The following is a 57,547-nucleotide window of genomic DNA, read 5'->3' on the forward strand; positions in this document are numbered from 1 at the left end:
TCCAAGTAAGCTTTGTGTGCAAGCAAATGAGGACCCATGCTCAATTAAAAAAAGGTTCCTGGAGGAGCCCAAAGATCAGGGGCATCATGTTGTGCGTGGGAGGGGCCCACAGGATAAATAGAGAGACCCCAAACCCCGCTGGAGAAACAAAGAGAAGGCAGATAAAGGACCACAGGATCTATCTAAAACAGAAGTATCCTGAGATTTGTGGCTAAGAAGCAGCTCAGGCTTACCTGCTAGAATAGATCCAGGCACATCTAATAAATATTACCATTTTCCTAATACAAATTGTGCTTATTCGGCTTTCTCCCGCTTGTCTCTCATTCGTGTTTTGTGTCTCCTTGCATGTCTATCACCTTTTTTTCCTTCCCACCCACCCCCCACCCCCGCAGCCTCCGTCTCCTCTCTGCTCCTATATTTCCTGTTTCTTTGTCTCTCCCTTCGGCATTCCTCACTTCTTTGTTCTTTGCTCTTGCTCCCTCTTTTCTGCCTGCCTACCTATTCCCTTTTCTATTCCAGCTGCTGTCGGTCTCCTTTTCTTTCTGCTTCTCTGTCCTTGCGCACTGCTGATTTGCGTGCTGCATTCACAGCTTATTTGGAGGAGACCTGAGTATTTTTATTTTTTTTACTGAATGAGCCTTTCCTACCTTTAGAAAGCCTGAAGCCTTTGCAGGTCTGCTCAGCTTTAAGCCTTTCCCTTGTTTCTCTCATAATAGCGCAGCACAATTTAATGTGAGCAGGTAAGAGACCCATTTCTGAACAGATCATTTACCACCACTCTGTTGCAGACTGGAGACACCTGCACATTTTTGTACCAGGAGGGTTGGTAGCGGTCATTTAAGGTGCCCCTGGTTCCAACATTCTGCAACATTGCACCAAGTGTTTAGCTTTGCTCATTTTGCACCTTGTCAGCTGCAATTCCAAAGGATCTCCTCCAACAATGGTTTGGGCCATGAACTGAGTGGGGAAGCTGATGTGGATGAGAATGGAAGAAGAGTCCTACAGCCTCATGATAGCTGTGTAGCCTATATGTATTCTGGTATCCGAGGCAGTATGCTGTGGGACAGAGCAGGAGAGCGCTATTATATTATATTATATTATATTATATTATATTAATGTCCTGCTTCTGGACTTCCCATGGGCTAATCTGGCTCTCCATTCTGGGAACAGAAAACTGGACTTGATGGTCCAGCAGGACTCTTCTCATTTGTCAAATTTGCATCCTTTTATACAGGTTGCAGAATTCTGTGTTTCATTAATATATTCTAAAGTGTATCCTGCCTTATTGCTTGAGCCTCAAGGTGACTAACCACTGTAAATATACAAAGGAAAAGTAACCCTACAAAATCACTTAAAGCTGCAGGGGAAATGCAAATATTTTAAATATATATGCAGCCCTGTTTTGTTTATTTAAGATACTTGTGCTAGATATTTGTGAAACAAAACAGCAGATCTATGTAGCAAAAGGTCTTTGGATCCCAGCCATAGTCTATTCACCACAAGCTTTCCTGCTCTCATATCCACCCAATATGTGCAGCCTATTTCTGAAATGTTGCAAATAGTGTACTGGAACCCATATGCTCTAAAATCCAGTCACAGTTGTAGCTCATCCGCTGAAACAATTGCACAATCAGTCATCGATCTTTAGCTACGGTAAATGTAGTGACATTTGCTAAAAGTCACTCTTAGTGTACCTGCTAGGGGACAAAGGAAGAATATAAACAGCAACTATTTGAGGTCGCATCAGTTGTGAAATCTGTAGCCTGTAGGTGCCCTGCCAGAGTCATCTAATTTCTTCTGTTTACAACAGCAAACAGCCTGCTGCTTCTGGGAAGCTCACAAGCAAGACTTGGATGCAGTCACCTATCCTCAATGCTGGGGTTTTGAGAGATTCTGCATCCAACATGACTAGCACGAGACATTTTGCCACCTGAGACAGCCAAGTTCCCTGCTCCAAATTCTATGTGCAGAAGCCCCGACCAAACAAAGCAATTGCATCTTCCTTCAGCGCTTGGTGATGGGACAGTGCCCTTGGTCACAGCAAGTAAATTTAGGGTCACAGGGCACACATATAGCTCGGTCTTCCAACTCCTTGCCACAGCTCTGCAACTCCTAGTATCTGCAGCCCAAGATGGCTGCTTCATGCTGCCTAGACCTCCATACAAGACAGTTCAGCTGGCGTGACAAATAGCAAATGACAGCCTAATCTCAACAAATTTGTCTAATTCTTCCTCAAGCCATCTAACAGAGCAATCTAACCACCACCATCCATCCACTGTGCTGTAGGGCGTTTGTAAGTGTCCCTCTACCCAGCCCTGCCTGGCCCCAGCAAGGAGTGCCCCAGCGCACCTGCTCAAATGGTGGATGGAAGCTGAGCTTGGTGGCATTTCTGCTGGCAGTATCTGGTGGGAGCCCATGAAATGAGGCATTTCAGGGAGGGGGCTGGGCCTAGCCAGTGCTGTGTCCACTAGGCCCTGAGCCATCAGTGCTGCTGTCATGAGATGTCAATGGACCTGAGTCAGGCCTCTTCACTGCACCAGCAGATGTTCCCCCTTGCCTCCCTACCTTCCACCCCGACCAACACAAGCAGGAGGGCTGAAAATGCAGTGATGGTTACAATGCTCTGGCTAGTAGCCAGGAGCTGGAGTTGAAACCCAAGCTTGTAGTCCTTTCAATTTTCCACATCCATTGTTCATGTATTTTTTATTATTATTATTTTGCAAACAACATTAGGAGAAAGAAGGAAAGGAAGGCATAGAGCAGGCACCCCCAAACTTGGCCCTCCAGATGTTTTGGGACTACAACTCCCATCATCCCTAGCTAACAGGACCAGTGGTCAGGAATGATGGGAATTGTAGTCCCAAAACATCTGGAGGGCCGAGTTTGGAGGTGCCTGGCATAGTGGATTGTATCATTTTTTAAACCCAAACAAAAACAAAACCCTGTTATCTTTGTACAGTACAGCAAAAGTTCGATAGAAGGCACCATTACATATTGAAAACGGGTGTTTTCATTGCTGTTCTGCACTAAGCTGGAAATGGAATCACAACTCATAAATCCAAACAGCACCCTATAGACACTCCCAGCCTCAAATGCTGATGGGGGTAAATTTTCAGTTCTTTCCATTTTAAAAGTTTCCTTAATGTCAACAATAATTTAAGGAGGAAACAACAGACTCAAAGGCATCATGTTATGAGAGGCAAGAGCAAGAGAGATAAATTTGCAGACACATGGAACCACTTTTTGTATTACATAACTGGACAGAGATGTGTTGTAACACATCCAACCACTCAGAAAACTTTCTGGCTGGACTTATTACCTAGGCATCTCCTCGTTTAAGTCATTCCTAACAAGCTTCAGAATAGTGGTATTGTTTACATATGACCCCCTAAGCATATAGCTTTTCTTATCTAATCAGACAATAGCTGTGCACTACTATACTATTATGGTTGTATTGTTATTTTGGTGTTTTCCATGTGTGATATAACACCAAGATTTGTATCTGGGGGGAAATCCTGAAAATAAACAATAATTATATATTGCAGGTGGGAGGAGGCTGAAGAAACTGAGAAATATAAGCCTAAAGGTCCCTTGGGCACTTGGAACAAGTTTTGCTTTTCCCTGGATCCTGTCCCTGTTTAAAAACAGATGCTATTTTAAAAGTTTCTGGAATAAAGATAATAGTTTTCTGGAGTAAAGAACACAGATCATTTATCTTTCAGCAATTATTTTAAATATGCCTTGCAGATCCAGTGAGAGACGCATATATTGTTTGCAATAATGATGTCACTCATCAAGTAGCCTATCGTGATGACCAGGACCGATTAAAATATCTTGAAAAGTCCACAGTTTTAATCGAAGGAAAACAAATGATCATGAACAATAATCATAATTCTATGGGGGGGGGGCACAAAAACATTATTAGGCAACAGCAACACGAAAGTATAAAGCAAGTAGAATATGCAACCTGGTAAATTAATCCATAGATCTGATCTTATTCGCAATTGAATCATACATTTTCCAACAACAATTTGAACAGTTCATGAACTTCAGGTCACCAAGAGAAACTATCATTACTTACACACATAGAGGTTAAGTATCTGTCTCATGTATTAGAATAACCGTGGTCATCATCACCAAGATTAGAAGGGCAAATTCATCAATGCATATATATTTTGAATCACCCAAGGACAATATTTGGAATCATGAAAATAATCACTATAATAAAGATGCAGAGTTAAATATATATGTGTATAATAAATTAATTGTTCACCGTGCCCAGTCATGATGTTGTTCAACATTGACTTGAAACAAAATACTTAGATTTTAAACATTTGAAGGCAAAATCATTATCTTAACATGAATCTGATGGGTTCAGCAGGATACCTCAAAAACTGTGTGAAATCAGTCGAACCAAAAATACGGTACAGCACGGTACTCATATATTTTACCGAAGGGTAGTTGAGTTAGCCTTTTGCAGCAAAACAAAAAAAAATATTATTGTGGCACCTTAAACAATAACTGTATTTCTTCTGGCATATAAACCTTTGTGGACTTCTTTCTACTTCATCAGTCATTTTAGTGGCACACATCAGAAAAGGTGCTTTTTTGCTAATCTTTTACATTGCGGTGCAGTAGATAGGAACAAATATGTGAAAATATATGACAGCAGATGAAGATGTTGCTTTAAGAATCTAGTCTTTTTGCAGCACTGATATTAGCTAAGTTCCTTCCTAAATCCTTAGAATTCTTCTCGAAATGACTGTTTTACAAAACAGAAAACTAAGGGAAATTGTGCAAATAATAAAGCTTCTACTGTCCTCCAAAATTCTTGCAATATTTCTTTTTTATTGTTTATGGTTTTTTCCAGTTTTATATTTACAGTCAGAATGCATTTTCCTTCAGTGATCACCTTAGGTTGTGGCCATTATTTTGACATATTACTACTAATAATAATAATAATAATAATAATAATAATAATTTATTATTTATACCCCGCCCATCTGGCCGGGTTCCCCCAGCCACTCTGGGCGGCTTCAACAAAACAGAAATTCTAAAATACAAAAATCCATCAAACATTAAAATACAGAAATCCATCAAACATTAAAAGCTTCCCTAAATACTGCCAATTCTGCAGCATATTCCCAAACATGAATGAACAGCCGCAGCTCAGTCACCAGGCAGGGATAAGTTTTGTTTTGATGCGGTGGTGGGTTTATGCAAACGTGAATATTCCATACAAAAAAATTGAAGATTATGTGCAGATAAATAATCTCAAATAATCAATCTTTTTTTTTTACAGTATTTAAGGGGGGCAGAGAGAATGTGATAATTAAGTGAAAGCACAATCCACCAGAACATTCTCATATCAGACACACACACACACACACACACACACAGTGCCTTGCACCAATTCCATTCATTTCCATTGAATTTACACAGCAAAATGTCTTCATGGATTGTGCCTACACTCTTTTTTTCATGTTCATTACACACGGTTAATGTTGTTAGGTAGAGCACAATTGTGTTCACATTTCTTACAGTGTTATTTCTATGAGTTACAATGGATGTTTTGATTTGAGTAATTTCTTAACAGAAATGCATTCTCTCCCCCACTTTTCCTCCATAAATATCTCAGTATGTAGTGTCTTTATCTTATCAGACATCTACTGGAGGTAATCAAGTAAGCCTATAATAAAATAAAACATGTAAGGGAACTGATATTTTAAGGGGGTATAGGCAATTTGCAGTTCAGATTCCACTGTGGGTTTTTGTTTAATAATTACCATTTAATAGCAGGCTGAACTGCAAACCGCATTTTGTGCTTGGTGACTTTGGCCATGTGAAAATCAGCAATCTAGATCTATGTGCGACTCCTCTCAAGGCTACTTGTGCATCTGTTCCCTAATATCTAGTTGCTATTTAACAGATTCTCGCTCTTCACATTTCTGCTGCAGAAACTGAGCTGATGTGAAGCAGATTTCTTCAAACAAATCCATTTATTTGTTGTTGTTTTTAGTGGAAAACATTAGGCTTTAAAATGAATATTAAAAGCATCTTTCTTGAGTGGGAAATGGTATCTGTTCACAAAGAATCCTGTACGTATATTGCAGGCAGGACCTGGGTTCTGTGATTGCCATTAGAATTAAAGCAGTTCTTTTTATAGATAAAAGGTACCTGAGACTTAGGACTTGTCTAGCTGTTTAGATGTGCTCTGTGTGCCTTTTTAAAGTCATGGCTCCAAATAGTTGGGCAGAGTCCCTCCCGCTTCTTCATGCAACATTGTTAGCCCATCCTATTACTACAGGCTAGCCCAAGGCATTTTGCTGCCTTATACAGAGTTACAAATGCTGCTCTCCCTCCTAAATCAGGATACTGTACAACGGGGTCCCCAAACCAAGGCCCAATCGGCTTCTAAATCCAGCCCGCAGACAGTCCCGGAATCAGCATGTTTTTACATGAGTAGAATGTGTCCTTTTATTTAAAATGCATCTCTGGGTTATTTGTGGGACATAGGAATTGGTTCATTTCCCCCGCAAAATATAGTCCGGCCCCCCACAAGGTCTGAGGGACAGTGGACCAGCCCCCTGCTGAAAAAGTTTGCTGACCCCTGCTATTCACAAGGCCAACCCATTTATTCTGGCACCTCAGACAGAAAATCCCATAACCCTCCCTCTCTCCCCTCAGCTCTCTGACAACAAAACATTTGAATCATAGAATCATAGAGTTGGAAGAGACCACAAGGGCCATCCAGTCCAACCCCCTGCCAAGCAGGAAACACCATCAAAGCATTCAAAGCATTTGCTGGCTTGCTGCTGTTTACGATACACAAAATTTGCTGCCTGAGGCCACCGCCTCACTCTGTCTAATGGTAGAGGCAGCCCCTTCTCACTATTGCTAGGCCAGAAAGTGTGGAATTCCCATTTACATATTCAACAACCAAAAATAAAATAAGATTTGGGAAAGCATCTATATAATTTTCATCAGGCAAGTGTATTGCACTGAAAAACGTAGCATTTTCCATCAGATGATGCATAATAATTGAGGTTCTGATCTTCCTGTCCCTGCTCCCCCCCCCCCGGGCATTACACACATCTAAAAGTTTGGTTAGAAGTCTTGCATTGATGCTGCTTTGAACCATAAACCATTTTACATTATAACTCACTAAGTTAATTCATGTATTCTTTATTTTAAATATATGCAGGCCACCTTTTAGGGTCAAACCTAAATGGTGGCTTCCAACATATAAAAGCAATGCAAGTTTAAAACCTAAATGCATCATAAAATACAACTGATATAAAAGAACCAATGACAATACAAAATTATTGTTCATTTACATGGTCCTTTGAAAAGCATCTTCACTGACTGCGCACTCTTGAATATTGACCAAAGAAGACTGGATAAAACCTTGCTACATTTCCTGGATGACTCCTTCTGTGACTTGCTAAAAAAGCTGACTAGAACCAGAGTTAAGGAAAACAAGTTTCTGTTTGTTATACAAACACAAACTATTTTACCAGCTTGGCCTTACGCTAAATCACATTTTAGTACCATGGCAAACACTCAGGTCACAAACATGCTGCTCTGTTTCCTTTAAGATTTGTCTGCTAAATGTTATATTCCAAACCCACTCCTTATATGCACACTCCTAGAATTTAGGGAAAGACGTTATGGCTGCTCGCCATAACCCTCAGAATGCAGAAGAGCTCTGCATACCTTTCCAAAGTTTTATCTCAGCAGCAATGAAGTATGAATGCAAAACACCAGATGGTTTTAAAACATTGACAACTGTCAAGTCTTCTCTCAGTAAAACTCAGTATCCGGAAAGCTACGTACATGTAGGGAATATATTATAGCAATGTCTCACCGCTAATTCAGAAACTTTTATACATGTGGAGAATATTTAGATAGGGTGAGGGATTATTTTCAGAGTTGCATTCTGCTTGAAATAAAAATGGTCATTGCCCTAACAATATATTATGTGGATTATTCAATATTTGTCACATTGTGGCAATTGAAATGAATGAGGAATGTGCATTCAAAAGATACTGTTAAATGCAGATACAGTATAGAAGAGATAGAAATTAAGACATTGTTCTTATTAAATCTGGCTTCTCTGCCTGCTGTAAACTTCAATTCTGTAGAAAACTTAAACAGTGCTATTAATGTATATGCACAGGCCTCACTGCTACCGTTCTATAAATGCAAAAGCTTTATATATATTTTAATTCAGAAAGTGCTAAATGGGAGCGAGAATTTTACATAACCAAGGTAGCAGAGACTCAGCAACTGGGGACGCAACATAATAAACTTAAGATTGTGCTGATTAGCAGAAAAATATTATTTAAAATGTACACACACAAAAATTATCTATTGTTCTGTGAGCTGCGTTACATTATTCAGCATCTTGTGGGAACCACACCTTTTGATCAGTTAAAATGTCCTGTTTCAGACCTTTAAATGAATCTTGGAATCCATCTGTACCTGTTTCATCTTTCTGTTGGCAGAACTACTGCAGCAGTTTTGATGCCTGTGCCAGTGAATGAAGCCCAAATATATTAATTAGATATTGCATTTTAATAGTGCCCAATACTTCTAATTAAAACTACTTATTTTAAAGACCTCAGTTTTATACTCTTGTCTCTGATTTGAACAGACCTCTGTTGCCTGGAATTGATATTAAAATAAATATTTAAAATTTGATTTGATATTTTAAGTGAATTGGCGGGCAGCTTGAATTTCCATTGTTATGTTTTTAAAACACCACTGAAGTTTTTAAAGTGTGTCATTTCCCAGTAAGGCATTTTTTTTAGCAGTTCTTGAAAGGATTAAAAATCAAACAGCTAAAACAGAATAATTTAAAAGGCCCTAACTCATATATGCCCTTCCGGCATATTTCCACTCTTGTTCAAGCAGATGGACTTCTTCAGAGTAGGAAATGTAGAGCAAATAGATCTAGATGGGAACTTCATTGATAAAGAGTAATAAAATATGAAGCCCTCAAAGTGAAATCTGTTAAACAAAAAACAAAGTTTAAAGTTTAAAAAGCAATGTATCTTGAATGCATTTTCATCTCTGGTATTCCACTTAATTGCAAAATGATTATATTGCAGGAAATCTCCATTACGTATAGTGGCAGATTTATTTATTTTAATGAACACTGCATTCAATACTTGATACACATTTATTAGTGCCAATCCTCACCACCCACCCCATCTAAAAAGAGCAGGAAATAACAGTTTTATCCATGGATGTATTTAGTTTCTTACACTATGTACAAGTTGTAAAGGAAAGAGTAAATGCAGAACATTTTCTGGGCCATTTTATTTGTTCATAGGCTGTGGCGTTTGGGGTTTTTGTTTTGTTTAGCTATGCTTGAAGTCACTAGGACAGCAGCACACAACAAGGTCTATTTTTCATGCTTTCCTTTTTACAAGTAAAAGAGAGAGAGAAAGAGAGAGAGAAAAGGAATTCCTACCAAAGAAGAGAGGCTATACAATGTTCCATCAGTCAAATTAAACTGCTTTTGACATCACTAAGAGTTTTGCAGAAAATGTCTATAAGACGTTTTCCTCTCTTTTTCCTCTCCCTTAATTCTGTTCCAGGTTTTGTTTTGTTGTTTAAGTAAATACCTTTTTAAATAGTTTTATTCTAATTCCTGAGCTTTGTTGCAATCAAATGGGGGGGGGCATTTGGATTTAATGCAACATATCCTATGCATTTAGTTATTAAGCTAAGGCTTTTTGTTACGTTGTGGCAATTAGTCCAACTAATCAAGTAATTTATATTCGAATTGTACAGTATTTCCTTTGTGAGCTTTTGTCCCTCAATATGCCCTTTTCAGAAAACCTACTCAAAAACCAATATGGGGTTTTTTTAAGACTTCTCTATATGGTAGGAACTGACTTTGATCTTTCAGTTAAAAAGAAAGGATGCTAAACTGAAATGTTGGGCCTGGTAAAATTTAAAATGTACTTTACACAGGAAATTTGAGGTAATTTATACACCATCAGTTTTGTCCACTCTGTGCTTTGCTTTGTAAACATAACATTTATACCGCCGTGTTTTTGTATGTCCTCCCCCCAATTCTTTAAAAACACTGTTTTCCTTTATGCATACACAAAAGAGATACAGTACTTGTTAGAGGGAGACTAAGCTAGTGAAATTTTTATTTTATTTTCTGATGTTCTTCTCTGCTCTTCCGCTTTCTTCTGGCAGAGTAAAAAATAAAACTGACCGTGATGTGTGGGTTGAGGGCATCAGAGGTCATTACCCTCCAGACTTTCACTTTGATGGCAATGTATCAAAACAAAAATACTGCTTCAAGACGCATGGCAGATTTTGCTTCTTGAAATCATTATTAGCAAAACACAGTGTTCTCTCTCTGTGTGTGTTTGTACATGTTGCATTTTATGCATGGGGTATTAAGGGACAGATCCTGCAGTTGAAAAGCATGTTTTCTTGTTGATGCTATGGTGAGGAGGCTGGATCTTAATTACAAACACTCCCTTTGGTACATCCAGTCAGTGATCATTAGCAATGGCATAATGGGAAATGAAGAGACACAGAGTAACTTGAATTATATATTTTTGGTGGCCCCCATTGGTTTTAAAAATAAATAGTGAGGTTTGAAAGCAACAGATCCTTCATGGGTGACTGGGAACAACAAAATATTTTGTTACTTAAAATGCTTAACTGTCTGGGTTGTCTCTGCTCAGGACAAAGGAGGGGAAAACAGGCAGTCCTTGCAGGACGAGATAATTTATTTGGCCTTGTCTAGAAAAGTGTTAGGGAAGGAGTGCTCAGGTTTCTTGAAAGAAATGAAAATATAACTATTCAGTAGGCACTAATCTCATTAACAATTGCTACGGTGAGCTGCACCTCTGCTCATAGCACCTTTATTTCAAACTTCCGGTATCTTTATTTATTATTTTTATTCGCACACATAACCTGCCCTTCGTCAAATGACCCCAGGGTAGGTTACAAATATTGTACCATTAAAAGGAGTACAGTTTATTTTAAAATCATAAGATAAAACCACAGAACAGAATTGAAAAGCACCACAGAACAGCAATGCAGCAGAAAGAAGAGAACCATTTTACCAAAGGCCTGGATAAACAGGAATCTAATGAATGCAGTGTTTTCAGACAGTAATATTGCCATGGTTTAATTAACTAAAAAGAGAAAACAGACCACTATTCATTGTTGCAATTCTCAACCAACTAAACCTCTCACGGACTTCCATCATGAACTGGTGATGCTGCACTCGCAGTTGTTAATACATTAAGTGTGTTTTGAAGAGGAGAAATAATAAAAAATGCAGTTTCCAGTATATTAGACAACTCCATTAGCTGATCACTCTGAGGCTTATAAAGCATTCTTTTACAGTACAATCCTGTGCATGCTTCCTAAAAGTCCCATTTACAGGTAGTTAAATAGGGCTTCCTCCCCAGTAGGGCTTTTTTGGGTGACAATATTCACCAGTATGGAAAATTGTCACCTCTTTTCTGGCTGCTCATGGAAGCCATTTTGTGCTGGCAACCACGGCACTTTTATCAATATATGAATACTGACACTTCTTTCTTTTAATCAGGAAAGGACTGCTGCCTAGTTAATTACAGCTTTAAGGTTTCGGTGGAAATAATTACTTTTGAGCAGCTTCCCAGCTAGAATCTGTTAACAGAAGACCCTAACCTTGCCAACAAAAGGTAGCAAGTGAAAAAATAGTAGCAGAATATCACTTGATACGCAAAACAGCAGCTACTATTTGTTTACCAGTTGCTGATTTAAAATCATCACGTTTTAGATTAACAAGGAAGTGAATGTGTACGAGGCAAGTTTGATTGTTACTGGGGAAGATGTGCCAAAGGTTACAGAAATGTGAGATAAAATATGTAATAGGTAAAATATTCCTAATTTCTAACTTTGTGTATGTAGACTCTCTAGCAATCCATATATTGTCATTTCCCCTCTTCCAACAAATTAAAGTTCCAATAAAGCAAACATAAATGTGCTTTACTACCAGGGGTTTAGCTTACTACAGTAATTAAGGTGAGCTTATATGAATACCTTTGCAAGGCTAGTGCTGCTGTACCTTGTCCTATTTGGGTGTGTCAAAGAGATCACAAGAGAGAGAGAGATACGGTAGAAAATGATAGACAGGGAGGCTACTTTGGAAGAAGTACCATTTGTGGCAGACCTCTACAGCAGAAGGTTCCAGCCATAGTGCAGACATTCTGATGCATGATGTTAACAAATGACAGCCAGGATCCAAAAACTCAGGAATCAAAGCTCCATGAGCCCAAGAGGGCGTTGGAGTTACTGTGTTTTTTCCTCCAACACCACCTCCTGATGTGACATGGAAATTTCATCTTAGGGTGCTTGTGGCAAGCATCTGCCCAAAGAATAAACTTTTAGAAATAACAGAAGACCTTGGTGTGAGGACCAAGGGGTTCTTTGGATCCCAGCCCATATTAATAAATATGAGGCCTCTCTCCCCCTCGTTTCACTTTATGAATGTGCATGATTTGCTATTAAAAGGACAGCATGTGTTAACTGATAAATCAGTGTTGCTGAGAGTTAAGAGCACACATTTGTATGGAGGGGTGTTACAGGCTATTTTGGTAGTTGTGGGTAACAATAGGAAATGAAAAAGATGCTCTGCCCTTGCAGCAAAGAGTAGTATCACAGCTTTGTGTATTCAATTGTAAGTTATGCTTCTTTCACCATCTCAAAAAGCACCTATGATGACCTTTTGGTAATACATCCAGGTTAGATATGGTTAATTTTTAAATTGTGAATAATTGATTAAAAGAGAGTCTATCAATCTTTGCAATTCTGCTGCTTTAGAGACTGGGGTCCTGCTTTTTCTCCTTTCTCTGTTTAGAAGAAGAAAAAAGCCTGACTATGGTTCTTTGCATTCTGAAACACAATTGTGAATAGTTAGAAGTTTTCTCCAGTTAACTTTCAGGTCCTTTTTCAGGCCATTAATCAGTTGCCTAGTGATTTTTGATGTACCTTTCCATTCCCTTCATCATTAAAAAATAATAATCATAACTGAGACGAGAGTGCCTAATGAAAGCCAGTTTTGAATAATTAACAATAATTGAATAATTAAGAACTCACCCTCTATCCAAGCACTCAGGTGATGTACATCAGTCATTAAAACAACAAATCTAACTACTGATCAGTTGTAGAAAAACAATAAATCATCTTAAAACACAAGCAGTGTTCACTACAAATTAAGCAGCGAAATTAACAATTACTAAAAGCATGGACAAATGACCAGGTTTCAACATGGCACCAAACTGAAAATAAAATTGGTGTCAATCTTATTTATGTTTCGAGTATTACTGCCATTCAATTTTCATGCAAAACTATTCATTGGCATGAATAGCTTACACCTCCCCTGAAATTATACAAATGATACATATGTTGTTACAGCACCATCAGTGTGTATGACATTCTAAACACAACAATGTCAGTGCATGTAACACTATATTTTTTAATAGGGGGGATTTACATCTTGTTGTGGGGTGCATCCTCGTATGTAAAGGTAAAATCCATTGTCACTTCAAACAAATTGGAGGCTTCTCATGAAGTCAGGGGAAATGTAATTTCCATCCAAAAACCTATGTATATTTACTTAGAAGTTCCAGTATATTCAATGGAACTTACTCCCAAAGGCACAGAGTTGCAGTCTTTTGTGCACGAGTAATATTGATATGCTGGTGCCATTTGTTTTTACATGTTATTGATGTAAATATAGAAAAACAAGAAAAGTCATATTCACATATTCATAGGAGATGATAAATATTTGCTATGCAACTCCAGTTTGATTTTAAAGATAGATCTTCCAAAAGGCTTTTACCCCAATATTCCTCAGTAGGCTGCTATTGAACGAGTTCAGCTATCTGTAACAAGGAAAGTGGCATGTCCTGAAGTAGCCAAGTGACTTGTAATAAATGTAGAAATTATAAATCGCTCACAAAATCCAATTGTAACTTCGCAGAATCAATCTGGCTGGTGTTCAGGCACTTAACACAATTCCATCACCCAATGAGTCAAACTCCAACAAGAAAAAAGAGAGCACATGACTTCTTTAACCCATCTATTATTATTAATATTAATGTTTTATTAGCAATTTCCCCATAGGGTCAAGAACACTAAAATGGGGGAGAAGGGACTGTCAACTTAAATGTTTCCAAAATTTGTCACTTTCTTATGCTGAGTTGGACTTTATAAGGCTGGATCTTATTGTTGAACTAGTGCTGAGGGTTTTATTTTTATTTTTACCAAATTCTCTTTAACTTTGTTTATTCTGCTGTTGCCTAGAGAATATCTTTGTTAGGTGACTCATAAATTATATAATAAATAAATAATAAAATATTATGAAACTTCCCCTTCCCCCTTCCTACTTTAGCAGTGTAGGCCATCTACAAATAGGCCCTGACCTTTAATTTTAAGAATCTACTCTGCAGAAACTAATGAAACTGCAGTCAGTGTCTTATAAAACACAAAAATGGCATTTTCTATCACAAAAAATATTAAGAGCAACATTTTTAAGTTACCAGTAAAATGCTTTTGCAAATTATATAAATGTATCAGCATAGCTATAGATGCATAAAGAATACTATTTTTCAAACAGCAACAACACTGTGTTGTTTTAAAGCTAGAATGAAACGATAAACTTGTCATTATTGACTTTGCAGCTTCTATGCAATTCCTTAAGAAGCTTTTATGGTTCCGAATAACCAAAATCCATTTGCCTATAGCTTAAGGAAAATCACAGCAGAATTCTTAAGTATACCTTGCCCTGCATCCCATGTCTACAAAGCATAGGGGAAGGGGAGAGAGGTTTAAGTCCAAAGCCATATTTACAAACAACTACCAAGTGGGGCCCGTTTCCTTAGCCATGAAATAAAGCCTGAAAACGGTTCGATGTGCGTTAGCAAAATATAACCGAGGTACCCCAACACCCCCAGCTAGAAATGAAAGGAGGAGGAGGCGGCGGCTGGCCCTTTCCTTTACTGTGTATGAAATACTGTACAAAGCAAGCACAAAATAAAATGAAAGGAAGGTGGTGGTGGTGGTGGGACAAGTACAAGAAAGGGAGTTTATACTCAAGGAATGCCTGGAGAAAGAGAGAAAGAGAGAAAGAAAGAGGAAGTGGACGTTGAACTCGCAGCCACCAGAGCAACAACGGCGAAGGCGGCCGCGGCAGCAGCAGCAGTAACAGCACCGCCTCCTTCCTCGCAGGCTCGGGGCTGAAATCAACAGCCGCCACCGCTGCAGCTCCAGCTCCCCTCTTGCCGCGGGATCAGCTGAGCGCGGGGATCACGTGGGCGGCGTGTCGAAGGTCACCGCGCGGCTCACAATGGAGCTGTCGGAGTCTGTGCAGGGCGGGCTGCAGCTCCTGGCCGAGAGCGGCTGCTTCTCCCCCAGAGCCTACGAGGCTCTGCTGCAGGCGGCCTTCGGTGCCTTGCTCGGCGACCAGGCCGCGTTAGGTAAGTGCTGCTCCGGGAGGAGCAAGAGCTCAGGCGCCGGGGAGGGAACCTGCAGGGCGGCGGCTGCTGCTGCTGCCGCCTGGGGAACCGGAGAGGGAGAGAGAACCAGGCCTGCCGGGGTAGGTGGCTCGTCCCCCGCTTCCCTCGGCTTCTCTCCCCGCAGCCCCGGCGCATTGTTAGGGTTGCTTGCTGCCCGCAGCTCCAGCACCGTCGGCCGCTTCCCCTGAAACTCAGGAAGTGCTTTCTGCCTCGCCGAGAAAGGCAGCCGCCCACGTCCTGCAGTCAGCCAGCCTCTCTCTCGCTCTCTCTTTGTTTCTTTCTGTTATTGTTGCTACTCTCCTCCATTTCGCGGCGGCTGTCATTTCCTTGCAGAAAATAAGCAACGCTCCTCTAGCTCGCTCGCTCCTGGCCTAAAAGCCTCTTTGCCGAGGGAGCTTTGTGCTGGATGTCGGTTCCCCTCCTCCGTTATGTCGGTTTATTTTCACGGCCACCACTTCCCTTTTTTCTCCCTCCCTCCGCCGGCGAGTTATTTTCTGCAATCCCTAGGATTAGCGTCGGCGTCGGCGTCATTATTATTGTTATTATTTGCAAAGGTTAGGCTTCTAAAAAGGTTGATTTATTTTAGGAAGGCTCCGTGCTGTAACCTCACGATCAAGGCTCTCTGTGCTGTGCACGAATAGTGCTTTCTTTTAACGTCATTGTTCTTTAATGCAGCTCTGAAACTGCATTCTATTATTATGGTGATGATCATTATGATGGTGGTGATTATTATTATTATTATTATTTTCCTGGCTGGCCTGTTTCCGTGCGGGAAACCCTCGATCGGTGAACGGCAGTTGCCTGCTGGCCAAGGGGGATCTAGTTGTTGACCTTGGACCGGCCGCTTTCGCTTAGCCGATGAAGGAAGGCGTTTGTTTGAGCCGCTCTGCTCGCTGCCATGTAGTCTCTCGCCTTCAAAACGCGCGGCCTCCGGTAGGAACTAGCTTGAACTGCAATTGCCGAATAGCAGCTCTGTTTACTCAAACGGGGCTCGGCGAAGAGGAGGAGGAGAAGAAGGAAAAGTTAGAAATAATGTGGCCAGAAGGGTTTGTAGTTACGGTACTTCTGAAGGGACGCGCGGTATTCGGAGTAGGATAGTTAGAAAGGCATATGGTTTGGTTGTGTGTGTGTGTGTGTTGTTGTTTTTAACTGACCTTGATTTAGAACTCAACCCTATGAAAGGTTTTCTCCATCTTTTCCATGGGTGCATTTGGCAGTTTATAGGGGGACAGGTGTCCCCCTCATTGTATGAATGCAACATCCAAAAGCACAGTGATTTTTTATTTATTTACATTTGTTTTATAATTCGATGCTTGCCAAGAAATTCCAGTAATGGATTGCATATTGAAACAAAAACAAAAAACACTGGGAAGGAGGAAAACCAGGACACTGTGTTTAGAAAATGCACTAAATCCGTTTCTTTCTTCTGGGTAACATGCCAAATTCTGAGCCTGATGGGATAATTCCAGAGAAACTTATGCTGGAAAAAAAACTTGGGCCAGGTTTGGGTCTTGGGGAAAGGCATTTTAAAGGAGAGCTGAGATTGCCTCTTCATTTGTTGTGGCTTTTTATGAATGAGGGAAACCAACCCTTTAGTCAATATATTTATAGCTGTGCTTTAAGTATTGCCAATATGAAATGTATTATACTTTCCCAACTGTTAAAACTGGGTTATGCTAAGTGTGGCTGCATGGAAAGTTTTTAGTTTCTCTCTGTTTAAAAGAACATTCTCCTGAAGTTATACCATCTTTGAAATTTCATTTATTTTTAGATCATCCAGACTTGGAACATATTGATCCAGCAGTATTAAAATATTGTCATGCAGCAGCTGCAACTTGTATAGTAGAAGCTGGAAAGCAAAAAGTCGACAAATCTGCTATAAGGTACTCCCATTTTAAAGCCCTTCACAAGGTTTGAGGTGTTTTCGTTTGTTTTTTAACACTAGCCATTGCTGTAAATCTTCCTGCTTGAGTTGTACTGGCATTTAGGCTAACACATCCTTTTGGTTTCCCTTTTAGTACTTATTTAGAAGACTGTAAGTTTGACAAAGAAAGAATTGAACAATTTTGCACCGAATACCAGGTTTTCAAGCCTATTTTATTCTTTCTGATTCCCAAATTCATACTTTATTCTGTAGAAGATGGCAAACTTTTTTTCTCCTCTTCTTTGCAGAAAAATAAAGATACCTTGGAAATCCTATTGGGAAGGTATGTCAAAGGAGGTTGTTTTATTTAAGGTTGCAAACTGAAACAAACTTACTAAGGAGTAATCCCCATTGAATGCATCAGAACTGTATGGCTAGAGTTTTGCTATTAATTTCAAATGCACCTTTAAAGTTAATATGTATAAGAGGCTGCTGAAATGGATACAGTGGCAAAACATAGGCACAAGTTATCAAGTTGAGGTAATTTGCCCCCTTAACCCATTTTTGAAATACACTATTGATCTATGGAACAGTCACCTTTTTATGCTTGAAATGTGTGCAGCAGCTTTTTCATTTAGCATAGTATAACCTAATAAGAAAATGATTATTTTGTTCTTCAGTATAGGCAGATGTCCACTGCATATAACTGATGTTTGTTGGCGTTTGGAATATCAGATCAAGGTAATTTAATAAGGGTACTGCTATTTTCTGGTTTCTTTATCTGCTAAATTCTGATATATGTTTTTCCTCTTACCTTATTATTTTAGACTAATCAACTTCATAAAAATTATCGCCCTGCTTATCTGATGACCTTAAATGTTGAGGTACTGCACCCATTCTTATGCTTTTCCTCACCATCACTGAATTAAATATTACTTTAGGTTTTGCCAGATGTTAAACTTCTAACATTTGGGATTTTTCTTCCTTTAGAGCAATGACTCAAGATCTCAACCGGACATTAATTTTAGTTGTTCTATGGAGCAATTACAGGTATTTCTTCATATCATGTTTGTGCAAGGTGTGACCATTTCAGGTGTCAGAATGAAATTTTCTATCAGGAATCCACCCAAACTAAAGCTTGCAAAAAGTGTGTTTGTTAAATATGTTACTGTATAATGGTTTGATTATGTACCTCACCAAATTGAGATTTCAGATTGACCCACATAGTAGCTATGATCTTGGAATCACATTTTAAGGGGGTTGGAGGGAACTGTTTCAAATGTAATACCTGGGAGGAAATTCACTTTCTGCAACTATATACTGTGCGTTAATATACAGAGTGCAACTTGCATTGACTTTGGCTAAATTGGATTTATGTAAATTGTTCAAGGATGGTAAACTGAGCTCTTTATACTAAGAAGTTCACATTGACAGCAAGTCAAATATAAACAAAACCTAACCCAAGCATTAAAAAGTGTAAAATTAGGTAAAGATTGAGAAGTTGAGCAAAAGAAAAGGGTTACAGGTTAATCCTGGGAATTATTTTAAAATAAAAATTAGTTTTACATTCCATATTAAATTGAAATTTTCATCCATTGCAAATAAGAAAATATATTTAGGACTGCAACTTGAAAAGTTGATGAATTAATTTAATTGTTATATTAAACAGCAAGAAAGATAGCGAAGTTGTCTCTGTCTTTTGATACTTTTTATTTAATTTATTACAGTCATTTATGTTCTACTCTATATTAATCCAAGCACTTTCATTAAAAAAAATTCTGTTATTAGCACATTTCTGTTAAGAATGTTCAGTATCTACCCTTAACTAATATATGGCATAAAGGCTGGATGTTCCTTAAATATATAAAATAGCTGACCTGCAGGCATTCTTCTCAAAGTGTTAGACACAAAGTTTTCCAGATGTAAACTTGATCACCTTTGAAGACAACATTCACAGAACTAATATGTTCAAGTAACCCCACTATGTACAACAAGTTATTTCTTTTCTAAAGTTCTTACTTCATGTTTTAGGATTTAGTTGGGAAACTAAAAGATGCAGCTAAAAGCCTAGAGAGATCAACTCAGTTGTAACTGCAGACCTTGGCAGTCTATTGGATCCAAGAAGAAAAAGAAATTGTGTCCTAACAGTTTCATCTTTGAACATTAATATGATTACTCCTTGTTCTTACTTCATTTGATGGGATTTTGATAAAGCTTTGGCTGTAATGAAATGGAATGCCTACTTTCTAGACAATGTTTCATGTTTTGTATGTATGTACAGTCAAGACTGTAGCATTTTTAGTATCATGTCTAATGGGGTTAGATAACCAGATAATTCTCTTCTTCTTTTTTCCTGTCCCCTTGTTAAATATCTGCTCACTGCTCAGTCTTGTCCTTTCTTTAAAAACAAGGCTTTATTTCCCATTTCTAACCTCTAATAAAAACAGAGAGCAAAAGCAATAGAGAGTTGATCTATTTTATGTGCCACATCTATCAATAATAATGTGTGTTGATTGGGGGACTGGAGGAATAGTTGGATTCTCCTGAGGGTCCCCACTATGGAGTCAACATTCCAAGAGTAACCTTCTCACCATCAAAGATCACTTTGAAGGGCTGTGAGGCTCTGAACCTAAGGAGGCCTTCATTGTGTTGTAATTAAGTAGTCAGTTGTCTTGAGTCTCATTTTGGTGAAGTCATGTTGCAGCTTTTTGAAAAAATAAATAAATAAATTGGTGATTCACATGCGAAAGGAAACTGTCATGCCTTCATCTGTTTTGACCCGGATTTACTTGCTTAAATATTCAGTGGTTTATGTAGATAGACAATAGCTGGAGTGCCCTTAATTGCACCAGTGGGTTTCTTTTCACTTCAATGCAGTTGAATGGCTATAGATGGAATGTGACCAGCATTGTCTCCACAACTTAAAACAAACAAAAAACAACTCCACCCTCGCCCCCATCTTACAACGTGGGCAGAAGCTGCTTTCCCAGTTGTCAATTATACACCCCGGCTGGGAAATGGGTAGCGAGACAGCTCTGGTTTACAGCGAGGTCCATGATCCGAGTTTCCGTTTTTCCTTTCATCTTCCTTGGGCTCTTTATACCATCGTGGAAAGGGCAAGAAGAAACTGCCCACCTGAGACGGAAAACACCCGTTTGCCACTTTTTGTTGGGGATTGACAAATAAATAGACCAGCTTTTTCTGTACCAAGTCTATAAGCACCCGGAGTGTTCCGTTTAGGGTAATGAAGCCCCCACCCTGCATTGGAAATCTCAAAATGCAAAACACGTATCTTATTAGCAAAACACCCACAAAAGGTACGTTGGGAAGTGGGAGGGCGGGAGAGAAACCCCCCCCCCCCGTTAGTCCAAACTTTGCTGCTATTAAAGTGACACTTGTGCTCCCTAATGGGTTTAGTATCCCATGGTGAATTCTCTCCCCCACCTCCGAAATCTTCTGGAGCTAGACGTGGTGAGTCCACCTGAAGAGATCCCTCCCCATAAGTAGTACCATGTCCGCATTCCTGGTGGCAAAGGAACGGATGAGAGGCAGAGAAGCAAAGTGCCGAAGACGCTGTCATCACCTCCTGGCTTAGACTCTTCCACATTTCTTATTCGGGGGAGGGTCGCACGCGGAAGCTGGTCCTTTTATCTGCCTTCGGGCGGCTTGGAGAGGAAAGATTTTGATAAACCAAGCAAACATTCTCCCATCCCTTTTGGTTCACACCATTTATCGTTGGGATCTTTATTTATTTGTTATTACCTGTATTATTATTTATTATTAGCACGGGGTGGGGAGGAGGAAGCAAGCTTGTAATGGGAGGCACCCGATCCGCGACTGAGTGAAGCCGGCGCCCCCCTTTTTCCCAGCCTGTTTTTACACCCCGACCCTAAACTTCCAAGCTCTGGGTTTGGCACTGGGAAGAGAATCCGCGGGTGAGTCAAGTTCCTCGGCTTAATACAGTCCGGTGCTGCGGTTACTCCAGGGTCCGTTTCTGTATCCCTGGTGGAATCTGAGAGCTTGCTTTTATTTATTTATTTATTTATTTAAAAATAAATAAATGAATGCCTCTACGCGGGTTACTATTCGCTTCCCATTATAATCACGGCGTGCAAGAGAATCCGATATGCTCTGTAACCTTCCATTTCCCTGCGTCCTGTAGAGAGGGAGACAGGGTTGGCAACTTGGCATCAGAAATAACACACGCCCACGGGTCGAATTGTGGCGAGGAGGGTGCTGCCCCAGGTTGTCTACTCCGTGCGTGTGTTTTGGGCGCTTGTGTTCCCAATGAATGGCCGAGGAGGACCAGAGCGTGGCTCTTTCCCAGGCGTGGCAAACAGCACAAGCCACGAACCCCGGGTTAGGGATGTCCCCTCCGACGTCTCCCGCGTGTTCCAGTCTCCGCACGACACCCGTCCTTCTTCTCTCTTTGGAAAGTGGAGGGGGGGCGAAGAAGTGTGGGGCGGGAGTTCTCTTCCCAGCTCCTTTTCGATGGCTGCCGTTGCTTCTGAATGTTTGCCGAGAAAGGGACGGCGTCCAACAGCGTCCAGCCTTAAAGGATCGCCTGTGGAATGGAAGGATCCACACACGCCGCGACCGACCGACCACCCTCGGGGAAAGGAGCGCCTTGCGCTGCGTTTTGTTCTCAAGCAACGTTCAGTGTTGTGAATAGGGCAAATGTTCCTCGGCCAGAAGACGCAGCTGAGGCGAGGGGTGCCTATTTTCGAGTTGGTTCCCTGGGGAGCCTCGTGTAGAACGCGCGCCCCTTCTCCTACCCCGCCCACGCACCCACCCGCAGCGCCGGGCTGCCTGCCCCCAGGGCGCGCCATTAGGTGGGATTCTGCCGCTGCTATCTGTGGAAGGAAACTGTGCGAACTGCGCGCGAGACAGAGAAGGGAAGCGGGGAAAGTGTGACGAGGAATGCTTGCGAGGCAGCGACAGGGGGGGGGGAAGGGAGGCAAAATTGTGGTAGGGAAGGGGTGGGTGTTCGTGCGTCCGTACCTGGAATACATTTGTTGCCTAAATGCGAACATATCTATTGCCTGTGACGAAACGTGAGGTGGCAGAGCTGGTGTGGCGAAGGAAATTGATACGACGAAGAAAGGCGGGAAACAAGACGGCGTGTTCAACGCCAGGAAGACCGTGCGCCGATCGAGAGGAAATGGGTGGTTTCGCGGGGCTGGGGGTCAGGAGCGCTCTTTTGCGCTCTTGTGTTTAAACATGTTAAAGAAAATAAGAGATGAAACCGGGTGGGGGGGTGGGGGACCTCGTGCATCTGAGGAATCTCAATTGAATTGGGGTTGTGGAGGGGGAAAAGCCCGTGACGAGGGTTGAGGAGTCTGCGATAGTCAGCGAGGGCACTTTTGGGTGGGCAAAAAAGGCGCGGGGATGGCGAAGTCAAAGCCTCGTGAGAGGGGAACCGAAATAAAGGAAGGAAATCGGGATCGGGTCCTTAGAAGGAAAGGAGGAGACAGAGACAGGCGTGGAGAAAGATGGGGGGGGGTCAGTTTTCAAACATTTTTACGGTTTATATAAATCGTGTGTATAAATCGTGGGACGAGAATGGTAAAAGTGGAAGGCAAAAGGAAGCAAAGACTGGGGGCGCTGGATAGGAAATACCAGGCGGAGGAAACGGGGGTCCCACGGGGAGGATGGGGATACGCAGAGCGGGAAGAGTGTTGGGAGGACGCACCTAGGAGAGGTAGCGCGTCTACCGACGACGCGTGAATCAGATGCCAAGGCGGGAAAACATAAGGGAACGAGGGGCGGTGGTGGAAGCACAGAGACCCAGCTCCGGGCTAGTTCGCCTTGGCCGCACGTTGCACACTTCCGACACCCACGACACTTGAAACGCTTTTGCTGCGCAAGTCTCCTGTCGTGTCGCCAAAGGTCTTGCCCTCAGCAGCTTGGGATGGGCAGGGGGTGGGATTTTGGATCCAAGGAAGGCTATGGGGCAACGACGGCGGAGGAGCGCCGTGTCTCCTGCGCGCGGGAGGGAAGCCACCAGACGAGACGCTTCGAGGACAAGGGGACCTTGCTTTGGGTGCCACCGCCGCCTCCAGATATTAAAATGGTGGACTGCGAAGTTGGGGCCACCGTCGTGTGAGGAGGGAGAGGTGGCAGCAGGCGCAAAGAGCGGAGTAGACAGGTTTAGATGAGGGGAATGGACTAAGCCAAAAGGTGGCAACCTTCAGTTTATTGTGCCCTGGGGCGGGGGTGGGTAGGTGGGAGACACACACACACACACACACACAAGATAGGTGTCGGTCAGAGAAGGAGCAAATATAGAAAAGAAAGAGGCGATAGCGGGGGGGAGGGGGGGAAGCAGAGAAAAAGAGGTATGTGTGTGTTGCAGTTAAGCCAGAAGAAAAGAGAGAGGGATTGTGCGCGTGAAGGGACAGGGTGTGCAAAATGTGGGGAAACGAGAAGGAACGGGCAAAGCGACTCTGTAAGCGTGGAGTGGGTGTGTTGGGAGGGGGGAGAAAAAATGAATAATACATTTTGTGTGTGAGAGAGAGGCGGGGAGGTGGAACAGGCGGCAGCGGCGGCGGCAGCAGCTCAGCAGCAGCAGCGTGAGCGCGGTGGAGAAAAGGAGGACTCGGCGAAGTGTGTGTGGAGCGGAGGGAGGCGGAGGACCAGGCGGAGTGCGGAGAGGGGGAGGGGAGGGGAGGGTGGCGCGCGGGGAGGGGGAGGCGGCCGAGCCGCGGGATTGGGTCACAGGGAGGCTGACGGGCTCCGACTACACCGACACTAATTCCCAGGCCACCCTTAAGGAATGAGGAGCCCCACGTGATCCTGGCGGGGCGGGCGAACTCTGAGCCATTTTGGGGACGGTGTCAGTTTCCACTGTGTGCCTTTCAGCGTTGCATTTTCCACCAGCAGCCAGCAGCCCCCTCCTCGCCCGCCACTCTCCCTCCTCTCCTTTGGCTCCCTCCACAACTATGAAATAATCACAATTATTATTTTTTCCCCTAAAGGAAAAAAAAGGAGGAGGAGTGGGAAGGAGGGAGGGAGGAAGAGCCTCCCTCTCCGAGGGGCCGAGGGGGAAAAGCACAGCAGAGGGGGAAAGAGATTGCGAGGCGAGTGGGTGAAGGGGTGGGGGGGAAGCCGAGGAAGAAAAGAAAGAGCGCAAGAGACAATGGGCTGGCGGAGGAGGAGAGGCAAACCATCCGGATTAGAAAGATTTTGAGATCCCAGCACTGGAGCTACGCATTCAGAAGGAGGTGGGGAGAGGCAGAAAGAGAGGAGGCGAGGGAGAGCGAGGGCTGCCGGGGGGGGAGGCAGAGCCAACTCCTGGGGCGGCGCAGGGATCCGAGGGAGGGGGGCTCCGTGGCGGAGAGGAGCCCGGCTGCGGGGGAGCGAGCATGAGCTGAGCTGAGCTGAGCTGAGCTGAGCTGAGCTGAGCGCGGCGGCGGCGGCGGCGGCGGCAGCAGCGGCGGCGGCAGCCCTACGCTCATAGCAATTGACAGCGTCTGCAGTTCATTTCAAGATGGCCGCTTGGCTCACATTCATTTTCTGCTGAGCGACTTTTAACTTTCATTGTCTTTCGGGGCGGTCCGGATCGTCGCCCGCCGGCTCCTTCTCGCGGGTACGTATCCCCGGGCGCGGCTGCCCGCCGGGGGCCGAGGGGCGGCGGGGCCTGGGAGGCGGTTTTGGGGGACTGCGAAGGGGTGCCAGCCTTGCTAGGTGTCCCCGGGCTCTCGGTGTGGGGAAAGCGCTGACAGGCTGCTCCATCTCCGCGCTCGCTCGCCTGCCTCCGCGCCCGCGCGCCCTCGCTCGCCCGCCCGCCCGCTCCGCGCAGGGACCCCGAGAGGCGAGGCGGCGGCGGCGGCAGCGGCCCGTGCACTGGCTCGGGCGACGCCCCCCCTCCGGCGGATTTCGGTTCCTTTCCTCCCTCGGCTCGCTGCTAGCCCCTTCCTGGGCACATGGCCCCGCAGGAGGATATTTCTATTTTCAGCCCCTGCTCGCCAATCTCTCTGGGGCTCCTTTGTTTAAATGCAGATTTCGATTGAACGCGGACGGTGCATGAAACCTGGCGCTGCCTGGGTCAGGGGACGGCGGCTGCCTCGCCAAGAAGCGCCTCGCAGGGGGTTTCAGGAGCCCCGCAGAGCACCCATCTTATAGGGATGGGTCCCCCCCGAGGGGGAGATCCCGCCGGGGGGCTCTTTTCGCTCAGGAGGGCTCTCCGAGGAATTTTATTAACTTAAGTTTGGCAGACCCCAGTGTGGGACTGGATGGCTCGTAAGATGGCGGTTCTCGCTCAGCTTGCAGTTGGGCGCTTTTTCTCATGTGTGCGTAAAATGTTAAAGTTTCTGCGCTTTGGGGACGGGAGGGCAAAGCTGAGAAATTAACTTCGGGGGCACAGAGGTTTTTGCGTTAATGGGAGTTTGCCATGTGCAGACGGAAGAGATTTGGGGAAGCTGAGGGGATGGAACTTGCAGGATCTTCCAGCGCGGCTTTCTTTTTATCTAACTGGTTTTCTAGCCCCTTGTCCCTCAGTCCTTCCAAGCTGGGTCAAGGCAAGTTTAGTGGCAACGACTTGCTAGTAAGCGAGGTGTGAAGGTTTTGCTCCTAGCGCGAGAAACAGAACACACGTCCACCTAACCTAGCTTGGCCTAACCTAGCTTGACAGGATAGTCCTGGCAAAAAGAGTTCAGCTCTTGCTGGTTGCACGTTTGGAAGGAAATAAGTCGGTGCCATCACATCCTACGGGTAAAATCCCCCTTTGCCCCCAAACCTGGGAGAGATAGACATGTGGTCAGAACACCTCCATGGCGTTCGTTGAACCTCTAACATTTTTATTGCCTCCAGAACTGAGGAGCACAAGACGCAGCTAAGTACTGGGGGAGAGTTTGTTTGGAAAAGACCCTCCAAGGACGAGGAACAGGCTCTGGAAATATAATATGGGGCGGGAGGAGAATGGGATGCGTTCGTATGTGTAAGGGAATACTTTTGCTGGAAGTTGGCGGATTCTGCGTGTAGCCTCTTAACCTTTAACAAGTTTGGACACCGTGCTGGCTGGGAAGGAACGAGATTTTGTGGTAGCAAGAGACCAGCTGGAGATTCCCATTTGTTACTTTTAGGACCTTGGCTCTAAAGGAGGAGGATTTCTGCCACTCAGCACATTAATTTCTTCCCTGGAAGCCGCTTCCCTCCTGCACTTAAAGATGGATTTCAGCCAGATATTGGGAAGAGGGAGCACGTATCTTATTAGCAACACATGTGGGCATACATGCCTTCCAGAATCGGTTTTCAATCGATTGATTGATCGCCATCAGGATTTAGGTCTGTTGTAAGAATTCTAAGGTCTCAAATACATGGCAGGTGAAGGAAGGGCTATCTGCCTGTGTGGCTGTTGGTACAAAGGGTGCAGCTCTGCTCCATCGAGGCTTACCTGGTCTTTGGGTCGACTCCGCTCCCTTTTCAGCTGCCGGCGCAGATGCTTTGTGATCATTCACAGGGTGCCGTGAGCCTTCATAGCTAGGGCTTGCCCCTGTATTTTGAGGTAACCCGAGCATGGCCTCCAAGCTGGCTGTCATAGCAAGCTTCCCCTTCCCCTTGTTTGCACTGTTGAAGACGTGCCTGGTGAAAGAGAGAGCGCCTGGAATAAAATATATTCGCTCGTGTTAAAGGTCAGCGTTTCTTGACTGTATGCACGCCGATCTTAACATAAGAAGGGGGCGGGGAATGAGAAGTTGAAGCTCCCCTCCTGGAGAAGGTGGCGCGTTTGGGAGTGAAATGCTATTTATGTTTACGGGCGCAGTGCAAACTGTGTGTGAACAGAAAGGGGGGTTCGTGTGCGCACGTGTGTGCTGGCTGGCGTCTTTTGCTGTTGTTCTTCGGTTCAGTTTGCTGGTTTTCAGACCCCGGATTTCAGAGATAGCTTCGACCATGCCCTGGGGAAGAAGGCTAACTTGGGTCATAAATAATATGCGGCTAAGGGAAAGAGCTTCGACCAGGCAAGCTTCACGGCTGTTGGGAGTTTTCTTTCAGTTAGGGAGTCTTTTGTGAAATAAAACATGTTCCTCCTCTCTTCCGAAAGATTGGGCTGCTTCAGTGGGTCTCAATGCTGGAGAAGAATTGTAAGGCGGCCGATTAAAACAGCCAGCTACTTGCCCCAGTTGTGAGATATTTAGGGTTTCCTTCACGAATAAAATGAGGGCAGGAGAGACTGGTTGAGGTTACCTCAAGAAGGAGTCTTCCTTCTGGCTGAGGGCATGGAAGGAAATCGCGGGCAAGAAGCCAAGAGCCGAGGCTAGCGAGATTCAAAAACTCCAGGCTGCTCCTTTGTTGATACTGTTGGAAAGATCTTGGAAAATCCGCACACAATGCATGGGAGCGCCCAGCCTCGCTGCCACCCTCGAGTTTAAGGCCAAGGCTAGCGCCTCTGCCCCGGGCCTTCTTCCCCTTGGGGAATTGCGTGTTTGTGTGTGTGTGTGAAAGAGAAACATTTCCCCCCTGGTACAGCGTTTGCTTCCCTCTCCCCAGAGAAGGAGCTGCTTGCTTGCTCAGGTTGTCTGTCTCTGCTGCTGCCAGTCCCATCTCCTCCTTCCTACGCGCACCACGAGGGCTTTTGCTCTTTCCTTGGACAAGTTCGGCTGGGATTGCGGGCTCCTTGCAGGGAAGGTTTTCGCCTTGATTGCGAGGGCATCTGCTGAGATCCAGGGACTTTAACCTGGGCTCCGGGGCGGCAGGCGTCTTTCCCTCCTGCCCGGCTGTCTCTGGAGCTGGTGGCACCGTAAATTGCTCTAGTTCAGCAACCTCTGGAAATGACACTCCGGCCGCTGTGCTGGTCTGGGACGAGGTGTGGATTGAGATGCTTGGCTGGGGTGCCGCCCGTCCCCGCCAGAGACGGTCCAACTTTGAGCCCAGTCCCGGCGCAGACACGGCTCGTTGGAGATGGCAGGAAACCGGAGGCTGAGCTGCTGCCGCTTCCTTGCCCGGGCTGAGTCGACGTGGATGGAGGCCCCTGCGAGGAGCTGCCGAAAGGGCCGGGAGGAGCCTCTCTACTCGGCCTGGCGCACACCCCGGCGCTGGCTCAGGCCGCCCCAGAGGCCTCCCCCTCCAGCGCCACTGTTGGCCTCCTGCCCGGCCCCTCGGCGGCGGAGGGGAAGGAGAGGAAAGGACCCCCTTTCCCGGCCCCCGCCACGCCCCCTGCGCCTTTTCCTGAAGCTGCACCCCGCCCCCCCATACACACACCCGTGTCCTCTTCTGCCCACCCCCCTCCCCTCCTGTGTGCGGCACACCTAGACCCTCGCTGCTCGCAGGACTCTCTCGGGCCACCTTCCTGGGCGCACTTTCTCTCCCTCTTTCCTGCCTACCTTTCTCCGCCACCCCCTTCTATTCCCTCTTTCTCTCCCCCCTCCCCCTCCTCCTGGTGCTGCGCTCCGGGCGGTGGCAGGATGCCAAGTGTAAGTGTAAGTTGCTATAGCAACCCCCTCCATAGCGCGGTTCCGAAGGCGCCGCCGTCCCGAGCCTGTTGGGCTGGCGGCAGCGAGGCAAGCGGAGCCAGGCGACGCGGGAGAAGCGGCGGCGGCAGAGCACAGTTCCGCCGCGGCCCGGTCCTCTCCTGCCCGCTTCACCTTGCCCAGCCTCGCCAATGCCCAACGGCCCTGGTGCCAAGGTACAAGGCGAGCCCCCAGGCGGGCGGGCGAGCAGCCCCCTCCCTCTCTCCACTTCTTCTTTCTTCTTCTTCCTTCTCCTCCTCCTTCGCCCCCTCCCCTCCTCCCCCCTCGCCGGAAATGCCCAGGGCAGCGTCCGCAGCTGCACCGGGATCCGGCGCCTCCTCCTCGCCTCTCCCCCGGCCGCGATCCTCAGCTCCGGCAAGCGCCACCGGCGTGCCTCACCCGCCGCGGGAGAAGGGCCCCGAGAAGCCCCGGCACCGGCGCCTTTCCAGGACCCGCCGCTGCGCCAGGCCAGGCGGGCAGGTGGGCACTGGGCAGAGCAGCAGCCCCTGCCCGGCGCAGACCGCGAGGGTGGCCCCCGGCAGACACTTCCCTGCGCCCGGGCCTCCCGCTTTGCATTACAGTTCCTGCCTTGGCAGCTTCCCGCCGCAGCCGCCTTCCGAGTTACATTTCCGAGGTTTCTTCTTCTTCTCCTTGAGGAGGGGCCCGGCGAGCGGGAGGCAGGGGACTGCCTTGCAAGCTAGGAGGGGTCAGAAGGGGGAGTGGAGGTTGTGTGCGCCTCGGAGACTTAAACGGCCCTCCTGTGTGTGTGCCTTTCAGAGCTGCAAAAATGCATCGCACCACCCGCATCAAAATCACGGAGCTAAACCCCCACCTCATGTGCGTGCTCTGCGGAGGGTACTTCATCGATGCGACCACCATCATCGAGTGTCTGCACTCCTGTAAGTACCGTCCGGCTTCACACGTGCCATTAGCCCTCCAAGGACGCAGAAGAAGGCTCTGGGCTAGCGACCGCCCACCCCCGCCAGCCTCTGATCCCTCCCAATAAAGGTCTGCTCCCATTTACGTGCGGTTGCCAGTGGCTCCATAGTCTTGTAAACATGCCCTATATATCTTTAAGTGACTCCCTCCGGCTCTTTGCAGCTCCTTCGAGATTTTGCCCCCTATCCAAATAATGGTTATCTTTGCTTCGTGGCTCCGGGATTACTTCTTTTAATAGTTGAAAACCTCGCCTCGACCGCTGATCAAATTATTTCCTCTTCTTCTCTCTCCTCTCTCTCTCTCTCTCTCTCTCTCTCTCTCTCTCTCTCTCTCTCTCTCTCTCTCTCTCTCTCTCTCTCTCTCTCTCTCTCTCTCTGTTTTCTTATAGTTTGTAAGACGTGTATCGTGCGCTACTTGGAGACCAGCAAGTATTGCCCTATTTGCGATGTCCAAGTTCACAAAACCAGACCCCTTTTAAATATAAGGTAGGCGAGAGACAACTGATCTGCTGTGTTTCATGTCAGGTGATAAGTTAAGAGCGTAGCGACGCTTGCGCGCTTCTTTGGATTGCGACCTCTTCATCACATGTTGGAATCTGGCTGGAGATGTCAGTTTGCAAACTGAAGTTCATGTGTGAAGGTGGAGCTGGCATTTAAGTCCTGTTGCTCCTTGAATTCCCTCCAAACCCAAACCCCACCTTCTTATATGCTTACGGTTACTTACTTTATTCTTGCCTTGCCGTGCCTGACCAAACTGCAAATTATTGTCAGTTCCTGCCAACCCACCCCCCTCATATATTGTGCTGGTGGAGAAAGGCAAAAGTTAGATTAATTTCATAAGTTCTCCTTATTTAGCTGCATCACCCTTTGCTGTTTAGGGGTGGCATCTCTTGATTAGCTGCATACGTTTTAGACAGTAGCTAGAGTAACACTGTGGCAAGTAGGTTTCTGTAGACAGAATTGTTCCCCACCTAGGCAGGTAATTATCTGGTGTAAAAGACTTCTGTCTAAACCATTTTTAAAAGTTGTGGGAATTTGGGCTGACCTTTTGAATCTGTTAGAAAATACTCATTTTTTGCTTTGGAAAGTGAGGTGCCCTTTGGATTTTAATATTGGCACCCTTCTAAATTTGAGTGTCCTGGGATTTTATATTTCAGATCTGATAAAACTCTCCAAGACATTGTCTACAAGTTAGTGCCAGGCCTTTTCAAAAGTAAGTAAGCCCTTCTTGTATTAAGTGACCACCACAAGCACTATATTGTGTGAAAGCCAGAGTATACTAAATGACAAATGTGTGTTCCCACTCAGATGAAATGAAAAGAAGAAGAGACTTTTACGCTGCTCATCCGTCTGCTGATGGTAAAAGCTTCAATATCCTTCTTTTGTAGACATAAAACTGTCCTCTTACTCAAAAGCTAAGGTTGTTAAAACATTTCCCCATCTATTATTCCCCTAACATTTCAGTGACAAAATACAGCATAATTAATTTAAAGGTTTTTAATACATGCTACAGAGAGTTATCTCAGTATTTGCAGAAGTAATCTTAGCTGTGAGAGAGATTCCCCTCTTGATGAGGTTTGTTCTCATTCGAATTTAAAGATGTAAATGACTGTGGAAATTTCTGTGCAGCTGCCAATGGCTCTAATGAAGACAGGGGCGAAGTTGCAGATGAAGACAAAAGGATTATAACAGATGATGAGATAATAAGCTTATCCATAGAGTTCTTTGACCAAAATAGGCAAGTTGTGAACACAATAATTTACTTTTATCTGCACATTCTTAGATAGCTGTTCTTTGTTATAATTGTATCACTCTTCTTTCCAGACTGGAACGGAAAGGAAATAAAGAGAAAGAGAAACCCAAAGAGGAGGTAAATAACTTTTACTTTCTTTGGAATTTACCAGACCCCTTCTTTAGAAAGTAGTTTAGATTATTTGTTTGCCCCAGCTAGATTAATAGTTATTTTTATCCCCCCTAAAGAAATTAACACTGCAGGCAGCTATTGTACAGACATTTATTGTTTCTTCTTGGCAACTAAAATTAAAAGGGAACTGATTGATGGTTCAAAAACTTTTGTTTCCTTCTAGTTTTCTTTACCCGATTTTTTTTTTGGAGAAGGAAACTTGACATATATTGTAAACAAACCCTGGGAAATGTATGTTACTACATTTTGACTCTTATTAACTGTTCTGCATTTTTGTTATTTTAATTTAGCAATTAGCTTCTAGTTTCCAGCTATGCTTATGTATCTCTACTACATATACACTGAATTCTTAACTATATGCATTATTTTCTCCCCCTAATCAAACACTCTTACCAGGTGAATGACAAAAGATATTTGCGCTGCCCTGCAGCTATGACTGTAATGCATCTGAGGAAGTTTCTCAGGAGCAAAATGGACATACCCAATACTTTTCAGGTACATTTTTTTGTTTATTAAAGGGGTGATAGTGGTAGAAGTTCCAGTAAAATCTGGGCTCCTGGCATTTAATTTAAATGAATGCTTTTTACTTAAAAATGTATTGACACAAACTTACCAAGCAACACACTGTACCATGTAAGCTAGTGGTTTGCTTTGGTTTATATACCTAAAACAAGCTGTTAATGTAGTCCTCTATTTTCAGAAACCAGAGAATCAGATAAGTATGCCCCAGTGTTTTGCTCTGTGCTGTCAGATCACAGGTTGCTTTGTCCTTGAAGATCAGAGTCTGCACAGCATTTTTCATGCTAAGGTTGCTCAATAAGCCTTTGCCTGATGGCTTTTGTGTCTGGGTTATTTAAAAAAAAACAGCAATCACCAAAAATCTTAAATAAAATACTTGAAATATTGGCTCCTTAAGGGCCGATCAGCAATCCCACTAAAGCCTAGGACTCAGGAAAGACAAATTCCTCCATCCCAACAAATGTAAGTCTAAGTACTGTACCTGGATTAAAATCTTTGGTTTATTTGGGTCAACGGTCTTAACTCTTACAGTGTCATTTAAATTTGGAGCCAGGTGAATATTTCTTTGGCGTGCATGTTGCTGCTGTTGCTTCCTTCCCACCTATGGAAAACGAAGCTCAATTGCATCTCTTCCCATAGATCGACGTCATGTATGAAGAGGAGCCCTTGAAGGACTACTACACGCTCATGGATATTGCCTATATTTACACTTGGAGAAGGGTAAATAGTGCACGGGGGGGGGGGAGGCTTGGAAGCCCCTGCCTTGAGCGAGGTGGCGGACCGATGGGGAAGAACCGCCTAGTTTGAGGACGCCCTCCTCTTATTTTATTTTTTTTTAATTGCAGAACGGCCCCCTCCCTTTGAAGTACCGGGTGCGACCAACTTGCAAGAGGATGAAGATCGGCTGCCACCAGCAGGATGGGCTGAACCACAGCGGGGAGCTGGAAAGTGACTCTGGGAGCGAGAAGGCGAGCAGCCCTGCGGGAGGCGGCACCCCGTCCACTTCCTCCTGCTTGCTCAGCCCCGGCACCCCGGTGCAGTCCCCGCACCCCCAGTTCCCTCACATCTCTAGTACTATGAACGGAACCAGCGGCAGCAACCACCACTCCTCCTCCTCCTTCAGCAACAGAGCCAGGAAAGCCTCCGTCAACGGCTCTTCTGCCACGTCTTCGGGTTGACGCGTCGAGCGCCTCTGGGACTCCGAAAGCTCCACCGTCTCTTTTAGAGCCGCTCTGTCCTGTCCTTCTCCTTCTCTCCGTGCCACTCAGCTTTATAGATGCTATTCCCTCGTGTGACTGTCCTCCGAATTGCTTTAAGAAGTGAGAGGAATGATAAGCGGAATCTCCCACACGAACCTTAGATATGGGAACTTTTGGATATTAAAACGAACCTTGGATGTTGTTAAAACAGGGGGACTTGAGCTATGAGCGTCTCCTATGGACCGTGGATTTAAAAAGAGGAGGAGGAGGAGGAGAGGTGTTTCTTAAGGACTAGCAACGCGAAACAAGGTATAAACCCGGATGAACTATAGAGGAAGAGGCATGTTTTTTTTGTTTTGTTTTTGCCACATCCTTCGTGGTTTGGACGGGATTCTCTGGAAAATGGATGCATATCAATAATGGGATCTAGTTTTTGCTAATCCAGCCTAACTTCTACGTTTAAGATCTCCTCCGTTGTCAATCGTTATTTCACTGTTTTGTAAAACTGCAGAAAGCAAGTGGATTTCCCCGCCACCCCACATCTTAATATTCCTCAACAAAACCGGATTGGAGAAAAAATGCATAGAAGAACTATGCATCTATGTAGCCATGTCACTGTGAACAACAATTTCCTGCTTTATTAGCCAGTTTTATTTTATTTTCTTTAAAAATGTGTTTCACCCATATCTTGCCTACTGCAGCACAGAAAGGATTTAAGAACTGGGGGAAGGGGGGGAAGGGGGGCGAGAAAAGAAAAACCACAGAACAAGAAAAAAATATATTATTTCACGTTTTACAACCTGTATGCCTGAAGGCGAGTATTGCCCTTTATTTCACTGGCTTGTTTAAAGACGGAAAAACAAACGAGGGGGGGGTCACACTTTTTGGAGGGTAAGAATCAGGTGGCATTTTGCATTTGTGCAACATTGCCATGTTCTTATTTGACAAATCAGGAAGCAGTATTGTATGATATATTTATAAATATTATAAAGAGAATATTGTGTTTCTCGCACTCTCGACGCGGTGGTTCCGTTTCCCTGGCTAGTTCGACCCTTGGTGACGCCTCTTCTTAGCTCCTTGCTGAGGAAGCAAATACCAGCTTTTCCCCCTAGTGACGCTTGAAGGCTGCAGGGTCGCAGGGAGCAAGCTCAAACCGCGGTTAACCCGGAAGCAATTGGCCATCTCGAACGGGTTTTAAGGGCTTTGTCCTGTTCCAAGTAATACTGTATTTCATTTCATTTATTACTTTTTACATAATGTGATTTATTGTTCCAACGGTGCAGTGGGAAAGGATTCAGGAGAGCAAGAGTCGACGCCAGGAAAACGAGGGCGCATTAACTATTTCATTAAATTTTATTATTTGGTGTGATGGGTTTGTGTTTCCACCTTTGAAATATATTTAAAAAGCACAGGAAATCACACAAGAAGCCATAAGATATGCGGGAATCTATTTGATTAAGTTGTTCTTTCTTAAGAAATCAGCAAGTTGCTGGATGAAGGCTTTTAGTCTAAATTTGTTTTAATATATATATATATATCTGTATGTATGTATATGGTACAGTACTAATTTGGTTAAAAATGAACAGGTACTCTGATATTTCCAATAAGCTGCGGGGAATCCCTTCTCAAGGCTGGCCTCTGAAGGCGTTGCGTTTGGGAAAAGAAGGACTGTTTAAAAAGTTAAGCGTTGTGAAGAGCCCCCTAATACTTTTCAGTTTGTGCTTTGCTTTTGGTCAAACTTGTGTGTGCGCGTGTGTGTGTTCTTCACTCACCAGTTACGCATTCGTGAGGGTGGTTATCCTATATGACTATTGTTTTCATGTTTGTACGGGGAAATTGTAGCTAAACATTTCATTGTCTCCAGTCTGCGAAAGAAGCACAAATTCTATTGCTTTGTCTTGCTTACGGTCATTAAATCATTACTTTTGCATATACCCCGTTGCTACTTCTTGTGACGTTAAATAGTCAATGTTTAATTGTATTATTAACTTTCGAGTGTCTCCAAAAAGGGATCCGGAGATCATGCTCCCCGGATTTAACACTCAAAGTTTAACATTCGGCTTAACTATATGGAACTTGCAGCCTATAAAGCTTGTAGTCCTATACACACGCTTTCCTGGGAGACAGCGCCATTGAATTGAGCGTTCATAGGATCACACTGTTACTTTGCTGAAAGATCAATGGAAAGCAAAGGGACTTCCTTCCTTCCTTCCTTCCTTCCTTCCTTCCTTCCTTCCTTCCTTCCTTCCTTCCTTCCTTCCTTCCTTCCTGGTAAAAGTAGTTTGGATTGGGTTGTGATCGATTGTAGTCCTTCAACTGCTAATGTAAATGTGATTAATTTGAAGTAATGTCTCTTTCAGGCTAATTCTTTTTTCGTGATAGACGTAGTCACAAGCACAAATTCAGTTTTATGTAGTCAAATAGATTTTTAGTTGGGCAGATCAAACCAATCCAAAAAGAGATTCTAAAAGGGGAAAATGCGTATTTCCAATTATGATATAAAATACAGTTTGAGAGAATGGGGTTCCTCTCATGAATCAGAACAGCTTCCAGGGCAAACACATAGACACACACATCCCTGTTCCCTTATTGTTTCACAATGAAGTATCTTAGAGAGGTAGGTTAGATCTAGATTCATGCACATTAATTAACTGACATACAGTCAATAGGCTGTATTAGTCGCTCCTGTCAGAATTCCATCTCACTAACAGTGAAAGGAATTAAAGCAGCTGTGTTACAACAAGTCTTTTTCCTGCTTTGGATTAGTTCTGAGAAAACCCTCAACTGACTGTTTTTCAAAGGAGGAAAAAAAGGTTTAAAAAATGATTTCAACCAACTATAAAAAGATGGAATAATTATCACAAAGGCCAATGTTGAACCCAAAGTTCTGAACTGCAGATACTGTAAATCAGACCAAGTTTGCACAATTTGGTTCCAGTTCAATCACGGCAAACGCTGCTATATTTTGAAACCGAACTGATACTGTATTGGCATTGCTAATTCTGCGAAAATGAGTGTGGGTTGATTGCATCCATCAGAAAAGCACGTTTAACTGGGAGGGAGTCCCATCATTTCAATGAAATGTGCTTCCATCGCAGTGCTTTGAGGGTCATTGCCTGAACCTGCACTCTCGCCGGGTTACTGGAGTCATGCTGAACATTTAATCTTCCTTTTATACCGTAAGTACACCTTAAGAGAAAGAACACGGTTTTGAAAAGATTTCCAGATGGTTCCCTGTTCATGGTAGTTGCTGAAACAACAGAGTTTTATTATGGCATAATAAGCTATAATTTTTCGTGGAGTAACATCGGTTTCATCAGAAGCAAGTGGATGAAGTGGATTCTGTCCCACAAAAGCTCATTGTGGCACAATAAATGTGCTAGTCTTTTAAGTCGTCACAAACCTCTTAGCTGTTCTTCCTTTTAATCATTTTGGAGATGGCTGTAAAAGCAGGTGATTACTGCTGCCTCCCGGATCCTAAGAACGATCCCGCGGAACTCTCATTTAATATTCTAATCCGCCTTGTGATCCTCGGATGAAGGGCGGTATAGTATTAATTTTATTAGTAGCGGTTAGGATCGCACTACTTTCCATCAAAGCCTATTATTAATCTTGGATTTCCCAAGGTTTTCTCAGGACGTCCCAACACGCAGGTGATGGGAGAGGGGGGGGGACTTGTTTATACGGTACCTGGTGAGGTGCAGTATAACTTTACCCTTGTGCAAGACTGCAGTCCTATCCTCACCTACCTCAGAGTAAACTCCATTGAACTCAGTGGAACTTACTTCTGAGCAGACATACATCTGGTGGCCCTGTAAACCAGCTTATCTGAATACTCCAATTCTGTGTTAAACTGTTGGGAGTAATAATAGTTTAAAAGGGAATCCAAAGGAAGCAAAAGCGTCCGCTCACTGACTTGCCCTACGGTATATACAAAAGGTTTCCAAGCGGAGGGAGCTCTAAAAGCGAACAGCGGCTGCGCAGTTCCTTGCTGACTTTCCCAAAAAGCCAGTGGCTGGTTTTACTCTGAGTAAACCTTCGCACTGAAGCACAGTAACGCGCGTCAGCTTGAAAGGCATCAGTACTGCACAATATTCAGAGAGGGAAAGGAAGCCAGTCCTCAACCGTGTATCTTATCTAAGTGTTTTTGAACATGTGCAGAGTGTATTTCACTTCACTAATGAGCAAAGCCAAAACCAAGCCCCACACCTCCGAGTTCAGTGGGGGCCGCAGGCAATACTGCTCAGAACTGAGGACTTGCCCTCTGCCCTCTTTTTTGGACCTTAAGCTTCAACCTTGACTTGTTCTGGCGACGTCTTATCCCCCCCCCCCCCCGTAAAATAGGCGCAGCAAAGATCTCGTCGCTTGAAGACCGGCGTGGTTATTGCAAGAACTATGGTGATCGCACATTAAACGCGCTTTATAAACTAGGAAGAAGAATCTGTCATCTGAAATACCAATAGCTTCCCCTGGCGAAAGAGAGTTTGCTTCCTCCAATATTGGGCTTCAATGTTACAAGGCTATATTAGCACCACCACCCTTCGGATTGGGACTCAGCCGCCACGCCATCGCACCGGCCAGGCTTTTAGCTAGCGTTCCACTTGGACAGTAACGCGGAGCTTTCCCGACAGATCCGGAAAAGCGAGGAGAGAGCTGCTTATTAATCATCGGACCGGCGGGAGAACTAACGGCCAAAGAATGCGCGCAACATTCCCCCTGCCCTCGCGGATGCTTCTGCATCGTTCTCTTCTTTCGGGGATCCGTGCGGCTGCCCAGTCCAACTTGTCCAGCTGTTTCCCCACCCCCACCCTACCCACTCCGTTTACTCTCCGGCGAGGATTTACAATTCACTTTAGAAGGTGGGTCTGTGAAAGAGATCCTGTATCTGCGATTCTTTATATAGCTCCCACTGGGATCCTTGAATCTTGTTGATCCACCCCTCACCCACGTATACGAGTTCTCTCCTTCGTGCGTTATTTGCGTTCCTTTGCCAAGTTCTAACCACCACCTCTGAACTCGCTTTCCGCACGGAAGAATGGAAGAAAGAGTTCGCTTTGCTTGCAGTTCCGAGTTCAGCCACCAGCCGAACCCGGGCAGGAATTCGGCTGTCTGAGACTTATGCCAGCATGGGCAAGCTGAGCGAGGCCCAGCTCCGCCGCTTAGCTGCTTCTTCTGCCAACCTGGACGGTTTTACTCTTTAGGTGTGAGCTTCAAACGTCTGCTCCCCGAAGACTATTGATCCAGACGCAAAGTCTCTCTCGTTGCGCAACGCAAACTCGCTACTACGCAGGATGCCTTCAGGCTGCCTACCTGGGAGTTAAGCCCTACTTGAATTCGACAGGAGTTACTTCCGAGTACACGCGAGCTGTTTATTTTATTATTACTTTTTCTCCCTGTCTTTTTTCAGTTCCCCGCGCGGATTTCCGTCTGGAACCGAGCAGTAGGCGGCTTCAAGCCGTGTGCTTCCAAGAGGCACTTAATCCAGCAAGAAAGAACTGTGCGTCCTCCCTCCTCATCTCGGGACGCTTCTTGGCGTCCCAGTCGCATCCTCCGACCCCGCTGGACCTTGCGGTGCCAACACTCAGCCGCTATCCTCCAGCAAAAGGCCCGGGAGGGAGCGCAAAGGTGGGCGCAACCGCCTACGCTGCAAACAAGTCCAAGAGAGGAAAACGGGATCCGGGCTCTTTTTGTTTTTTTGTTTAGAGAGAGAGAAGAAAAGCCGAAGATGGCCAAAGAAAGGAAAGAGACATCAAAGGAATGGGAAGGAATCAGGAACTAACGGAATAAAAAGACAAGAAGGCCGTTTGCTCCACTCACCAGACAGTAAACCCCATTGAATTAGGCAGCGTTTACTTCTGAGTAGGCATGGTTAGGCTTCCGCTGCAACTGAACCACAGCGCTGTGCTTCGAAGAGTGCGCCCCATCCAAGTGTGCATAGGATTGCAAGCCTAGTCGCCCTTTCTTTCTCCGCTGGATGAAGCAGCAGCAGCTGGAGGAGGAGGCACAAGAGGCGTTTCCACCGAATGGGAAAGAAACGGATTCTCTCCAGGGATCCCCTTCCTGTTACTGCTGGCTGCTGCTCCCCAGTTCGCTTTCCAAAAGAACCACGCTTTGGAGAGGCTCCCCGGGGCTCCTGGGCGTAGCCAGGATCTTGAGAGGGGGGCAGAACCTCAGTTTGCTATGTATTTTTATTGATTTTTATTGATTTAGCGGGGGGCAGCTGCCCCGCTTTGCCCCCCCCCCCCGCTGCGCCCATGCCGGGGCTTTTCCAGGCGTGCGAAGAAGGGAGCTCGAGGCAGAAATGCTTGCCGGCGGCCTCTCGCTCCCCTTCCCAGCCTCCCTCCCTCCCTTGGGTCCGAGAAGGCAGCTCAGCCGCTCTAGCTCCGTGCCGAAGCCCCCGAAGCGCCTCCGAGAAGCAGGAGCCATCTTGCGCCTGCGCACTCCGCCGCCGCAACCCAGTTCCCCGCCCGCATTGGGCGCCCTCCCGCCGCCAAATTTCGAAACCGGATCGACGCGCTGCTGCCTGGCAGGAAGCAGACCCGGGGTGGGGTGGGGAAGGCCTGAGAGGTGGCCCGGGGAGATATTAGAGAGGGCAGACAGTGGGGTGGATTCTGCTTTCCTGGCAGCTATGTCATGCCGCCAGGCTTCCCCCCACCCTGCTTCCTTAGAAATGAAGCCAGCTCCGCTTCTCAGACCAATCCGGATTGAGAAATTAGATTAAACTTTAAAGCAACAGCAACCGTTCCGGTGGAGATTCGAGGTTTTACAGCTCATACAAGACAAGAGGGGATGTGGCCGAGCCAGAATTCTCACGTGTAAAGAGAAGGGGGTAAGGTTAAACCCAGTCCGGGTTTGAATTCGAAGTATAGACTAGGGCAAATTAATAATAATAATAAATAATAATAATAATAATAATAATAAATAATTCTACCATTCCAAATAAATTTACTAAGGATCAAGGCCGCTGTGTCCAATGGAATTTACTTCTAAGTAACTGTGTTTAGCATTGCAGTGTGTGCGCGGCTCCTTGAGAGTCAGCTCCTCCATCGGCTTCTCTAGAGTTGCCCTGCTAAAGTACTTGCGCCCCACGAAGCGAACTTGCCCCTAAAATAAGCACCGCTTTAAGGAAACGGGAGTCTCTGCTGCAAGGATGGCTTCGACCATAAACCCTATTTAGCAATTGCTGTCACAGGCAAAAGCTACGACCGTGGACAAATAAGCTGTATTTGGAAGACAAGCAATTCTCTTTCTCTCCATCCCCTTCCTTCTATGAACAGATCTGCCTTTTAGCTATTACCGTATTCTCTCTTCCCTTCCAAAGAATAGTGGCCGCTTCCGCCAGTACAGCTTTGCTACCCAGCTTAGGCTGCCAGGATCATCTCCCTCTTCGTGGCAGAATTACAAGATGAGCTGAGGCGTCTCCCCCTGATAAGCAAGGCACACATTAACTTCCACTGGAGTATGGTCCCTTCAGTCAGAGCAACCATCCCTTTTCCCTCTCGGATTGCAGGGCCAAGGAGGAGGAACGTGTGGCCCTCCGGATGTTGCTGGACTACAAGTCTCACCAAAGCTGACTATTGGCCATGCTGGCCGGCCCGGGGCTGATGGGAGGTGACGCCTCCCCTCTCTTATCTGCCAAGACTCAGCTCAATATATTGCTCCCCTGTACTTGCAAAGGGGCGCGAAAATTATAGCATTCCTACTATTTACGCCCAGTTCCAAACAAATTGCCCTCCACCTGGAGAACAACTTTTGACAGCAACACTTGTTCCAAAAACACGTTGGTCCGTCAGGCACACAAGGCACCAGGCACACATAGTTATTATTACTATTAATTAATCATTTCATTATTATCTGAAACCTAGCCATATTGTGCTAGCATTTTCCCTCCTGCCCCCAGCCAGATTCTCTTCCGACTTAGGTTTAGGATCCGAGAGGAGAAGGCAAGAAAGGTCGCCCGACGCCCTCACGGAGGAAGAGGAGGAGGGAAATCTGTCGAGAACAAATTTGCGCGGGGTCAAAACATCAGATCTATATCTCCTCCTGGCTTGCTTCAGCCTTCCTACCTTCAGGTTATCGAGAAGCTCTTCAAAAACTCAGGAAAAGCCCAGGAAGTTCCCTGCTTCGTCTGCCAGGAAATTCTCCCCGCTCCCAGTTGGCGAGGAAAAGCGCTGTGGTCTTTCGGCGTTTGGAGCTGCTCAGCGGCGCATCTCCTTCGCGAGGGACAACGCGGGTCCGTCGCTTTGCGAAGCTTCCCCTGGGAACCCATTAACTGCTACGGCACTGCGCCACCCGATAATCCACTCCAGCCAGCCAAAGGTGTGTTCCTGAGCTCTTTGGTGAGACCCAATTGAAGCAACATAGTTAAGGATTATTATTATTTTATTACATTTATATACCACCTTTTTTCTTCCAAGGAACTCGAGGTGGTGCACATGGTTCTTCTGCTCCTTCCCATTTCATCCTCACAACATCCCTGGGTGGGAGGTTAGGGTAAGAGATGGTGACTGGCCCAAGGTCACCCAAGTGAGCTTTATGGCTGAGCAGATAGGCAAATCCTGGTCTCCCAGGTCCTAGTCCAACACTAACGAATTGGAGTCTAACCACTGGGCTAGAGTGGATCCTTGAGTGGGGGCACTGCTTAGCCCCGGAACACTGTCAGGGCTACAGCCCCCGGACCTTTTGAAGAAGAGGATCCTTTTCCCATCCTCTTCTGGATGGCTCTTGCGCGGGATGGCTTTTCCTGGCTTGAAGACGTGAAGAAGCAACGCGGATCACTTTTCCTATTCATAGCTGTCAAGTTCTCCCTTTTTTAAAGGCAAATTCCTTTATGCTGAATAGGCTTCCTCGCGAGAAAAGAGAAAACTTGACAGCTATGTTCCTATTGTATTTCGATCCGTTGATGGTACTACAGGAGAGGTTGCGTGGGTGGCACTGGCAAGCCTTAAATCTGAGCCGAGGGCGCTCAGATGGAAAAGACTGTTCTTCCGCCTTTCACAGTTGCAGATTTCAGAAGGCGGAGCTTAGGCATAGCTGTCAAATTCTCCCTTTTTTTAAGGGAAGTTCATCCATTGGAGCTCAGTCCCATTTGATTTCAGTAGGGCACCCATTGTGCGTGGTGGCTATACCAAAATCCGGTGGGGTGTCGTGGACAGAATATTGGGCTAAAGACCTCGAGCGAATACCCTCCTCGGTCAGAAATTTGATTGGCTGATCTTGGGCTATTCCCACTCTCTCAGCCTAAACAACCTCACAGGGTTGTTGTGAAGATTTAAAAATAAATAAATGAAGGCATGGCAATACTCCGAAAGGTAAGGGTGGATATAAACAGCATTCATAACCAGAACCTTGTTTGTAGCTTTTGAATAGCTGCTAGGCGTTGTTGAAGGGGAATGGCTGGCAGTCCCAGGATGGAGAGAAATGCTCTTTTCTTATCAGGTTTTGACCTTTTGCGGAGAGGAGCCATCAGTGACATTTCCTTCAGCGCTGACATTTTGAACTTTCACCACTTCTCTGCTGGGCCTCGCTGTAAATGGCAAGTAGGATCCGCGTCTGACGGAGGAGGGAGCAGCACAGGGGCCGCTCGGCCTCCTTAGGGCTGCCCGAGCCTCGCAGACCCGCGAGGTGGGAATGTGCATCCGGGCGAGCCTTCCAAAATGCTACACTTCTGCAACTCTGTGCAAACTTCCTAGGCCTAGGGACTAAGTCCTACTGGACTAAACTGTCATTACTTCCGAGTAAATCGGCAGAGTAACGGGCTCTGCGTCACGCCTTGGTTTCTCTCCTCCTGAGGTCTACCAAGGGTCTTTCTTTATTTAGGGTGCAATGCTGTATTCGCTTTACTGAGAATTAATACCTATGGGATTAAAGAAGAGATACATTGAGCAGACGTGTATAAAAGGGCTCTGTGACTTGCTTTGTTTTCAGCGCCGGTGCCTTTCTTTCTAACAAACATCCACACTTAGAACCAGAAAGATAAAATAGGCTACACACGCCGCCTTTTCAGCCCCATTTGTTAGAAAGGCTGGATACAAAGGTAAGCGGCATGGGCGTAGCCAGGAATTTTTTTTGGGGGGCAGGACCTCAGCTATGTATTTTTAATGGATTTTTATTGATTTAGGGGGCAGCTGTCCCTCTCTGCCCCCCTTTGGCTATGCCCATAGTAAGCAATAAAGAGAGAGGTGTGGGTACGGGAGCCGACAGAGCCTGGGCTATGGCCTCACCCGAGGCACTCAAGGCCTCCTTTATGAGCAAAGGAATTTCGCCAATATGTCCTGAAATAATAAAAACCGACTCTGGAGATATATGCATTATCTTGGTGGTTTTGCCTCTCTTATTGTAAGCCGCCTTGTGAGGGCGGCTTACCCCTAGAGGCTATCTAACAAAAATAGAATTCACGAACTAACTGGGAAAAAAATCATGAACAAATTAAATAAATTGTCCACTCCCTTCAACGATTTCACCTTTCAAAACCTCCAGTCAATCAGTGGGTGGAGGTTTTGGGGCTTTACTGTAATGGCTTGTACTTCGTATTTGAAACAGTGTGTTTAGGGGTTCAGTTATATTTCAACGTATTGTTATAGTTCAAGGATATTTATAACAACCCTGCAAGGTAGGCCTGTTCTTATGATCATCCCAGCATGCAGGAATATGAAATGACACCCGGGTCAGGGAGGACACCCGGCTTCTAACACTGCAATCCGAGGGATGCTTCCTTAGAAGTCTCAGTCAGTACAGTCAATGAAGTGTATTTAGAATGGAAAACCAAGGATATGAGTTCTGAGCGCTTAGTAAGGTGCAGCTCTGGTTACAATTCACCAACCACTAAAATCAGGGGTTAACTGACCCGGATCTAGGTCCCTTATGTGGGAAGGGGGGAGTGCGCGAAAAATGTTTTTGTTTTGCTGAAAGAGGTTAGTCCTTGTCTCTTCAGATCTTGTCCTACTCCAACGCCCCTCAGTCTCAGCCAGCATGGCTAATGGTGATGGATAGGCCCAGCAAACGGCATTTGGCTATGATAGTTGAATAGAACCTCCACAGGCAGAGGCAGTATACCTCTTAAGCAGCGGGTGATAATAGGGACAAACAACTAAGATAGGTTGTGGTCCTTACTCTTTGCTTGGCCAGCGTCTTTGAAGAATATGGCTGGCCTCCGCTGGGAAGAAGATACCGGTCTAGAGAAATCTGATCCAGTAGCGGCCAGGACATTAACTCAACGCACATACTTTTGGGCCGAAATCCCAGGCATCCTTCTTTACCCCCTGGAGCCCAGCAGGACGACCTTCCTTTGAAGGAACCCTTAATAGGAGGAGGGCTTGCTGCGCCAACCTCGACCTTTCCCCACGCGAAAAGGACCCCGCTAAGGTGTGGTCTTCTTGTGCCAAGAGGACACGATCCCTTTCCGCCCTGCCAGTGAGGAAGATGGGAGGGGGGCACAGGAAGAGACACCCACGTACCCCGCCCTCTCCTATTTGCCATCTTGCTCGTCATTGTCTACTCTGCGGAGCGGCAAGAAAGAGCATCCTGGCTCCAGCAGCAGCGACTGTCCAGCCGCAGCCTTCCTGGGGGAGGCGGATGCGCTGTCCCGGGGCTGAAGACCACCCTCCCCCCGCGCCGGGCGAGGGGCTTCTGGGAGCAGAGCCCGGCTGAGCAAGAGCCCTATTCGCCTCCCCACCCCCGTCTCTCTCTCTCTCCACCTCCCCGCTTAGGTGCTCCGGGCCGCTGTGTTGCTAGTAGCAACCACACCAGCTAGTTGTTGCTGCTGCTGCTGTGGCGGCGGCTTCATCGCTCCCGCTTCGCTTCTGCCCCAGCCCCGCGCCTCTGCCTCCGCCACCTCATTGTTCCCCGGTATCCTCCGCTCAAGCGACGGGGGTGGGTGGGCTGGAAGGGGGCTTTTGGTTACGTGTAGGGAGAGAGATCTTTCCCCTCCTCGTTTTTACACACATGAAAAAGAGATAAATCCCTTTTGGCATTGTCTTCTGTGCATAGCCAACAGGATGGATGGATGGATGCGGTAAAGGCTAAGGAAGAAAAAGGTCGGTCGATCACACTCTTGTAAATCAGCCTTCTTGGATCCTGAGGGAGCAACTGAATCCCCTTCTCTTCCTTCCTCCGGAGAGGCAGCCATCCCTCCTCAAATACCCCCTTTGCAGAAACGTAGGGCGTCCCTCTGAGGACGCTGTGAATGCAGCGAGCTGCCATCCCGTGGTTACCACGGGCTGATTCCCTCCTGCGGCTCTGCAGTGGCGTCTTCTGCCTTTGGTGGAAAGGAACCAGGACGGTCCACAGCGGAGCTACTAGGTTCTGACTTCTTCCCCTTACTCGCGCGATCATCGCGCGAATGCCCTGTTGGCAACCATCTCGCACGCGAGAGCATAGTCTATTGGAATAGAAACCTTTGAAAACAGCAGGGAACGTCCAATAGCCAGTTTCCTTCGCGGGAATACCCCCCTCGATCTCAAGGGAGCTTCCTTCCATGGAAAAGGCGAAATCCTGAGCAAGCCTTAGGAATCCTAAACACCAGGGAATAAGCCTCATGGAACGCTATGGGGCTAACTTGTGGATAAACAATTGTTTATTGATGCATTTATTTATTTCGGAAAAATAATGCGTAGTCTTGCTGTGTCCATATCGCCTTAAATTTAGTACGACCTGAATCATCGGCTGGAAGTGTCATGTATCAAATGGCGATTTTGGTTTACTTTCAGGATGCAAACCCTACCCGCTTACCTGGGAGTACATCCCATTGAACCCATTGAACTTCTGAGTAGACAGCAACAACTCCATGCAATGTACAGTAGGCATACCTAATCAAGCCAAGCAATGCTCAGTGGTGGGGTTAATGACCTTGTTTGCGGCCTTGATGTTTTCAAGTAGGTTGAGGACTGGATTGTACCTTTACAGCCCTTTGTTTACAGAAACCATCACAGAAGCCAACTGGCAGCTTGAGGCTCCGGAAAGCCAGCAGCTATGAAACACACACACACAAATCTGTCTACAGTACTAAAAAATAAATTGCTTGTAAAGTGTTGTCAGCCGCCTTGATCATCAACACATTATGTGGAGGAAAATCCCATGGTAATCTCTGGTCGTTTTAATACGCCAAGCCCAAACACGTGGATTTGGAAGGAAGGCCAAGCGCCGCAATAACTTTTCACTGCAAGACCAGTGTCTTGGAAATTGGTGCATCCAAGTTTACCTTGAGCCCACTGACACAGCCTTAAAATAAAAGGGCAAACTCACCGTGAATTTATAAATAGAACGTCGATAGAGGGCCCGTGTGTAAAAGGCAAGCTGACTTCGGCTGCAAAGTCCTGAAAAGGGAACCATTCTCCCATTATTTTGCAGGTCAACGCAACCCAAACCTCCAGGCCAAGCTCCCTTGAGCTCAATGGTATTAGGGAATAGGATTGCGTTGTTCGGCTCTGAAATAACTTTGGGAGCGTCAGTTTGTAGAATCAAACGAAACAAACACCCACACACAGTGTCTCCTTAGGGAACTGAACACACTTCTGACCTAAACCTCATTGGTTTCAGTGGGACTGACTTCAAAGTAAGGAAGGTGGGAATCCTATGCCCAACCAACTTAATGAAACTTACTTCTGAATAGACGCGTGGAGGTTGCACCTTCACTCAGGATTAAGAACTACTGAACGCAGGTTAAATCCAAATAAATGCAAGGGCGAAGGATTGTTGTGCAGCATGTTAATTGGTTTTAGTCTGAGATCCTAACCCCACTTACCTGGGAGTAAGACCCATTGAATTCAACAGGGCTTACCGCTGAGTAAGGGCTTACTGCTGGTTAAACTTGTAACAGTCCAGCACTTTCAGAGCTCCGGGGCAGATAGTCCTTTAATAAACGCCGTCCAGCTTTGCCTTTCCTGGAAGCGTCATCATCGGACGCGTCACTGACTGTCACCCTTTGAAACTGGTGCTTGAAGTCCAATATGGTTCATCGCCTGCTTGTTGTTATAATAAACTCTGCAGCACCACAGACAACTACCTCTTCCTCCTCCCCACTCAGTACTTTCGTTTCCTATAACTCATCAGCAGAACCATGGGTTTTTCTTCCCCCTTCAGACGACGAGTTTACTAAACAGTTTGTAGTTAGTTGCTAATAACAAGAACTTGCTCACTAACAGCCCAAATTAAGCTCACTAAAACCCCATCCTAAGCAGGTTTACTCGAAAGAAACACAAAGGAGGTTTAACTTAATCTCCGCGTTAAATCCATCCGATGCAAATGGCAGAGTTTTAACCACTTGCCCATTAAAACCAGTAGGGCTGAACCTAGACAGGATCGTGCCCAGCATTTAAATGCACAGTCCTCGTCCATTACTGTATACGGATCTAGCGAGGTTTAACTTCAAAAGAAACGGCAACAAGTGATTCTGCTTCCCCAGCTGGGTGAATTGGGTTGGGTACCATCACACGAACACCTCGATCTGTACAACGCAGATCAGTCGTAGGCGTTAGATTTACGCGCCTGACACCCCGATCCGGTTCATAATTATTTCGAAGCGCTGAAATACGCCTGATTTGTCTCCACAACACACTTAATTTCAGCTTCCGACCTCCTTTGCCTGTGGAGAACTGCGTGGGGTGTTTTACTAAGTCCATCTCTGGGCGGTCAGCAGGAAAGCTAGACAGACAGACGGCTCTAGTACATCGGGAATCTCTTAGAGTGGCTGGGGCAACCCAGTCTGATGGGCGGAATACAAATAATTTAACAAAAGTAAAAAAATAAATAAATACTGGCAGCTTTCTGAGTGACTTGCAATAGACCACAAAGGCTATTCCAAATTAATTAACAAGAGCAACACATTTCCCCTCTCCTAAAAAAACACACATACACAAAACAAAACACCCCAAGGCTACTAAAACTAAGAAAGCTTGGAGGGAAACCAGGAATGGAGTTTTGTGTGGAAGGATTGGGAGCTCAGTCACTGCTGCTGAAAACCAACGTCCTGGCTGAGATGTCTTCTCCTACATCCTGGAACTGACCCCCTCCCATCCCGGCTCCCCTTATCTCCAGCTGATGGCTAGGAAGCGGTCTAATAAAAAGAAATACTGTAGGTCCCGCAGATGGGAAATCTGCCCACCCCTGCTCTGAGCTCGCCCAACACCAGCCGGTCATGACCTCCTTGACTATCTCTTCTTCCAAGCTGCAATTCTCCTTGCGTCGACAGAGACGCTTTTCTTCCTCGTAAGGGTGCCAGTGATGATATATACACACGTACTCTACACATGTGACATGCAGCTAATGCCTAGTCATTATAATGAAAGAGTGACTCAGCTGAGTAGTCAAGGCCAGCTAGGACTTCGGTCTAAGCCGGAGATGTAGGGAAGAATAACTGGGTATCTCAATAAGCGCTGTAGAAATTGCGCGTCCTGCCAGGCACGTTGCATCTACCTCAGCGAATGCAAAACAATGACCTTCTGGCTCGGATGGACCAACAACGGACGGGGGGAGACTTTATTGTTGGTGGTTTTTGGGAAACCAGAGCAGCAACAGTACCCAAAGCACACGACACAGGCTGCCATTCTCTAAGGCAATCAGTGGAGGGACTTCAGTCCAGGACTCGTGGGGTTCGTTCAATTCTAGCATGTTTCCAAACTGGCTTCCTTAGTATAATTTCTACCCCATCTTTCCACTCAGTATTGACCCATAAGCCGCTTTACGCGGGTCGGGGGAGGCTCACGTCGGTGGCAAAGCCGAGTGTCCTTGTTTTAAGCAAAGGAACAAATTATTGGGTTCGTGCCAAGCTGGCACCCAACGCAAACCATCCACCAGCTCCCAGTGAAGCGACTCGGATGGCAAGCACCTTTACTTGAGAGTCAGCCCCTACGTTTCAGCAGCGCTTATTTCGAGGTGAAGTGCATTTTTTTAAACAGCGTTGATCTATATGCAAGCTGCCTGAAAGTCAAATACGCCGACTCAATATGCTCGTGAATCGGGCTGACCGCTTCTTTGTGTTAACTGCTCGCCCCCCTGTGCCCACAGATAAGCAAGCCTGATAGGAGGCCCGATAGGCAACCCACGTTTTTCTCGGTCAGCGGTGGTTGGGCTGCAATTTCCACTATCGCTGCCCATTGGCCATAAGTGTGTACTTGGACCAGGGTTCAAATACCCACTTGCGTCTGTAGCCCACTGAGTGACCTTGGAACAGTCACTCACCCTCAGTCTAATCATCTACCTTTCGAGGTTGTTGTGGGGATTAAATGGGGAGGAAGAGAACATATTGAGCTCCTTAGAGGAAAGAGATGATGATGATGATGATGATGATGATGATGATGATGATGATGATGATAATACAGGCTAAGTGTGAAGGAAGCTGGGGTCCAACAACATTATAGGGATTATAGGGAAATAATTTCCCATCTGTCCACACGATTTTGCAAACTGCTTTGAGAGTTGTTTGCAATAAAGTGGTGCATTTATTTTAAAAAAATACAATATTTTCCAAAAAGAACACATGATTGGACCCGGGGACTGTAGCCACATAGTGCGGTGGGAATAAAAACACCAAAAGGTAATCAAAGTTTCATTCCAACTGTGGGTTGAACAGAATAAAACGCCATCTGTTTTTCTTAACCCCCCCCCATCACAGCTACTGCTTTTTAATGACTCAAGGCACGATATTGCTGCAAATATTTCCGAGAGGTTCACAGCTAGCTCCTTTAGCATTTTAAATTGGACTGCACACGTCAGACCCCCTTCATCTGTGCTCGTTTCTCTGTGTGCGCGCACACACGTTTATATGGAGAATAAACGGCACTGAACTTACTTTGGAGTGATATAAGCTTCGGATTACTTTGCCTGGGTGCAACCAAGGAGGCCACCAGTTCAGTTTTTACTTCACCGCATGGGTTTACGGTATGTCACGGTTATTTCAACCTCAGCTATATGGGAACAGTGGTGTTGTCCTGCTTGAGAGGCCTGTGGCATGCTTTGCACACCCTTAAGCGCTATATAAATGCTAAGGAGCATTAATGTTTCCTAAAGCCAACCTGGTGTGCAGTGCAGGCTAGAATATTGGGCTTCCCACCACAGCTTGCCCAGCTGGGCACGACTCGAAAATAATAAAAAACAGAGCAGAACCCTAAAGCTTTCTCAGAACCTCCTACATCCGGATTAACCAATTATTTAGCAATCTGGTTCTACTCACCATCGTGGTACAGTAGTTAAATGTCGTTTTTTTCTCAGCCTTTCAGTGCCTGCTTATGTATGGGCAGGAATTTGATTCTCTGTCATGAAATCCAGGAATAGTCGCTCGAATTAATCAAAGCAGAGTCTTACCCCCGCCCCGTATAGGGTCTGGCTTGTATATTTAGAATGTGTGTTGTTTGCTCCAGAATTGGGAACAGGAGCAGAGGGGCTGTAAACTTAGCAAAGTCTGTGGTTCTTTTTCTCTGCTCAGCATTCAACAGCCAATCCGAAATTGAGTCCCATATTAAAACCAGATCAAGCCCAGTGATATAAACGGAACGAGCATATTGATCTAGAACATGCTTAAACGGCACTCCTCCTATTTTGTTCTCCTGCCATTTTGCCAATTGCTTTAAGTTTGAAGCACTTAAAATTCCCACGGATTGACTGTACAGTATATCTATTCAGAGAGCGAATCGCCGACCGGAGCAATTCTCATAAGGGTAGAACAGTGCAACCCTATTCAACTGACGAATTTGGATGTACACCCATTGGCTCCAGTTCTACTGGAATTAAGTGAAAGGTCAAGTGCTTAAATTCTGTGTTCCTGGGCTCTTGTTCTTGGATATGCCCGGGAAAACAACGAGCTGATATCCAATTGTTCACAGTTTCAAATCTCAACTCTGCCCTTACTAGTAAGTAGTTAAGACTGAGACTAGGCGCTGCTGTCCGATTCCCCAGATTGCCTTATGAGATTTGGGAATAAAAGGAGCATTACCTTACAGGGCTGTTGTAAATATGAGTGCGGTTGGATTTCATTGATCACTGTCTAATTGTGATTTTCAAGGCCAGTGTGAGACTCACAGAAAGAGTTGGCATTAATCTCTTCCATATATTTAGAATTCCTTGGATTTATAAACAGTACAAGCATTCGAATGAAAAGCTGATTTGTGTCCCATCACACATTAGGTTGTTCTGCTGGAATGAAGGCGATTTAAGGATTGATTTAAACCCAGACGTGTTTGTTGATTGGGCTCCATTCGACCAAGATCTCTCACCAGGGCTTGCATAACCCTGAGACCCATTCTTAATAAAAGACTCCAGCCTGTAACACATTGACTACGATCCTAATCGTACTTCCTTGTGAGTAAGTCGAAACCGAAATGACTTACTACCGAGTAAACACGTTTGGAATTACGATAAATTATAATCCTCTTTATGAGGGTGCTTTGAGAGTGTCCCTATCTGAATATCCAAGGCACTCAAACAGGCTCCTCTCACTCAGCTGGATTTAGGGAGCAAAGATTGTGCGCTTAAGATCTAAGACCTTTAATATTGAAAGTGAATTCCTTGGTGAGTTGTTACCAAGGGACACACCCACCGTCAAAATCCTTCAGAAATATCAAACACTAAAGATGATCACGAAAGACATAAGAAAAGGTTCTCCATCACTGCCTGACGTTAAGCAAAGGAGTCTCCGGGAGAAAGGTTGTGAGCAAGTTGTGTGTGCGCGGACCAACGTACAAGTATCACACGTGTGTGGTTCGTCTTACAATAATGGGATTATAACTTCGATGGAACTTCGCTTGACAGTGTTTGCTTTGGGAGCAAGGGATTTTGTCCCGTTCTGCTCTTGTCTGCTGTATTATCCATCTCTTCCCTCGTGAGAGACCAGTTTCATGTCCCCTTTTCTTTGTCGAGAAAGAAACAGTTACAGTAATCCTTTTTTGAAACCGAAACACCGCCTGTCTCAGTCTGGCAAGAGAACACGGCTAATTTGAGCCTTCTTTATTTGCATACGAAGGCAATATGAACGGAGAACATTGTCGGCAACCCGTTGCGACACATCCTTCCAAAAACTTTTTAGAAGTGTCCCTGGGAATCAAGGGGAGGACTTTTTCTTTCCAGGCAAAGCGTTTATTTCCAGGCAAAGCGTTTATGATCTGGGTGTGAAAATTGCCTCTCCATATATTTAGAATTCCTTTGACTTCTAAACAGTACAAGCGTGATGCTGGAGGAGTGGAAACATTCAACCTCAAGGGAGAAGTAATTTTGCCTGAGATTTACACAAAGCAAGTTCTTAGCTAAAGTGAAAATGTTTAAAAGTGTTCAAACGATGGGCTTATGTTCTGGTAGTTTGAAATACTCAGAGGCTGGACTAAGTAGATTAAACACTGAGGTGTTACTATAAAAGTTATTAGCAAATATATAATGTAATTGGAATAGCTGTGAAACTTTCAGAGCGTGCTGCTGATATTAGGATTCATCTGATATTTTTTCACCTTACTTTTAATTTCTTTTATGGTACATGAGAACTTTCATTATATCACTTAGTCTACTAAATTGTGGATCATAGTTTGTCACAGTAGTTGCGTCACGGGCTGCCCCCACCTACACCTCTCCCATTCTAAGCATACAGTAAGGGATTTTAAAATAAGCCCAATTATGTAAATAGAAGAATTGGACATTCTTAACGGTGCAATCCTATGCATGTCTACTCAAGAGTAAGCGCCATTTGGGACTCTCAGGGAAACTGAGTACAGGATTGAATATTAAGACTTCCCCGTTGGAACAAATGAGAGTTAGAATGCTTTGGCCTGGTGGGGCCCCCACCGTGGGAATAAACCGCATAGATGTTAATTATTTTTCTCCCACCTATTCCCTGTGTGTGGGTGGGAACTTAAAAGCTCTCTTCAGTGAAGAACATTATTTAGAAATAGGTTATCCAGATCTGTTGTGACATGTTGCACAAATCCCTTCCTTTCAGAGACAGATCCTGTTTCCACGTCCTTGGGAGAGTCAGTAGAGTTCATTTCCAAGTATATCGGATTGACGTTCAAGTCTTGCATTTGTTTCTTACCCTCTATGCACAACCGCATCAATATTTGCATTTTAAACTGGCCTTACTCGTGCTAAATTAAACGACAGACAATAATGATAACCTTCACCTAAGAACATGGCCAATAAATTAACTGCTCTCCCAGGCAGTTGAGCGTGAGAACTTGAATTAGTGGAGGGACACCACATTAATTTGGAAACGAGTTCCACAAATTACTGAGAATCAAGCCCAGAAACAGGGACCGCGTTCTCCGTTGGACCTGTCTAATCCAGATACAGTACTGATTCGTTTAACTCATTTGTGGACTTAGCTGCAGCAACCTTCCAGCTATTTACCCCGACATCTACTTTAAGAAGAGCTATTCGGGAATAATTGCATCGAACTTTATCAGGCTGACAAATAACAGGTACGCGCTTATAAAAGCGACCCCGGTATTATTTGGAGGCAAGGCTGCATCGGGTGGCAGCTTTTTAATTCCATAAAATAGGTGATAGAGCTGCGCGCACACCAAGCATTTAAAACACACGACTCCTCACACCCCAACATCTGGGAACTGTCGTTTACTATTCTCAGAGCTACAATTCCCAGCACCCTTGGTGAACTGCAGTTCCCAATATTCTTTTTTTGGGGGGGGGGAAGCCACGTGCTTTAAATATATGGTGCAAATATATCTTGAAATGTATCATTGCTTTTGTCCTAAATGTCAGCAGCATGCCGAAACATTACCTTTTAATGCAAAAAGTCCATTTTTACTACAACTTGTGTGTTTGTGCATGTGGAAGTCTTATTGCTGAGATTGCTCTTAAAAGAACGCAACTGACGTCGCAGTCCATTTTGGTCAAGGGACTCGTCCCCTCCATCCGACGCAGCCGCATAGAGACGTCTACGACGTGCTCGCCAAGGCGCTCGGGACCAGCTGAGTATGTGACGCGTCACGTCCTCAGGGAAGCGAAAGCGATTTTATTAAATATGAAAGGCATCCTTCCGCCCTGCGCATGCGCATTGCCCGCCAAAGGCAACTCGGGATTCTCCTTGCGGTAGACTTTGAACTCCCAAGAGGGGTTTTACTTTTCCGGGGCGATTTTTATGTTGTTATGAAGCTGCTAACATCCCCGAATTTCTGAACCAGCAGAAAGAGAAATATATCGTCGGGTCCATCGAAGGAATCGTGCGGGGCTGCGATCCTTAAAATGACAAACGGGACCCTTCCAGTATTTCCTGAGAGTAAGCACTACTGAATTCAACAGAATTCACTTCCGAGTAGACAGGGTTAGACTTGCCCTGTTCAGAGTCTCTTAAGTTAAGAGGTTTGCCTCCTCGCTGCAGCTGGAATCCTAGGCTCGCTTACCCGGGAGTAAGTCCCTCGGGGTTAGCTGGGACTTCTTGCTTCCGAGGAAACGTGCAGCGGGGTCGGGCTGGGGCTGTGCGGTTGCTCGGGGGCGCCTGCTGTGCTTCCTTCCCCGGAGAGCCAGGCTGGCGGGCCGATCCTGTCTCTCGCCTACAAGGCCTTCACTGCCGGGTTGAGCCGGGCGCGGCGTCGCCAAGAGCAGGCCGCTCAGATCACGCCGCCCCCTCGGGGCTTGGGGGAGCCTCGCTGCCTCCGTCGCCGATGCAGAAGCGGGTTGTCGCCGAGAGGTCAACCCACTAAACACCCAACCACCCCAGCCAGCCAGGAAAATCCTTTGCAGGATCTGAAAGCAGCCTATCCACACTTTGAATAGCTAAGTGGGCGGGGATCTCGCAGTGGCGTTTTGGAGGGACACCTGAGTCTCAGGTTGGGATAAGAGGAGAGGTGTCCTTTTCTTTGTAGGTCATCATTGGTAGTGGAATGAAAGAATGTTCTACGCGACGGTTCGATTTCAGCTAAATCTAGGGACTTTCGCTGGGGTGGTGGTGGGCGGTCCTACGTGTGAAATACGAACCGGATGTTTTGTATGCTTTCATAAGGGGAAAAACTCCACCCACCACCTCTCAGATTCTTTCCCGAATATACGAGCCAATGGGAGGAATCAGACAGTGCGAGATTTGGGTTCAGAAGTCCAACTTCAAATCTTTCCGCTCAGCGGACGGCCTGCTTGACCTTATTTGACATCCTCTCGGCCTCCTGCTCTGAAACATGAGAGAGTGGCTCAGCGGCAGACTACACGCTGGTGGGGAGGGGAAAGTCCAAGGTTCAATCTCCAAGTGCTGCTGGGGGGGGGGGGAATCCCATTTGAAACTCAGGAGAGCCGCTGCCAGTCAGTGTCGACAATGCTGAACAAGGCAGACCAACAGACTCTGAATCCGTCTAATACAGCTCCCTATTGATTTCAGGGAGAGTCACTACCATGGAAAGGCGACCAGGGGCGAGTTGAATATATGAGAAATTGTACTGCATTTGGCAAGGTTACGCGGTGATATAGAGCTTACACAATAACAGTACTGTAATACATTCCCATGGAGGGTTTTTTTTTTGCGGGAGGGGGGGGCGCAAGTGGCCACTTATAACCGACCTCAGCTCCACACCCTGAAGCTTGGGAGCCCATAAAGAACAATGTCATTCGAAGAAGTATATGAGCAGTTATTTCAACGAGGTAGGAGCAGGACAGGGATATGAAAGACATGAGCGTTATCTATTCCAGTTGAGCGGAGGCGAAGGGAGAAGAGAAGCCACGCTGCTTTCGAGGACGGATCAGAGTCCCAAGATCCGGAGAGCGGGGTGCATGTGAACCCCAAAGGCATTCATTCCAGTGCTGGAACTTGGAAAAGGATCAGCTAGCGTCAGCAACTTTGGCCCAGAGGATTTGACCAGGCAGGAGCCACTTTTGGTTGGGATGTGCGGCTCCTCATTCTGGTTCCAGTCCTGGCCGGCCGAAGGGCGCAGGCTCGCACAATAGACTCCAGTTTTTCAATAGCGACACCAGCCATGGACAATCCAGAAAGAAAACGCATGCGCACGGAGAAGTTCTATCAATATGTACACGTTCCTGAGTGCTGTGGGCGGGGAATGTAAAACTGCATGGGGGATTCTAGTCGGACACGCTTCCCTCCTGCACAACGTGTGAAGTGGCCCTTGCGTGACAATGGCAATAGATTTTGCAAGGCTTGCCATCAGCTCTTTTACTGATCTTTCCTTTCTCTTTCATATAACATATGGGGGCGGGGAGTATCCACAACATAGCTGCCAAGTTCTCCCCCTTTTTAAGGGAAATTCCCTTATGCTGAATAGGCTTCCTCGCGAGAAAAGGGAAAACTTGACAGCTATGATCCACAACATAAATGCAAAATTAAAAACTCAGAAGTACAACTGTGTTATTAGCTTAAATCCTTGGAAGGATCAGAAACTCTTTCATTAGAGGTTGGTTTGTTTTTTAAGGATTTTTGGCTGCGGAGAGGAGAGGAACATATGAAAGTGAGTTTCGGGTTGTGGGGAATCTTCCTTTCCATAGTCTGACACTGTGTACACAACATAGATTTAAAGCACCCTCCTAAAAAAAAATCCAGGAAGCTAGTTTGTTAAGGGTGCTGGGAACTGTAGCTTTGTTAGGGGTAAACTACCGTCCCTACTTTGTTGGCCACCTGACCCGGAAGCTGTACTCTGGCTCCCATAGCCAGTAAAGCGAGATGAGCGCCGTAACCCCAGAGTCGTCCGCGACTGGACCTAACGGTCAGGGGTCCCTTTATTTTTATTTTTACCTTTACCGTCCCCAGGGAGAGGCTAATGCCCTGTAGATTCGCGACAAGAGCGTTTACTTTAAACTCCGCATCTAGCTCAAGCCCAGCACGGTATTGTATATCTGCTATAGGAAGCGCATTAAAAAGTTACAAATAGTTAAATAGTGAGCACCTTGGTTTCATTCACTCAATACATACCGTAGAGATGACTACTAAACGTGGAGAGAAGAAAACAAGGGAAATAGAGAAAGGGAATAGGTAAAATAAAGTCGATGTTCATTTTTATTATTTTATTGCAGCTTTGTCCATCTAGCCCTTCGACACACGTAGGACACGATCAAAGCCAAATGCTTCTGTTTAACTGGTCTGGGGATCGCATCCACGCAACAATGAACCACAGCATTAGGAAGGAAAGAGAGTTGAACTTAAACAGGACCAAGTTTGGAATTCTAACTCTACTTCCCGGGGAG

At 45.6% G+C, this 57,547-nt stretch overlaps 2 protein-coding genes across 6 annotated transcripts; both read left to right on the forward strand.

Moving 5' to 3' along the window:
• Positions 1–15,366: 15,366 nt before the first annotated feature.
• Positions 15,367–20,158, forward strand: COMMD3 (COMM domain containing 3). Its single transcript, XM_035129644.3, has 8 exons — positions 15,367–15,506; positions 17,317–17,428; positions 17,564–17,627; positions 17,718–17,752; positions 18,090–18,150; positions 18,237–18,293; positions 18,400–18,459; positions 19,441–20,158. Exons 1-8 carry the CDS (start codon positions 15,377–15,379, stop codon positions 19,498–19,500), a joined length of 579 nt encoding a protein of 192 aa, XP_034985535.1. The 5' UTR covers positions 15,367–15,376; the 3' UTR covers positions 19,501–20,158.
• A 4,072-nt stretch (positions 20,159–24,230) lies between these two features.
• Positions 24,231–35,370, forward strand: BMI1 (BMI1 proto-oncogene, polycomb ring finger). 5 transcript variants are annotated; one of them, XM_035129642.3, is made up of 10 exons: positions 24,231–24,632; positions 29,634–29,755; positions 30,184–30,280; positions 30,952–31,007; positions 31,103–31,153; positions 31,424–31,532; positions 31,619–31,664; positions 32,115–32,213; positions 32,877–32,957; positions 33,083–35,370. In XM_035129642.3, exons 2-10 carry the CDS (start codon positions 29,644–29,646, stop codon positions 33,413–33,415), a joined length of 984 nt encoding a protein of 327 aa, XP_034985533.1. In that variant the 5' UTR covers positions 24,231–24,632; positions 29,634–29,643; the 3' UTR covers positions 33,416–35,370. The 5 variants fall into 5 exon arrangements, with proteins under 5 accessions (XP_034985533.1, XP_034985532.1, XP_088510048.1 ...); XM_035129641.3 differs by having other exon boundaries at positions 24,260–24,997; XM_088653922.1 differs by lacking the exon at positions 24,231–24,632 and adding an exon at positions 28,601–28,820.
• Positions 35,371–57,547: the final 22,177 nt, after the last annotated feature.

Source organism: Zootoca vivipara, chromosome 11, assembly GCF_965207765.1.
Source record: "Zootoca vivipara chromosome 11, rZooViv2.hap1.1, whole genome shotgun sequence".
In the NCBI taxonomy this organism is placed as follows: domain Eukaryota; kingdom Metazoa; phylum Chordata; class Lepidosauria; order Squamata; family Lacertidae; genus Zootoca; species Zootoca vivipara.

Coding starts and splice junctions, on each gene's coding strand:
- COMMD3 (XM_035129644.3), top strand. CDS start 15,377: ATGGAGCTGTCGGAGTCTGTGCAGGGCGGGCTGCAGCTCCTGGCCGAG. Junction 17,429..17,563: donor GTCGACAAATCTGCTATAAG/GTACTCCCATTT, acceptor TTTCCCTTTTAG/TACTTATTTAGAAGACTGTA. Junction 18,460..19,440: donor GTTCTATGGAGCAATTACAG/GTATTTCTTCAT, acceptor TTCATGTTTTAG/GATTTAGTTGGGAAACTAAA.
- BMI1 (XM_035129642.3), top strand. CDS start 29,644: ATGCATCGCACCACCCGCATCAAAATCACGGAGCTAAACCCCCACCTC. Junction 31,154..31,423: donor TGCTCATCCGTCTGCTGATG/GTAAAAGCTTCA, acceptor ATTTCTGTGCAG/CTGCCAATGGCTCTAATGAA. Junction 31,665..32,114: donor AAGAGAAACCCAAAGAGGAG/GTAAATAACTTT, acceptor CACTCTTACCAG/GTGAATGACAAAAGATATTT.